The 72,089-nt window shown below is 41.8% G+C and overlaps 1 protein-coding gene across 1 annotated transcript; it reads right to left on the bottom strand.

Annotated features, from left to right (window-relative positions):
* Positions 1 to 12,383: 12,383 nt before the first annotated feature.
* Positions 12,384 to 46,741, bottom strand: TBX20 (T-box transcription factor 20). Its single transcript, XM_036407029.1, has 8 exons — positions 46,615 to 46,741; positions 44,303 to 44,537; positions 42,885 to 43,049; positions 37,486 to 37,594; positions 31,682 to 31,840; positions 28,148 to 28,224; positions 17,040 to 17,149; positions 12,384 to 12,724 (listed from the first exon to the last, which is right to left on the bottom strand). Exons 1-8 carry the CDS (start codon positions 46,739 to 46,741, stop codon positions 12,384 to 12,386), a joined length of 1,323 nt encoding a protein of 440 aa, XP_036262922.1.
* Positions 46,742 to 72,089: the final 25,348 nt, after the last annotated feature.

A 72,089-nucleotide genomic window follows, 5' to 3' on the forward strand; every position in this document is an offset into this window, starting at 1 on the left:
ATTTGATAGGTGGTAAAGTGTTTTAGTATTTCAGTTGAAACTGATCTAAATCAGTAACTTTACAAGGAGTCGTGATTAACTTGAGGACACAGTCAAATATTTTCCGTGAATACAACATTGTACATTTTCCCAAAATGCGTGGGTCTTCTTGTTCTTCATTTAAATCAGCCATTCATACTCTCCCAAATTTGATTTTTGCATTTTCATTTGATTCTGAATTCATTTCCCCCTATTTTTCCAGTTCATCAGCCAACCAAAAACCATCCACAAGACCTTTTTTTTTTTTAGAGTCCTAAAGGGTGACAGTGAAAAGTCACTTTCCCCTTACTGTTTATTTTGGTTATGTAACCGGAATAAATTAGATTAGAAATAAATGTATTTTCTGACATAGCAGCAGCAGCAAAAATTATTCTGTTTCCAGTCCCAAATATTAAAAAAAAAAGAAAAGTGTGTCCAAATAAGAATTATAAGGTGGTTTATTTATTAGTATCCTGAATTTTGAAACATTTATTCCACCTTGGTTTCTTCCCACCTTTTTTCTTTTTAATGAAAGGTGGGGTTCTCATGAAATTCTGTTTCTCATGTCCATACTTTTAATAGCAACACAAGGTGAAACAACACAAAATTCATAGTAAAATTACCAAAGAAAAATCAGAGGATGCCTTGAAGTGGAAAAGGTTGGTTTCCCTAATGCTGAATTGAAATGTTTTAGTCTTAAAATTAGATTATGGTGAATAGCCATCCCATATTAAAATTTAAAAGTACTCTTATACCTGATAGCTCTTACTGTGGATATTCAATACATGTGGGTGGAGCAAGAAGAACAACTAGTTTACAATGTCTTTTATATACAAATAAGGAAATCCAGTTAAAACAGCTGAAACCACACTTGTGTTAAATAAACGAGCTCCCTGCTGTGATGCTTTCCATCACAGAGATCCACAGTACCTACAGAATCAGGTTTATGCCTGAACTTCTTCATGTTTAGGAATCATGGTTCTCTTTATTAGCAAAAGTGCAGACCATCACGTAACATTTTTGCAAAGGCTTGCTTTTTTTTTTTTAACTTGTGATTTCCTCACTAGCTTGAAACATTTAATTCAAAAGCTACTTTTCAAAGTGATTTCACATGGAGAAATCTATTTTAAGGCATTGGTTAATTCAACATCAGTGAAGTGTGGAGAGAAACAAAAATGAAGTCATTGTTCATTGTGAAATTATATATGTCATATTCAATGGTGGGGGAAATTTTGCAGACCTCTCTTTCCTTTCTCAATTTTTTTCCAACCGATTGGTGCACTTATTAATTCTTATGGCTTTTGTTAGTTAAATGAAGATGATACACAGTTGTCTGTTTCCTTTTCTGGGATCTTTTTCGTCTTCTCTAAATAATTTCTCCATCTGGATGCATGTTCAGCACTTGCCATGAATCCCAGATAAAGAAGAAATCCATTATTGCCGTCCCATTTGTTGTCTTTGTGTGTTTGAATAACTGGTTTAAGCTACAATTGAGCAACTTATTTTATGTGGACATACTCCAGAACCAAAGCAGTTAACAGGGAATTACCAGTGTATTCTAACACAAAAATTAGAATAAGCATTCATATTTTCTGTGTTTAGGCATGCTCACACTGGTGCTTTTTAAAATTTTTTTGCAGTTAGAATCTGGTATAGCTGAAATTTGGATGTATGATCTGGTTTTCCTTCAGGTTCTATGTTATGGAATCCTTCTTTCTGAGCTAGAGTTGTGTTTAACCATACTGCAGTTTTGTTTATGGTCACATTGCACGTGTGACTTTTAGTATTCTTTTTTGTGGTTTGCAATTTCTCATGTGATTTTAGGTTTTAAAATGTCTGCCCTATTCTCGTGTTATCATGCTCTGCATAGTCAGTGCAAAGTTTTGTGCTTGGCACATAGGGCAATTCATCTCAAAATTACATGTTATTTCCTTAATTTGGTATTTCTATTTACACTAACTCTAAATACCCACTTGGATCTTATGATCAGCTTCCAATTTATTTCTGCTGTTGCATCCGGACAGTTGCTATTTATGTCTTTCTGGATTTTCCAGTGTGTCCCTTCTGGTGAAAATGTCCATCTCATTGCAGCTGCACTGTGGATTCACATTTCCAGAACAATACAAGTGTTAAAAATATTCTAAGCCATACATTTTTGTGTGTGTGAAAGAGAGACTTGTACACTGCAGATCTTGGGTTCTGGGCTCAGATAACTCAGGGAATCCACAGCCTTGAGCAGCTCCTGGCACAAGCTGAGGAGGCACTTCCTCAGCATCAAATACTCTGTGTGTTTATGTGTTTGTGGGCAAGGTGGGGACAAACCAGTCCCAAACCTGATGCCTGCTTTGCTGCCTATACCATAGCCCTGAGGAGGAAAACATTTTGCTTTTGCTCTTGGGGAAATTTTGCATGCAGAATGGTAGCAGGGTGGGAGTTCCTGGCAGTGGTAAAACCATGCTGATCTGGTGCTTCTCTGTGTCATTTTACATTCTGATTTTTTTTATGTCAAGACAGCTCAAGCCTATCCCTCAAATTTTGGACAGCAAAATTCGGTTTTGGGTATATTTTAATGATGGCAACTCTGCCTTTGAGATAAATATATAGGCTATTCTTCTATAAGCAAAGCACAATAGAACTAAACTCTGAAGAATAAGACCCACAAAAAACCAAAAAAACAACAAAAAAAACCCAAACCAAAACAACCACATCCAAAACTCCACAAAGAAAAAAGTATATTAACCTCTTCAGCTCACATGAGTTCTCTTATTATCGAATTAGCAAATGGAAAGGAAGTATCCATGTGTTCTCTAACAGTTTGGCCAAGGTTGAAAGAACAGAAGAACAAAGGCATGATATTATGGCATGGAGCAAAAGAGGCTTTAAAATAATTCAGGAACAAATGTTAAAATGTTTAGGCTGGTCTCTGAAAAAAAATATAAACCTTTTAAAATAACAAACACTATAGAAAAGACTTTCTGTACAGGACTCAGAAACACAAGTCTTGCTAAAATGAGTGTGAGCTGTGCATCTACCTTGGTAATGGCTTTGAAATCTCAGCCTATAATATTCCTCGTTAGTCCTTGCCCTCATCAGCTATATAGGAAAGAAGACATTTTCTGTGACTGAAAACACAAGTAGTTGTCTATCCAGAACTGCTGGAAACCATGCCAAGTTGTCTTAAGTGCTAGATAGGCTCTACAACACACACTAATTCATTTAAGAACAACTCAGAGGTATTTAAAGCCTTGTAGAGGAAACGATGGGGGCACAAGTGTTAGACTTTTATATGTTCAGTCAAAAATGTACAAAATTCCTAGTGCATTGTAAAATGAAGCAGCAAGGAAGGCCAAGGTCTTTAACCATCTGAAATAATCTAATCATTCTCTGGAAATGCACTGTTTGAGGTGACTATGTTAACTGAAAATTGAGAAATTAAATAAAGTCAGTCTGATAAATCCCCTGAGTACTACTAACTTATTTGTAATATCATTGGAGGTGAGTTGTATGACTGGTGTCTCAAGTCAGAAAGCTATGACATTCAGAGGGAAGGTAATTGAAGCCTGCCACTCCAAAGCCCTTGGTACATGTTTAGACATTATCAATGCAAATCTTACAGCCAACACTTTGCATCAAGATAAAAAGTAATTCCTCCTTTGGCTGCCTTGGGATCAATTCATGAGAGAGCACAGGAAGAAATAATAATTGATTTGTGATAATGTATCAACCATGTCTTTAAGAGAAACAGAAACTGCTCTCCCACACTCGACTTTTACACCAGAGTGAAGACCAGTGAAGATCACAGAGTCCTTGTTTCAGAAAATCAGGTGGGATTTTCAACAGAAAAAACCCTGATCGAAAGCAGTCCAATATCAGTAACCCCTGTGAAGCACACACTGCCACTTTAAGCATCACAATTTACTCCACCTCTGTGAGAACTCAAAGAGACGGTTGTTTCTGATGACACCAAATACCTAAATGCTTTAGTATCTATACTTAAAATTATGTATGCATTGTCCCTAGAAGCTGACTGGAAGACAGTGCAGACTAGAAGTAACAACAGCATGAACTTCACCAATTCCATCTAATTCCTTTCATATCATTTAAGATGCCTTAAGACACAGACACAGGTAAAAAGCACAGAAATCATTCTCGTTTGAGGTGACAAAGTCTAGAATGATTTTTGTGCTTTTTACCTGTGTCTTGACGTGTCTTAAGTGATGTGAAAGGAATTAAATGGAATTGGTGACTTCTGACGCAGGTTTTTTGGTATATACTTTGTTTCATCTCTGGCTCTCTCAGAACAGCTGACCAAAGTTAAGCATCTAAATAGAGAAGAGCCACAGCTGTTCAAGGAACTGTTATCACATCCACCTTTTGGGGGATTATTTGTTCCAAATGTCATCAATTACAGATTCAGCTGCAAGCATTTTCCCCTTTTTTAATTCATCTTACTCTTTGAGCTATTCTGCAGTTGTTGGTGATTTAAACAGGCAAAGAGCTAGCTGAGTGCCCCCTGCATATCTGAAGGGCAGCCATTCACTTCACAACCATTTCTGCAACTACCCTTCCCCAAACACAGGAGAACACAAACCTTTGAAAGAGGTGCTCATGGAGTTTGTGAAAACATCACTCAAACTCAGGAGATTCTCTAGGACACAACACCTTAAAACCACTCAAAATTACTGCATATATTTCTGGTAGGCTTCACAATAAAAAAAAACAAATAAAGTCAATAATAAAAATAAAAAACAATTCAAAGTCAAGCAAGAGGCAAAAATTGTTGCTTGAGAATGGTTGCTTAATTTTAATTTATCAAATTAGTTATTCAATGCAGTTTCTTCAATAGACCTATTTTTCGTCCTAAAAAGCCTTAAAAATACAAGATTTTGATGTGTCTGGCTGTCAAATTATGTTTTATATTAACAGAGCTAAAAATGCTACAGTAGTGATATATCCAATACTCTCTGCATTGAGAGAAATTATTATCCTACTCTTCAAAAAACCTCTCTGTCCAACTTTTCTGATAGGCACCCCCATAGATTTTTCTTGGTTCCTCTGGTTATTACTCTGGAGAACAAGCACCAGCTTCTACACTGCCTGCAAAGGTCCCTAGAGCCTCACTGACCAACCCTGACATCAATGAGTAACTTTTATAAAGATCTTGAGCATTAGACCGCTGTCAGTTTAATTTTTGGAGTTATTATTAGTGATTATTGTTAGTTTTTATATATTGACCTGTTGGTGTGTAATCTAAATATTTTATGTGTATTTGAAATGGTCATGATTCAAAATATTGTTTATTGCTCTGTAGTTCAAGTATACCATTAAATCATGGATTCATTGTGCTCCTGCACAGGAAGTTTAGAAAATAGCATTCTCCAAATAATTTGTTTTCTGCACTGCTTATCTCCAAGGTAGATAATTTGGATATAAATCTGTTTTCTAAATGTGATACACAAGGCAGCCTACAGTCATCATAACTACTCATCAGTCTCTTCAAAGTAATCCTACTGGGAGACAGTTCAGAACCTTCATTTTTGTTTAATCCCCCAGTTTCTCTTTGGAAAATAGCAAATAAAGGCTCCAATTATAGAGGCGTTTGTTGCACAGACAGCTTGTTCCCAAAGGTCTTGATTCTGCAAAGCATGAGGAGTTTTGCTGTTGCAGAGCTTGAGCACTGATTAAATTTTACATAAGCAAGGCTGCTGATTTCAATGGGACCATTGGCATAACCATGTCTTGAACTGGTGCGCAGCCAATAGTTCAGATCCAGGAGAGTGCCAGTGCACGTGGTTGGTGTTACTTGTAATCAAGAAAGCCCCCTTAGCCTGAGGTAAAGCAAAAGACTTTCACAGCATTGAATATCCATGAGAGAATGCCGGTGTTTTGCTACCAAGATGCCATAAAAATACAATGCAGAGACAAAAGACATCATACAGAGTTACCAACTCAGCAATCTATCCTAATTTTCATATATTGCAAACGTTAATGAGCTGCATTAATGCTTGGTTGCAATTTAGCATAGTTCAAGGTAGATTTGAATTACCTGAGGCTGTTATCCCCTTGCTTACATTTGCAAACCAAGACGATGCTGCTGCTACTGTTCCTTGGAACCTCACAGCTCTTCCATCCCACTGAGCCTCTTTGCAAACCAGGGATCTTGTGACCTAGTTGCAAAACACCCAGCAGCTGATCTCAGTTTGGGAACAAGATAAACTATGGGTGCATAACAAAAAACTTTTGGAGCGACATGAGGATTTTGTCAGAAGCTGCTTTAAGAGATACCTCTTGTAGGAAGCTTGGAAGAATCTCAAGAGATCATTTGATTGTCCTAAGGCAAGATTAGTTTTAATCACATCATTCTTGAGTAGTGCATGTTCAACCTGTTCTAAAAGACCTTGAATGATAGGTATTGCTCCTTATACTCTCTAGGTAATCCTGTACCGTGTGCCACTATCTTTCCTCTTTGAATACCTTAGATAGAGTCTCACGTAACTCTCTCTTGCTTTAATATATGCTATTATAATTGAAATAAAATCATTTTCAATAAAAAGCCTGAAACATTTATGGAGAGGAATTTACTCCCTTCTTTACATTCTTCACTTCTCCTGACTTAACAGAGCTAATTCCACTCTCTTCTTATACTGTGTTTCCTAGGTCTGTATTTACTATCTTGGGGAGATACTATCTCTATCTGAGAACCCCATATTTCAGCCATTTATTTGAGTTCTGCTGGCAAACCCAGGAGTTTTTATGAATAAAATTGCAAAGAATTTTGAAAAAGAAATAATTTGTGTAACTCCAAGCAAGCTACAATTGTATTTAACTACAGTACTACTATCACTCCATATGAATCCAAAACTTAGACCACCTTTTGTAGATGAGCAGCCCTAATAAATTTTGTGTACTCTCAGAAACATCTGTGACTGGTTCCACTGCCCTCAGCAACTTGGTTAGAGGAAAAAAAAAAACAGAAGCAGAAAGATTTGGCTAAATAAGAATGATATATCAAAACACCCAATATTTTAATGAAAGAAACTGAATATCCACACATTTGCACTTCTGTACAGTTTTTGTGATATATATATAATTTTAAGCTGTTTACAAATAACATTTAATGCTTCAAATATTACATAATGTTGATATTATATTTCTAGCAGAAATAAATATATTGCACTTAAAAAGAAATTTTTCATTAGATGTTGCTTCATAGTTTATGTTCACAACTTTTTTTTTCCATAAAAAGATTTCCCTCTACCCCCACTCCATACACACAAACACACACTTCGGTACATGGTGAATGTGCTCACGCAATGCAATATAAACAACAAAGTCAACACAGCAAACAGAAGAACTGTGGTACATTCTGTTAAAGAGGCTACATCCAGTTCTTTTACCTTCCTTATTTTTAAACCAAATTTTTCCTCATGTTTCTGAAGGTACAATTAAAAAGATTGTTTACATGTGCTAAAGGTAAAATACAGCAAACTGTATTTTCTGTCCTTAAAGTATCATAAAAAGTTATTTCAGAGCTTATTTAATTCACTGCTTAGTTTTCTCTTAAAAAGATAAAATAAAGAAAAAGAAGTTGTCATCTGATAATCTAGAGATTATATGCAAGGACATTTGATTACAGAGTAATACATAAATCCTCTGGGCAGTAAGTAGGTGGTTAGTAAAGAAACCACATCTCCTGCAGCAGAAATGCTCTGTAAAGAATTGTGAGAATAAAATCTCACTAAAACCAAAATTAATTTTGCAGTGAGTGTTATCCCCCTGCAGATGATGAGTATATGCCCTGTGGCCACAGCTTCCTTGAGACAAGAAGCCATAAGTGTTACACTCATCTCACTGTTGCTTTTACCCTTATCTAGGAGTAAATTACCACAATTTATATTGACTTACATTTTTGGAAATTATCCCAAGTTTTTGCGAAAATTTTCATTGATATATCTGTTTCTGTATAGTACACACATATAAAGAGTGTGTACTATATAATCAAGTTGCCAGCCCAAATGCTTTTCAGTTAAAAAAGGTTCCTTTTCAGTTAGTATTTGCTGGATGTTGGAAATGGCAACATCTTACACGTGTACATGTTGATGCAGTGTCCCGGCCTCCATGGGTAAAACTGGCTATGACAAATTCTGCAATTGCATTCTGAAGGTTGTGGTACCAAGCATGTTAGCATACCACTTACCGTCCCTAGACTCATGAAGAAGCATTTCCATTGGGAACTCTACCTTTATCTACTTGGTCTATGCTTGTTATTCAGTTTAGACCCAGAAGAGTATGACTGAAACCCAGTGGCATTGATTTGCTGTCTTTGACAGTGCCTCAGGCCATACAAAGCAATGCTGCAAACCAAAGAGATAAATTAAAAATGGGAGGGTTTATGTTTAGATTCTCAGGGCTCCAAAAGTAGAAGAAAAAATATTCAGACAAATACATCCAAATCAGTTTTGTTAATATACGGGATACTTTTGCTGGATTAAAGACTGGAGGGTGTTGACAATCTATGGATAAAACGGTAATACAGGAAAAACACAAAAATACTTGGAACACTTCCAAGTAAAATCTTATCATTCTCTTTGAAAAGCATATTCAGGCATGTTCTCTCCACTCTTCTTAGAAAAAGGCAAACAACTCTCCCCTCCAAAAATATAAAAAACCCAAACAAAATCAAACAACATAAACCAGCTCCATTTTTCTGAGCCAAGAAAAAAGCTCATAAAGGTGAAGAGCACTTCTCATGGGATATAAAACGTGAATTGTATTTGGAAAATAAATTTTGGATTATATTTTTGGCATTCCTAGCCCATCTACCAACAACAGATGTTCTGTCCTGAAAGTGATGCAATTTTGACAGCAGTACAGCAATTCCTTAAATAAATTACTGGGCTATTGTCAAAGTGGTGGAGATAATTAATTTTTTTTTTTAGCAAAAGTGATTTCACTCTTTAACCAATTAATTACAAATTCGCATTCATTTTCTTCCAGTTGTGAGGTCAGTGCTAAAGCTGATTTGTTTTGGGTTTTAATCTTTCCTGTGTCTATATTGTTGCTGTCATTTAAGTCACTGTTCCTACTGCGAGACTTTATTTTTAGATGACAATGTGGAATGAAATCCTGCCTCCATTACAGTCAATAAATTTCCATTTGACTTCAGTTGGGTAGAAATTTCATTCCTGGAATCACTCCCATGCTTCCCCAGGCCTACAGGAAGGTGAGAGGGACATGGAGCAGAAACATTGTGAGGTGGCAAGACCTCTTCACTGGACATCCTGTGGCCTCTGTGAACTTCATCCCTTTAACCTCAAATCTCTGCAACAGGTTTGGTAGGCAGGACTGTGAGGACAAAGAAGAGGAAGTAAGGAATGGACATTCCTCACTATGGACATTACCTATTGATCTCATTCCTGGGGAAATCTGTCACAAGCTGCCTTCATTCCCTTGCCTGTGATCTGCCTGTGATTCCGCATTAGTGGGCAACCCAATGGGTTTCTGTTGCAAAGGAATTAAACCATCAGAGACAAGCACAAGGAGGGATGAGCCCACTGAGAGAGACTTGGTTTGACTGGAAAAATCAAGCTGTGGATTTTGACAGATAATTTGCATCATCTGTAATACAAAATTCATCAGAGAGAATTTGGAAGAGGTGTTGGCTTTATCATGCTTTTATATCAAGACAGCCTACTACCATGTTATTTCAGATATGAATCACACTTCATTTGTAGTGGAAAGCCCTTTCATTTAATATTTTTTTGTAAATGAAGTTTTCAAAATCTGGTTTCATTCTCCAGAAAGAGCCTGGAGAATTTTCTGAGACAGTATAAGGGGCATTTCTGCATGCCAAATATTGGTGTTCTCAGAGCAGGGACTGGGACAGGGCTGAAAAGATTGTGCAGTTTGTTTTTGTGAATTTGGTTAATGAAGGAAGGTGATGTATGAACAGACTTTATGTCACATGTTGACCATGCCTAAATCAGCCCACATGTTTCAAAGTTGTTTCTGGAGTCATATAAAAGTTGCCTAGTCACTTGACCCTTTCCTGATGGAAGTATCAGCAGTAAAACTGCTGGCTTGAGTTCTGAACCTAACTGTATCCCCTGAACTCCAGATAAGTTAATGAAGCCGCAGAAGGAACCAGATAAAAGAAACAGAATTTCCCCACAGGCTTTAGTGCATGTCATCCTAGGGTGTTCGTACAACTCTAACAGAAGACAAACAAGTGAAAACTTTCTTCCAAACCTCTTCTTATGTTTCTGTAGAGTCATGGTAACTTGAAGAATTACATTCTTGTAGGGTCAGTATCACCTAATTTCCTGAAAAAGAGGGGGTTTATCTCAAAACCTGTTATAAGTAGGCACAGTCTTGCAACATGCACTTTCCCTGTGAATCTGATAACCTACAGCAAAATCTAATAGTTGGGTACACTAAGACAAATTCAGTGTCTGATTCTGAGTCATTTAAATACTGCAGAGCTTGGCCTGTTATATTAATTTATGGAACTCCTTCTAGCACGTCTGAATTGTAAATAAATTTTGATTTTTATTTACATACAGAGCACAGGAGTTGCAAATTGGCCCAGGTCAGTTTTCATCAGCAGGTCCAAGAGCGATTAATGGGGAATTACGGTGATATTGCAGATAACTTGGTTGGAAAGGTGATTGAAATGGCCTGCTTGAGAAGATTTTGCATTCTAGAAAATGCAATCTAGCTACTAGAAAATACATAATGGTGGCCTTTTTCTGTGGAATGCATATGCCTTGCCTTGCACTTTGCAGAGATGGGAGTAGGTGATTCAGTGTACTGCACTCTGCTTTTTACCATATAACATCAATACAGAATGGTGAAAAGCAGAGGACAATAAATCTCTTTTGTGTTCCAGCTCTACAGAGATCTGTAATATATGAAATTATATATGCTAGTTCTCTTTTGTCAGTGGATGTATTATCATCTATAGCTTGGATGCAACTCACACAGAAACTCTGTGTCAACTTATTATTTACAGTTGGAATCCCAGCTCTTGCCACACAGAAAACCAGCATCACGCTGGTACTCTCCAGTAGTGCAAAGGATTCCTGCCAGCTCTCTGCAGACAAGGTCATTATTTTCTTATGCCTCTATAGCTCCTCCATGGCATCAGACACAACATATTAGAAAAAGGGGACAATATTTTGAACGAGAGCTCCAAATACTAACTGAAAAAAAGTCAGACATGAATTTAAAAAAAACTTTCATGTGAAGTTCTGTACTGATATTTTCCCAAGGTAACTCCACCATTCTAGTGGCACATGAAAAAACTGGTAGTTCAACCCTCATTTTCCTAGCCAAGGTGATGCCTTGTATAATAACAGCCATGACCAAAACCAACAAAATCAGAACAAGTGGAAAGATACTTCAATGCCACTCATACCAGTCCATTAATTATAGTTTGATCCAGAGAGCCTATAGGCTGATCTAGCCTGAAATTGGGGTAACTTGGTACACATGTGCAGCTGGAAACAGGTCTTCAGTGGTACACACAACAGCAACAAGCACTGCTTTAAAATTGGAAATCTTGGGTTTCTAAGTTTAAGTAACAGATTTTTACAAATCACAATTTTTCTTCATTATATCTTAACCGACAGTTAAATTGTTCCTCCTTGGATATAGGACAAACTTCCTTTTAGACTGAAGGACAGAATACATTATTACTACTACAGTCCTGTAACACAGTTCTTTTTTTGGAACCGATAAGTGTTTTGTGAAAGAAACAAACAAAGAAAGAAAGACTTACTAATAACGTTCTCTTTGTGATTATAGTAGCAACTAAGAAATACTGGTTTTGGTGAATATATGCCAGTCTTAAAAAGGACAGTGGTCTTCTCCACTTTGTCCTGTTTTCAGCAAATGTATGCTGAGATAGCCTAAAACATGCTCAAAGTTATAGCAATACATTATTCTGTTTAGATGCTCATCAGTCACAAGAAGAGATGAAGATGAGTAAGAGTATTGCCTTTTCTAGAATTCATCTAGCATATGAAAAAAGACCTTTAGACCAATTAGTTTGTACACTGCTGCTTAAAGATAATCTCTTTCCACTACGTATAATGCACCTTTGGAACAAGCTGCAGGTGACCAAAGATCCTGGGGACTTTGGGATCCATTTTGGCTGTGTTACACATAGATCTGTGAGCAGCTCCAAGCTGCGTGCTCTCTTCTTGTGAACCCTCAAGAGAGGAATCTGTATCCACAATGCATTTTCTTAGCTGGTTTGTCATGAGTTCAGCAGTCCTGCCACAGGCCTTTCAGGAAGGTCCCTTGTATTTTGTCATAGCAAACTTGCACATTTAAAATCTCATGTTCCTCTTGCCACACGTCACTCATACAAACGGTGTCATCACTGCTGAAGAGTGACGCAGTCCTTGGATAGCTGCATAAGGACCCTGCTGAAAATAATGGTGGTACCTTGGCATGTGGAAGGATGGGAAAGTGGGGCCGCTACCTTGCATGGAGCTGGCTATAGCAGAGGGTGTAAGAGGCATTCCCAGGCGGCTGTAGGGAGGCAGAGATCCTTGGATCGGGTGAGGAATGGGTGTAGCTATGGATGCAGTGCTGGTACCCAGGGCACTCAAAGACTGTGGATGCTGAAATCCTGGGAAACTGGTTGAAGAGGAAACCCAGGAACTGAGGGACAGGTTATCAGATGTTGTGAAGGCTGACCCTGCAAGCAAAGAGAAAGAATACCTAACATTGGCACACAAAGCTGGTAAAGTAGCGAAAAGGGAGGAAATGAGTCCTTCACAGCAAGCCAGGTTTCAATGACCAATTGTCATTGGAAATACTTCCCATATACTTCAGTCTTTAAAATGTTATTTGCTGGTTGCTGTCCTTTATCACTACGTCTTAGACAAATTTCCATTTTCAGAAGCTGGTTGCAGTGGTTTCAACAGTAAAATCAGCTTTGCACATTGAACATTTTAGATATTAAACACTGAAGCACCTTGTAATGCTGTGCTAAACACTGAAATATCTCCTCTCACAGGGAAGTTCACTGTATTACATCCCTGTTTTGAAGACATTCTTGTAGATTTTTACATCAGATCCTTCGTAGAACTGTTGTTTTGGTGTTTTTTCCCAAAATTTCAGTGTGGCAAAAATGCAGAAAAATGTAATTTGCTCTACACGTTTTCCCTTTTTTTAAAACCCAGTAAAACCTGTCATTACTACATCTTTCCAGTCAACCTGATTCTTTCCAGAATATAGAGCAAGAAATCCTAAAAACATAAATGTCAAAGTATTTGTTGTTTTTCCCACTGTGTATAGTACTCTAATAAAGAGCACCAGTGCTAATTCATAGTAAGAGGTGCAGAACTTGCTCTGAAGGTAATTATCTACTTTTGATCAAATGTTAGTGTTGTGTTTGTCATTTTGTGTTGGGTTTGGACTTAAATTTGAAAAGTTTCAAAACCTATTTCCACAAATCTACCAACTCTTTAAAATACTTTGGGTTTCCTGAAGATTGAAGAATCATTAAAAAAAAAAGAAAAATGATTTCTTAAAATTAGAACTAATTACATATGTTGACAGTAAAATTTTGGAGAAACAATAATTCGTTTGGATAATTACACATGGTCATTTTCAAATAATCTAATGACTGTGTTGTCCTTCATCTCTGTTGTTCCTATATGCATCTGGTCATCATCATATGTCTGATTTCTAGAAATGGGAACTACAACAAAATGCTATAAATAAACTCATTGTATTCCTCTTTAAATTATAATTTACCTCTTGTCTCTTATGTATTTTCTTACTTGACCAGCTTTCTTACTTTAGAAAATAAATTTGTTGGAAAGAGGATTTGATAAAATAGAATTTCTATTCAGTATTGCAAAACATTCTGAGACAAAAAATTTTGTAACAGGTGCTAGTTTCATAAATCTAATTCAAGAAGGGAGGTTCATCCAAACTGTAGAATGAAAACATATGAAGACGTTTATCCATCAAGGAAAACTTACTGGAATTCAGTAAAGTAACCAATCATAGCCACATACTTAAACCAAACTATAAGCAAAAAACAACAGAAATAAAAAATGTATATTGTTGGGGTTTTTAAAAAAAAATCATAAATCTCTTACGGGATATATCCTCAAGCCATGAATTATTTTTCCTCTGCTTAAGGAAACAAGTAAAACAGCCCAGTAACAGGAAAAATAAATTGTGCCAATTTAGCAGTGGAGATAAACTTGAACCAAATCCTGGTCCTACCGCTGAATCAAATCCTAACTGCTGGGAAATTAGGATCCAGAGCCAAACTCTAAATATGACACATTACTCACAGACCACAGCAAAACCCTTGAAAAATCAGAGGGTATCTGAGCATTGCTGCACTACAGGGAAAGCAGGGTGCAAATGTGGATTTGCCCAGAAGGTTTTAATTTGTCTCTCTTTTCAGGTAGCTACTATGAATCCTGTGGATGTCTGTGGATGTAGGCACAGAGAAATTATGCATTAAAGAGTTTCCATTGAATTTATATATTTCCTATTAGTTAGTTCCTTTGGAATTAGACATCTTGTACAGTAGGTTAGCTGCTTCCATCTTTGGATGGCTGAAATTTGCTGAGCAGAGAATGCTCTGGGAGGGTGCCTAGGTAATTACCAAGCCTATCACTGATATTTAATTCTTTTGTTTTATGCAGAATAAGGTATGTGATTCTTTCTTATGAATGACTGTGAAATGATTGTAGGGCTGGAACATTTCTCCTATAAGGAAAGGCTTAGAGAATTGGGCTTGTGAAGTCTTGAGAAGAGCAGACTTTTGGGACACCTAATTGCAGCCTGTCAGTGCTTAAAGCAGGCCTATGAGAAAGCTGGGAACAAATCTTTTACCATGATCTGTCACAAGAAAGGGCTTTAAAGTAAAAGTGGATAGATTTAGACTAGATATAGGAAAGAAATTTTTTTACTGTGAGGGTGGTGAAACACCGGTTGGTGAAACACAGGCTGCCCAGAGAGGGGCTGGATGTCCCATTCCATGAAATATGCAAGGTCAAGTTGGATGGGGCTCCTGATCTAGTTGAAGATGTCCCTACTCACAGAAGGGGGGCTGCACTACATGACCTTTAACAGTCCCTTCCAACACTAACTGTCCAATGATTTTCACAAGGAACTTCCTCAAGCATCCTTTCCTGCTCCAGCTGATTTCGTCTCTAATTGCAGCTTAGTACTCCACATACCACTTTTGCCACCACCAAGGGAATTAGTACTTCTGAGGCAATCAAGGTCTCAAAGAGCTTATAACACACACCACCCAGCAATGCATATGTACTTGGCTCTCAACTCTTATTTTTGTGGGGGAACATCCACCAGTTTTGCATGCAAGGTAATTTTAAAATTCATTGGCAGAAATGAAAATATCTATGGCATTCCAGTAAGAACATTTTTTCTCTCCTTGTATCTTGGAGGATTTTTCCTAATTTAAGGACACTAGACCTAAAGAGAGAGCAAAGGCAGTACCAGTTACTCATGTGTAAGAGCAGTATGATTTACCTTCTGTGCATGTCTCTGGTTGCCCAGAACATTCACGTCCCATGTAGCATATGGCTCCCAGATTAGAAAAAAGTTCTTCGCCGTGATTCACAATTTTCCTCACTTACTCGTTTGCCATATTGCGAGCAAATGCAGAACTGTACCCTTTTATTACACAGAAAATTAATTGTCATAAAGTAGAATATCCCCCATGACACCTTTCTAAGGACTCTCTTCTGAAGAGATTTAATGGCCAGCTCTCATACTGAGGTTCACCTGATTCATTTTGTCACTCCCAAGGGAGGACATCATACTAGGGAGAAATTTAATTCTTGAAGAGAAGGTGCTTTGCTCTGAGCACTTCCAGCAATGGAAAATTTAATACTGTCTTCAACAACAGCTGGCCTAGGATCTAAGGTGACATGAAGCAAGGTAATTCCCCAGAACTGTGTGAAAGGATGGCATCATAGCAGGTGAACTTGCTTGAGAAACTCCATAATCTAAGGACCTGCTCTTAGAATAGATGTGTAAAAACAAGCCCACCTAATCACATTTGCTGAAGAGCAAGTCATGGTTAAAAATAAGTGTGTTTCCCTGCACAAGTCCACAGAGCTCATGACCAGAAAGAATGCTGTTATCTTAGCAGCACTGTATGAAGTTAGAGGACAAGACAAGGGCACTGCCAGTCGGAAGACAGATAGAACTGCTTTACCTCAAGTGGCTGTGGCATATCAGGCAGGTCACAAAGTCAACGTGCAAACTATAATGCAAGACAAGTTTTTGCCAGTCAGCAATCCTACAGGAAGGGTTTGAGATCTATTCCAGTGGTTAATTGTGACAGATGCAATTTCTCCAGTAAGTATCCTCGCACAGATCAAGTCTGTCTTGTTACTACTTTTGCTACTGCTAATGCAGACAAGGTGTTTAATAAAGCATTTGGGGCTAATTGCTTCAGCAGGAACAGCACCTTTAAGAGACTAACAGATAACAATTAAACATCAATTTTTCAGGGAGCTAACAAATTTTCTTCCTGAGTAAGCAAAGCGGGTTAACCACAAGTGGGTTGAAGATGGTTAGGACTAAGTCCTCTGTTCACAGGAGCCTGGAGGGGCAGCAAGTGGCACATCAACATGGTGCTTTACAAGTGGTGTGGAGCCCAGCTAGTAAGTTCTGCCAAGAGATGGAGAGTGTTAACTTGTTCTCAGCAATGAAGTAGTTCTCAGTAATGAAGTTTTCTGGTTTGCAGATATCTTGAAGAGGAAGCAGAACTAATTCTCTCCTGATGGCAAGGATTATATGGCTGTCTCTAGAATGGCCTCCTGAATTGAACCACCCACACCAGTGCTGTGGGCACATCAGATGTCCCAAAGAGGCAAAAGTTCATTATATGACTGCATGGCAGAGAGACACACCAGAGAAATGCTTTAGAGTACCACGGTAGTGCCCGTGGTCCTGCTTTTCTCAAGCATAACTGAGTCACCCCAGTTTACATCATGAACACAGTTTCCTACCTCTGCTTTGTGTTGCCTGGCTGTCATCTCCAAGATCATCTTCTCCTCCATAGGTCCGAATCGGGGATCGAGCATAGGAATGCTTTTGGATAAGACTCTCCACACTTTCCCTGTAAAAGGAAGCAACCTAATGTATCAATACCATCCCAAACAGCAAACTTTTTTGTTCAGGTAAATACAATGCCTTTTTCTGTCCAGATCAGAGGCTCTCCAAAGTTACTTAACAAAAGACTTACCTCATAGCATGACATTGGAAAAGCCAGATTTGGCCTGCATTTTTTTCATATTGCAGATCACCACTTACCAGTTTCTTCAGCAGAGTGAACTTCCTACTGTGCTTCCTGGATGTGGTCTCAGACAGTGACTATCAGACCAGCACTCTTCATAAATTTGAAAATGCAAACTCTGCAGTTATTTGTGCTGAGTGATGAGTCTGGGTTCAAAGAGACACCTGTGGTCCAGCTCCTTTCAAACAAGCTTTTGCATCACACATGACCACCTCATTTTCTGCTTTCCCCTTTTCCTGAAAGCAGGGGCAAAGATAGGTGTGTCCAGAGACAACTCAGCTCTGACTGTGCTCTCAGCATCACAGTGGAGGGCAGTTTGTAGCAGGAAGTCTGCAGATACTACTGATCTCGTGCCACGTCTATTCTGGGAGGTTAGATGTGTCTGCCAGGCCCCTGCCTTGCTGGTAGCACAAATCACTGAAGTCTCCCAAACCATTTTTAAATAGAAGGAAGGCGTATCTGCACGATAAGCCTTAGTAGTTTGTAAGGAAGATCCAACCTTACACATACCAAGCGCATTTCCATGTAAGTAGGTGGCATTATACCAAAGATGAAAATGACCTGGGCACATTTCCAAAATGACTTTGACCTTCTGTTCCTGTTTAAGAAATCTAAGTAGCAATAGTTGTTTAAATTTGCTACTTGATGAATGTTTTGTCTGAATTTACCATTTGTCCATTCATACTTGCTAATGCCCTTTGCTTAGAGAGTGCTCCTGTTTCAGAAATTCCAAGGAAAAATATTTTTCGAGTAACATGATAAATCACAGTGGCACATGTTTTCCTTTCCTACAGAAAGTCCATTATGGTCATTTTGTCCTTGGTCTATCACTGGCATCATTACTTATGCTAGTCTCCTCAGAAAAAAATAAATAAAAAGAGGATCTTATCAAAGTGATTTACTTGTGTCAGGATTGGAAATGGACTGAAAGCAATGGCAGTTCCTACATAGAGGATGATATAATTGGATTACTGCCTTTTAAGTGATTGAAAACAGTAGGCATATCAGGGCTATCTTGAAGAAGATTTTCCGAAGAAAAAGACAGATGGCATTGTTTACATTATGTGCTGAATGCCTCTTGAAACATTAGACTTTCTTCTGAAGCAGAATGTGAAATGCATAGAGTTTTACTTGACCAAAAGGGCTATTTCATATGAGTACAGCATAACAGAATAACAAATTAGACCGGTGTTTTCTGAGTGATTTAGATACTGGTATATAAACATATTCAGAATCTAGGAATTACTAGTCCATCAAGGTCTGAAAAATAAATTTAATACAGGTGATTGTCTGTATTGTCTCTATTGACTTTATTTCTAGTAAGGGTCTGCTTATAACAGCAGATATTACAGCACATAATAATATCCTGATGCAACAGAAACAATGCAGGCTGTAGTTTTAGCACAGTGGGCCAATTTCACCTCTAAAACATTGGATCCAATGGCAGCTTGGGGATAAACTCACCCCAATAAATTTACATTTGAATTACCTACAGGGATTTAAAGCTAAATCAAATGCCCACAATTATTGCAGACTAAATTCTTTCCAGATGGGTTTGTATGCTAGACAGAGAACTCTATTATTCTATATGGTTGTCTTCTTTTAAAGGAAAAAGAGAGATGACTTCTTAGTGAACCCTGAATCTGCAAAGTTTGAAACCAGGGAACTATGTGGTAGGTTTATTTATTTATTTTATGATGTAGTGTTGCAGATAGTATGCAAAAGGTTTTGGAAGATTAATCTCATTCATCGGCACAAGAGGCAAAGGTTTTTATGGCAGAGGGAATGTGGAAACTTGGATCAGGGAAAGCAACTAATCTCACAGTCCTCTTGTGCAGCTGAGATTTAATATTCAAAACTGTATGAGCTTATCTTGACTAACCACGTTGGTTGTTTATGCTATAATCACAAAACACCTACTGAATTTTCGTTTTAGAGGTTGAGGCTGTGACTCTCACCCTGAGTGCAAAGCATTGAGATTCACACCAGAATTTAGGCACCTGCCCCCACAGTCTCCAGGTGGCTCCTCTTCTTTCCACATACAACACATATAAACCTCCAAACAGACTTACAAAATGCAAAAGGCTGAGTGCACCTAAGTGTGCAAAAGGAAACAGGAGAAAAAAAAAGAAGCGGTGTATTTTCTCCACTCAAAAGGCATATCTCTGAGTTATCCTCCAAGCACTGTTTCTTCTACTTAGGAAAACAAGAGCAGAAGTCTTTCCTTCCCCTTGTGTTTCAAAGGAAAAGGGTGTGGTGCCCTCTGCACTATGCTGCAATATTCCATCCTCAGAGAACACCACTTGGAGTCTGGATAAAGAAGAGAGCAGTTGCAATTCATTTAACCTATAAAAATATTTGGATTTTCCCACATAGGTTGGAAAGAGGAGACTAACCTACTCCACCCTTTAAAGACAGAGGTGCCTCAGGACTTGACTCCAGCACAGAGACGTAGGAGGAAGCAAAACTTTAACAACAAGACTTAAGTGCCTGTGAAATCTAGTTCAAAATGCAGGAGCAAAGCTGGCAATCTGGAATACAGATTCCTTCTTATATCCTTGTTTCCACTGGGTACAAAAGGACTTAAATCTCAAAATATTTCTGAAAATTCTCCTTATGGAAGTATGAACCCTTTAGGTTATCCCAAATATGGTGCTCTGGAGAGTGGATTAATAAAATACATTTTTTTCAAATCCCAAAATATTACACAAACACTACTAAAAGGGAAATACATTATTACCTCTGGCTTTTTAGTTTTGTATGCAACATCAGATATTTCAATGTGGTTTCAAGGATTTATGGAAATAATTTTATAAATTACTGAATTATAAATTAATATTTGCTTCTTTATGATTCTATGCTTAATTTCAAAAAATAGCAAGTGAAGAATATGGTGGAGGGTTTTTTAAAGCTGTCTTTGCTAATTTTTCAGCATTGTTCCACAGTAAACATGTTATCTGAGGAACAAAGTGACTTCCAGTAACTCAATACTCAACTTCTGTCCTGTTTCTTTGTTTGAGATCAGAGACTTGTTATCTTATACTGGGACCTAACAATTTTTAATGCATCTAAGAACTCCACAGTTTCTTCTATTAGCAATAAATTAGCATTAAACCTTGTTCTGAGAGAGATCACAAGCTGCCAATTGAATAAAGGAAAGATGTCTTCTTTCTGTCAAATGTTTTTGTGTGGTCTACCAACAAGTTCAGTCTTCCATGCTGTTCTTCAACTCACAGATATCTTGGAAATACACAGAGGAGGGAAAAGCATGCCCATACACACAATATATTACTATGATTAAGTTCTGCACGGTGTACAACTGGATAATAGTAGGAGATGACAGGCTGGAGAAGAGCAAGTTAGGGACTGAGCTTCTTGAGGAAAAGGATCCATGTGCCAAATGGAAAGGAGAAAACTAAGCTCATATTGGCAAGCACACCCACAGAGAAGATGCTAAGAAAGGACAAATGTGAAGAGAGGTAATAGGAAAAGGAGCTCTGGTTGATCCCAATAATCTGCATTCCAACAGAACCACACTTTGAGCCCAGCCCTGTCAATAAACCTTATTATGAATGAAGCACTTGTCTCCTTTGTCCAAGAAATAAAACAGCAAAATTTGAACCTGAAATCAAGGCATGTGAAAGGCTGAAAGAACTCATCAATTAGAAAGGGTTTAGGGTGCACAGGGAATATCTTGCTATTCTGCAGGTTCTAACCTCTTGATTAAACTTTTCACTCTTGCCTCTGCAGGCAGCTGATTCTAAAACGAAACTTCTGGTTAGGGATGCTTTGTGTCACAGAGTTCCAAGCTGAGTCTTTGGCCTTGTTTAGCTAACAGTGCCCTGTATGGTGCATGTACAGTGCCCTGGATGTACAGAGTAGCCTCGAAGGACCAAAAGATGGGAAAAATCCTGATGTTACTGACAAATGATTCACTAACACTTTACAGCCCAAACCCAAGATTTGCCATGGATTTGAGCTAGGAGAGGGCAGAGAAGAGAGTTGGCTTGGTAAGTAGCTGAGGCTCTGTGTGAGGGTGCTCACTTTCTTTTGCTGTCAACCCAGATTACAGAAATTCTCTCAGGAGATGATAAAGTCCCAGATTACCCTGAACAGGATCTTTAATCAAGATGAAAGAACAGGGCTTCTTTGGAGGTGGGAGCAGGCATCTCTGATGTAATTTTTTCTGCTCCTTTTGCTATGACTCTACTTCAGCTGTGCATGCACAGCACCCTGGTGATCACCACAACCCTGATTCTGAATTTGGCAGAAAGGAGATGGAGATGGGAAGCCTACCTTCTCCCTTTGGGACAAAAATGCTTAAGACAATATATTTAGTGTTGGTGAAGGTGTCAAGAACGCTGATTCAGAAGTAGCTTGCTGGATACCAGGGCATCCAGTATCTGTCTCAGATCTATACCATGGCTACAAAGAGGGTGAAGTTTGATGTAAGGGGCAGCCATCCCTTCCAGTGAGAGCCAGGATCAATCTTCTTTGAAGACAACATACTAAAGTCAAGCTGTGGTGAGAAAGAGCAAGTGGCTGAGCCAGGCACTCTGAATTTATGTCTTCTGCACAACTACTGTTTCAAGAATGACTACAAGAGGTAAAAAATCCAGAGCAGAGCTGAGAAGCCTCTTATTATTAACTTCTTTTTTTTTACCCCTTGCTATCCAAGGGCTAGGTATGCAGAAAGGTAAGGATATTCCCAGAATCTGCTCCCTGTTCCTGGTGTCATGGGGTTTTCTTTTTTCTACTTTTTTTTCCTTGTTCTTTGAAAGGAAAGGCAATGTAAATTAAAAAAAATAAATAAAAAAAGGAGGAAAATAGTAAAATAGTAAAACTGACAATCGTGTTTTGCTTGACCATTCCAACAAAAAGAAAAATACAGAACAGAACAGGATATAAAGTGTATGAATTATCAGTTTGCAGCCTGAATGACTTCTTTAGTTCTGCATTTCAAAGGTTTCCTTTTTTTTGTAGCTGCCAGTTAGTATGTTTGGAAGAAAGCCCAGATAACAGAAGATGTCAGAAGTGAGGTGAGGTGAAGACAGATGGAATAAATGGGCTGAGAAGGCACAAAAATAAACTTGTCGGAAGTCACACTGCAATAGGACTTTTTTTTAAGGGAAAAGATGACTTATTTGTCCAAGACACAAGTGCTAAAAACAAGTCTCTAAAAAAAAAACAACCCACAAAAAAACCCCAACAAAATAACCCAACCAAAGAATAAAACTCCCCCCAAAAAACCGACAAAAACCACTCACCTCCCGAAAAACCAAAACAACATAGCAGGAAGAGCAAGTAGATTTCTGTAACAGCAGCTACAGATGAACAATTTATGTTGTCAGAACCACTGTTCAGATATCACTCAGCCTTTATGTCCCTCTGGCTTTTATTCACTACTTTACATATGCACAAACATACAGACGTATTAATTTTCTACATATACTTGCTCTTACTGGTAGACAGAGGCTGACCACAGGAACATAGTTCAGGTTGTGGATGGTTCATGGTATGGACCAAATCCTTGAGCACAACAAAGTACTTCTGTTCCACTGCTTAGGTTAGAACAGAGCCAACCAGGGACAAAAAAAGGCCTACAGGCTACAGTAGCTCATGTGAAGTGGCCCAAAAACTCATCCAGAGCTGCAAAACCCTTTCACACAGAGTCAAAACTGCTGGGCAAGTGTTGGATGGATGCATTACTGCAAGAATTTATACAGGAAAGAAGGGAAATGAGTCTTAAATTAGGAAAAATGTAGGGTTTGATGATTGTAGAAGAACAAGTGTAGCTCCGCAATGTTTACTGTCACCCTCTCAGTAAAAATCCAGCAGTTGTAGGTGAGCTGAAATATGCATGGATATGACAAAGCCTAGCTGAAGCCATGGCATGGGAAAAGTAATGACATTTATGAAGAAGGGGCATGAAGTTATCAATACACTCACACAACTTCTCTCAATTGCAAATAAAAATGAGAAAACTATCTTACATAGCCAGCCCCATGGAGCTCCACTTCACCCAGTGGAGCAACCATTTCTTTCTGACTGTAACCAAATGATGAGAGGTGAGTACAGAGAAGTCCTATGAAATTGTAGGGGGAAGTCTCTGGAAAAATTTCTCTGGGGTGGAAACCATAAATCTGACTTGACATCATCCCCACCTGTTATGCCCACACTACATCTGCATGAAGTGAGGGGAAACAACCAGAACAATATTTTTATACCATTTTGCATAAGTAAGGAGATAGATAACAGAACACCCAAGTGGAAAATGAGCCAGAGTATGAGTGTTCAAAAACTTGGGAACTAAAGAGGATTTTAAGTGGCACAGGGGGGCTTTCTGCTGGGTGAAAAGGAACAGTTGCCTGGCTAACAACAAACAGAGTCAGATGAACCAGATTTGAAGGGAATAATTCAGGTGTTTAAATAGGCAGGTAGTGTTTTCAAGATTTGCTAAGGCATCCAAGCCAGATGCAGTGTTCTGGAAGGGATGATGCAGAAAATAGAGACAATCCACCCACCTATCTGGAGCAGCAGCTGAAGGCTGCTGGAATACTGGTATCTGGAATACTGGCACTAGGTACCAAGGTGTTTATGCCAGAGTCCTTGGCATTTCTCCCTAAATTCAGGACTTCTTTTCTTGTCTGAACCCAAACATCAGGGATGATATCTCATGGCTGGTTGCTGACATTCACAGACTGACAGCTGGCTGAGAATAAAGGATCAGCTGGCAGTTTGACTTATTGGAGAATTATGACAAAGCCCTACTTAACCATGGGTGTGGGGGTAGGTCATAGAGCCTGTATGTGTTTCTGGCTGTTGGCAGGAGGCTTTCAAGAGTCTGGGAAGTTCTTCTTCCAGACCAGCAACAGGCAACAGGAATGGGGAAGAAGGCAGCTCAGTGGGGCGAGCAGGGAAGGGCTGGGAGAGAGGATGGCTGTGCTCAGCCCATCGCTGATCCTGCAGCAGGGAAGTGCCCCTATCCAGGCATTAGCATGAACTTTGCTTACAGCCTTGGAAGCCAGTGTGATGTATTTCCACATCTCAGAGATGAAGCTCCTCAGGGGAAAGTCTGGAATTTTATTACCATGCAAATCCAGTTGGGATGTTGCTCTCTAACTTCCCCACCCCCCATCCTTCCCTTCTCTACCTAAAATTACTTGGGCATGCAACCATACTTTTCCATATTTCCTCCTGAAATATCCCAGAAGAATTATTGGACTTGTGCAGATGGGTATACTCATTTAACTCTCTCCTTAAATAGTAAAAATCTACACCCTAAACTTGCCTATCACATACTTGGCTCCTGCTCTTGAAATTATCACCTTTTTCACTGGACTTTTTGAATGGTATGATGGTTTTATTTATCTATTTATTTTTAACAGGCTAATTCTTCACAACAACTCAAAAGATAATTCAGACTCAAATGAAAAAAAATTAATCTGTTGGGTTCTGCCTCTGCATCCTTTATGCCTGTGACAGTTTTTTCTTTAGCAGAAATGCCTCATTACTCGATTTGGCATCCCATAGTCAGCACCACAGTATGCTAAGCTCCACATTCTGGTAATTGCTGCTAAATGTTCAATTTTTTCATTCACAACCCAGTGGGAGCCGTTTTATAGTAGAGGAGATGTAAATACCACGTAAAAAGATCAAAAGGTGAGTCAGAAACTTATCTAAATCCCAGTAGCCCCAGATAAAGTCTGCCACATTGCTATAAATAGATCACAAGTAATATAGGGAAAGGGTTGATTGTGATGGGAACCTTGCATCCTACAAAAAGTTCAGTATATACCAAACTCACCAAAAGATTTCTTTTGATAGTTAAAAGACTTACATATAGCTATGAGTACAAGGAAACCATTCTATGATAGGAACAAAAGAAGACACAGGGCATTTCAAAAACATTGCTGTTGCCTATCTCCTCTACTGCTGTGTAAATTTCACTACTTTTATATATATTATTTCAGCTCCAACACATACAATGCCAACAGATTTAATCCTAGAGGCATTTGCAGCTTGAATTTCTTACATAAGGATCGTAAATCTAGAATGGGAAGCCTGAAATCGTTAAAGTCACATATTTATAAAATCATATTCAATTAGGTTAAAAAAGTGCAATTTCTGTCATCATGTCATAAAAAGATGTGTTTTTCTCTCAGATCTACTATAAAGAAAAGCTCCCTATATTGTTACAGATAGAGGCTGTTTTCAATCAGTTACAAGAAGCAATCCAATTACTGGATGGTTTAGTGCAGTAACTGACTCCAGACTAATTTAATTTCTTTGGGTCTCTAAAGATCAATTGATCTGATTTGTTTCCCTCCCCAAAGGCTGTTTAGGAAAAAGCAGGCTTAAATACTTGGAAATGAAATACAAAGCTCTGTGTGCTTTCACACTACTTAGGTCATTTGGAAAAGCTAGAACTCAGGATAAATGAGTGCTCTCTTGGCCCCAACATCATGGGATGCTTTACGGGAGGCCATTAGGATCACCATGCCACACTGTAGATTACACACACACATGTGCTGAGTGCGTGCCTGCTGAGGGAGCAGTGCAGGGAAAGTATTTTCACAGCTTCTAGAGAACTAGTCAATTTTCAAGAGCTGTGCAAGTGTGTTTTGGCCTTCACAGTCTTTTCCCTGGAAAATAAGTATTTTCTCCAGCAGTGATCTTATAGTTTCCAATTAGACTGAGCAAGAGTCATGCTGTGCTATTCAAGATTCACCTATTTGCAATTAATGCTGCAATGGACATCAAATAAGAAATTCTTTCTGTTGCCTTTCTTCCTATTATCATTTATTTTGCTATTTCCTTTGCTTTGTTTTGGATTTCTTTAAGTGATTTTTCTGGTGCTAAGAAAATCTAGAGAACCAGTGGGAACTTAGAGAATGATATCTTCATGCGCCTGAGTATTTTAGTGGCAGAACTGAATAAACCCCTTAATATTTCTGCACCATTTGTTTGACTTAGGCAATTCTCAAACACTCTCTTACCAGCCCACTTGCCTGTTACACTTTTGTTATCTCATGACTTGATGTGTTGTGCAGCAAGTTTTGAATTTTTAAATAATATTGTAGTAGTAATCAGGGCTAAGCTTTCTAATTTAAGTCAAAAATCAGACCTCACCCAAACCTGGGCTCTCAAATCCAGAGTTTTAATGTAAGTTTAATAGTTTTCACAGTCTGTTTCTTGTATTTATTGTAGGCTTCACATTTGTCTGCCTTATCTTTTGTGGCAACATTTGTGCCTGGACTCGGCTGCCTGTCTCAGGCTCTATTCTTACACTTATCAATAAACAAAAGGGCACTGCAGCTTATGCTCAGCATTTCTGACTCCATGCCATGTGCTGTTATAATAAGATGTCCTCTGGAAAAATTCCCCTCATATCCAGCACCACGATAGTCAGTTCATCTGCACAGAGGTAACTAAGTTTTCCTCCCAGCTTATCTGTTCAGACTCTTTCCACCCTTGCAAAGCTGTGTTGTTAGATGTCTCTTGTCTGTAAAACAAGGAAACCTCTTCTGACGGGTCCTTCCTTTACTATTTATTGCATACTAACCTGAGCTTTGGATCTTGTTTACCTGAGTATTCTCTCAATACAGCAGGCCATGCTATTTTATTAAATTTGCCTTGTTTGTTTGTTTTCATTTTCAATGAAGGCTTTCACTTAAAAAACAATTTTCAACAACTTTGCAAGTGTGCACTGCAGCCTACAAGCTATCTTTCCACAAATCATTGTTCTTTTACCCATTTACTTGACAGATCACTTATGATCCAGTCTCTACTAAGGTGTAAACGATACCCCTATTTTCCATCCATGGGCCTGCTTAGATGGATGTACTTTTGAACTGCTGTAAAGACTTTCTCTAGCTCTGTTGCTATGACTTCACTGAGCAGTTTGTCCCCTGCATGCACCTGTGAAAAATGATTCACAGATACATCTGGATATCTCCACATAGGAGCCTGGAGGGTTTTGGCCTCTCCAAACTTTCTTTCATGATTGTGTGCTCATAGGAAAAATTGGATGTGCTGTATCCATCTCCATCGAGTTCTCTTCCAGCTTAAAGGACACAAGCAGCTTAATTTGCTTCATTTGCCAAGTTATTTGACACGACACCATAAAAATGTGACGTGCTGGAAAACTACCAAGAGATTGAAGTTTATTTCCTAACTCAGCTGTGCATTAATGCTTCTGTCCCTATGGCAGCAGTTGCTTGTAATGAGCTGTACACACACAGAACAGTTTCCAGATAAAGCTTTCCCCTGATGCAGCTTGTAATACAACTTTGGTGAAACAAAAATGGCATCTTTGTTGTCAGAGTGGGAGTTATGGGAGTCTTCCTGATGGCAGTAATTGCCAATTTGGTGTCTGGGACTGCTGAAGTGAATTTTGGGATCTCCCCTCTCTCTTTTCCACTATGTTGAGCAGTGGGGAGCTGTAAAGATGTTTTTCACAGGACCACTGCCCTTGTTTCCCATTGACCCAATTCACAGCTCTCAATAGGATTAAATGGCATGATAAGAAAGAAAAGCTTTTCATTCTGAAGTTGTAAAACTGACCCTCTTCCCCCTTCGAGAAGCCCCCTGAGGAAGACAAATATATTGGCCCCAACTGGAACAGATGTCAAAACTCAAAACAGCTCTTTCTTCATAAAGTTTATAAGTATTTTTAAAGGATGTGGAGGAGTCTTACTATATGCAGCAAGATAACATTAAAATGCACAGGTTCTCAGGAGTTGAAAGGATGCTTTTCCTACAAACTCTCTCTTCTCTTTATCTTATCTGCATGGAACGTAAACAGAAAGTCCCCATTACCTCTCGATATCAGTGAGTCTGGAAGAGTCACGGAATCCTTTAGCAAAAGGGTTGCTGTCAATTTTCAACTTGGTTATCTGGGAACACAAAAAAGAGCAACGTTACACGAATACAGTGTCAGGGTACTGCAGTGTACAAAGTGTTGGCCAATCCATCCCCTGTGGCTTCACTGCCCATTTCATCCGCGTGCCCCGTGTGTGCTGCTCCTGAGACATTGCAGAGCTGAGGAGGAGGCAAACCAGGCTGCACTGCACATGTGGCAGGGGGAAGACCAAAGGGCATGGCAGGCTCAGCCTTCCTGCTGCCTGGAGCAGGAGGAACCCACCCATGGACAGCATTACAGCTTCCAAATACTTCACCAGCATCAATCAGGTTGTCTTTTCCACAGGCAGCACAAATCACCCTGCTAACAGCTGAGCATGCTTGGTGGAGCTGCTCATCAACCAACACAAGCCCCAGCAACCTGATGCCACAGTTTCACTTCACCACCACCTTTTTTATACCGGTGGTGTTAAAAAATACTTAATTTCCAGGGAAATCTTCTCAGGCAGGCCTACCAGCCACCACATAGGGCCAGTTTAACTGGTTTTGTATGAAAAGAAGCTGAGGAAGGGAAGGAAAAATGTGGGGAGAGCTCAGATTAAAAGTGACAGAGCTTGGATTGAAGGAGTGACCCCACTGAAACTATCACTATTTTATCTCGAAAAACCACAGATCATGAATAAAAACTTTCCTCCCTTCTTCAAAGGTAGCTATAAACCTGCCCACTCATTCAGTCAGCCTTTCCATTTTGAGTGAGCAACCCATTGACCAGGAATCCCTCCTGCCCCAAAACATCTGAGCTCCTCTTTGTGGTGAAACTTTTCAGGTATATGGTGGTGGCTTTCAATATGTTTTTTCGAGGACCAGGAAAAAAATGCACCATTGTTCTTGTGAAATTTTCAATCTATCCAACCAATTTAGATTTAGTGAATAAAACCTGAGACATCATTGTAATATTTGGATTTTCCAGCCATACTTCTTCCAAGAGCTAAAAATAAAATTTTAAGTGGGAGTTAGAGCTTTATGAGAGAAAACACAGGACCCGTCCTGCAGGGCAGTGAATGCCACCAGCTCTAGCTTAAGCCCATGAAAATCAAGAGCTCTCAATATTTCATATTATGGAGATTTGTCAGCCTGACTTCCTTAAAAAAAAAAACTGTGTCAAAGAGGCTACAACCTCATTTTTAATAACTGGGCCTCAAGACTCAGAAAAAAAGAAATGGGATCTTTTCCAAATCGTCTAACAATGAAACACTCTCATCAAACAAATATATTTCAAAATGGGGTGGCTTCTCCCCCAAAATAAAAACAAAATAATAAGGAGGACAAATATATATTTATATAAAATGCTAAAAAATAAAGAGGACAACTAGAAACAACTTTTAATTCTGAGAAAGAGGTCTTCTGAGGAAAACACAGAGAGGAAGGGACATGTTGACAAAGGGAAATTCTGAATTTCTAATTAAGGGTCTGTCAGTGGTCGAACACCATAGACCTGAGTGTTGGTGGAGAGTTTGAGGTTGTCTCATCACTTATATACAGCTGGTGGAAACAATCTTGAAGCCTTGTCACAAGGACCTTGAAACAGCTCAGAAAATTAGTTATAGGCTCATTCTACTTCCAAGACATCCATAAGCCCTCAGCTAATGGTGATGTTGCAGAGTGGCAAGTTAGTGCCTCACATCCAGTGAAGGTTTTTATGGCAGCATTTTGAAAACCACCTTGAAAAAAGACAAGCTCTAACTAGTTCCATTGACTGAGATCACTGACACACCAAGCCAACTGCACTACAGAACAATAAGGATGTCTATTCATCTCTTGAGCATATTTTCACCAATCAAACTTCCATCTTCCTGATATTAAAGTTTTGGTATGACATCACAGAAGAAACTTTTTGTATCCACCAAAGCCAGATGAGACTCACAATCATTTATGGCCATATTTTTCCTGAGAGACTGTCTCACAAACAATCAGAGAACATCTGCTAGAAAGCATTTTAAAATGAAATCTGACCTACAATTCAACTCTGTGGCAGTGGTTTGACTGTTTAAATAAATGCATGCCCTTTAAATCTTAAATTATGAGATAGTTTGTTGAAAGTGTAATGTATTTAGCTTTTATCTAATAACCTCCAGAAATGTAATCAATCCCTCCTTAAAACAGTTCTGAAAGAAATGGCAAAAATGAAAAAAGGCTCCATTTTCATTAGTCATAAATAAAATGACAACATCAACCTCTAGGGGTTCCGGAGATGTTCCATTGAGAAATTTTCCAGGACTCAATGTATGTGCTTTTAGTTTAGAAACATCTCTAGTGTAAATATTGTCGATAGACAAAAATCCATCCTACAGAAATAAATTCTGTGTTTAGCTGGTTTTGTGCCTGTTACTATTTTGCTGGTTTCTAAAGAAAGTTACATGGAAAAATCTAACTGCCTGTCCAAACATTATTTTCTTGAGATTGCCAGGTGCTGAGTATGTTTTCTACAGCATTCAGATACAAATCAAGTCTAAATCAATATATTATTAAAGCCTTAAAGCAGGATGTGGGGTCTGTCATGAGGACTGACTTAATATTACTAATATTATCTTCAGAGCTTCCTTGGCACCCTATGCATTAGTTTCATTTTATTAGTAATATTTCAAAATTGCTTTTACTTCATGTTAGGAAATGCCTTCTTCTTTAAATAATCCAGCAGGTACATTAACTCTCTGATGCTGCCTGCCCACATATTGGGCAGTGCCTATATTTTTCTTAACTTGAGGGAATTAAGGAGCAAAATAGGTGGGTTTTTTTGAAGTACCATAGTCAGTAAGTCCTTAAAGCATGCTCTGAATCACACTGAAGGCAACAACGTATTTCCACTGACTTAAATATAAAAGTCCTATCCACCATCAAACAGAGCCTCTGTTCTCTGATTGTTTATAGACTTCCTAAAATTACTCATTAGCAATCCATTGTTATGATCTCCTCCATTTTGTATATATTATTCACTGGCATGCAAATTGAAATTCAAACATCTGGATGTAATTTGGGCAGCCTCTGAAAAGCATATCTCTGAGTGATTTTCCCTACGCCTGAGCTTTACAGCTTAATTAGTCAACTTTTTAAGCCCATGAAATCATCATGTGCAAACCAGAATCTCTCTCAGCTCATAGCTTGTGACATGAAAGATCACTGTAAATAAGAACAGTTCTTTAATGAGCTATAATTAGAAAATGACTAAATGTTTATATGCAAGCAGCTTTGTATAGACAGAGGGGAAGTCAAAAGAAAGCTTCCTACTTGTCATTTTTACTCTCATGAATAATTCTTACTGCTCTTTGAAGTCTGTACTACTACTGTATCTTCAGGAATTATTCATGAATATTAATAAGATTGGCATGGAAAGGTAGGTTATAGCAGAAATTTTCCTAGTTTAGATTGGGCAGAAGGGAGTTTTTAGCAGGGTGGGATCTAGTTACATCTGTGGAAATTAGCAACTCTACTCACCAATTGATTCTGGTAGGCAGTAACAGCAGTAAAAACTGTCTCTGGAAAGATGAATGTTCTGAACTCTTCTGATTTCAGATTTAGCAAAGAAGCTGTGTGATCCTTCTTCTTAATGATGTGCACCCTTGGCTGGTACTTGTGCATGGAGTTCAGAATGATCTGCAAGGCAGAATGACAGAGCACTGTCCTGAGAGGAAGGTTGACAGGGCCCTTAAAGGCTATAAAACCATGGGGGGAGGGGGGGAGGGAAAGATCTAATTAACACTCGAGGGGAAGAACCTGAAATCTACCCAGCCTGGGGCTGATTTTCAGAGCAAATTCTCCAGCTCCTTTGAGCAGTTCCAGGAAATGAAGGTGGAAGAGCAGGCATCCCAGAAGCTAGTATCCTCTCACTCCTACGCCACTGGTGAGCATGCATTTCTTGAGGCATAAATACCTGTTCCTACAGGTGAGGTGTTTTGCATGCAGAATTAGTCACTGCCAGAGTGTGCCCTGGTTGGCAGGTGTGACTATGTAACTCCTGAAAGCTAATGGCCAAGAGCCCCCACTTGCAAAAATGCACATGTGCAGAATGAAAACAGCCACAAATCCCTCAGAAAAAAAATTATGGAAAAAATTAGACCCATCCAAAAGCCTACCAGCAGCAGCACAAACCATCTGACCAAAAGTAAAACTCCACGTAGCCTTTCACTGTGGCAAACCTTTAAAACAAACTCCTTCGGGGGTGCTCGTCACCGCAGACTACCAAAAATGAGAGCAAGGAGGGAAACCAGTATGGAACCCCCAAATGACTGGGTTTTGCTATTCTATCCTCATTAATAATTGTTTACGAGCTCTCAAAACAATTCTAAACCCAAGGTACCAACCAACCAATTTCAACGTTCACTGGCGTCAAACCAAGAGTCCCCCTTGCTTTAGTTACCACTGGCTGGAGGCCTGTTTGGCGGTCTCTAACCACAGTATTACAATATAAGAATTAAATACAGAGCTCAGCTCACACCAGCCCTTCTTTTGGATATAATCACAGTCACAAGACAAAATTGGCAATGGTGTGGGTGGTTCTATTTTGCAGGGGCCATAACGACATTACAGTCAGCTCCCTACATCTGGAATAGCTAATGTGCATTCCTCAGGAAGCGTTAACTTCAGCTGAAACATAGCAGGAGCAGTGCAGTATTTCATGCTAAGTCAATGAGAAAGGTTGCACATTGCATTGGAGTGGAGAGCTTAGAGACGGTTCTATCATGGCTACAATTTCCATCAGTGTTTTTCTTTGCTGCTCCTTTGGAGCCAAATACTGGAAGACTCGCACTGGGACTTGGGGGGAGGCACAGAGCAACAAGAAAGACATTGCAATGACAGTGAACCATCATCCTAAAAGTGTTGCATGTTTGCTTTAACCAGCTCAGGTCCTTTTTCAAAGCACTTCACCATTTTGTATAGGAACACACGCAGTGGCCATGGACCTTGCCTCCTTAGCACTTTTCCCTCTCTTTGTAAAATTTTTGTCTTGTCATCCTAGTTAGTTGGAGTGCTCTAAGCAGATGGAAAAGACATTTTAAAGCAGGGTGTGTGGATGGTGATGAGCTTACTGAGGGGTCGGCCCACAGACCTTGGTGCTTTCCATTGCCTTTCATGGCCATGATATCCACACCAAGGCATTACATCTGAGCAGCAGTCAGGCGGAAGGAGGAAAAAGTTGAGAGCAGCTCCTACACATGCCCTTTCCTTTCACTCCTCTCTGAATGCAAATTGTGATAAATGAACTACATTTCTCAAACAAGACCATGTAATCCTTTATGAAAGTTTTCCATAAAATAGAATGCACATGGATAACTTCCCTTGCAATGGTACTCTACATTTCTCGTTCCCACCAGAGGCAAGTCTGGTCATTCATGTACAAAACAAGTACTGAATGCAGCCAGGAGGTCACAAAACACCCATGACCAAGGAAAATGTCACCATTTCCTTCATGTGAGGGTCTGTATGTATAGTTCCCCACCTCCACCCCCACACAAGCTGCTGGTGACACATAAAGACACTCCTTAATATCTGTGTTAGGACCATATAAAAACAGCCCAAAGGAGTGAGATCCAAAGGATGTTCCTCACAGAGCAGACTCCAAGAGCAGCCTCAAAGTCCAAGCAGTTCCCTCCTGCATGGTGTAGCTATCAGAAAATCCCTTATGCCAGCTCAGTGACAATCCTGCTGGCATGTCCCAAGAGGTACCTCAGGTGCCTATATATTCCTGGCTGCCCCCCTGCACACACTTGCTGGCAGCCACAGGCCCTCAGCCACCCCATCCACCTTTGTGCTGACAGCCTGAATCAGGGCAGATGACCAGGATACCTCCTTACAGGATCCTGATTGCTGTAAGGCAAGGCAGGTTTGTAGGCATCTGGCTCCCACTGGCTACAGACCAGCCACCAGAGGCAATCTGGATGCCAGCTGCAAAATTTCAAGGTGGTTTTGAATTCAGGAACTGTGCTGTGAGTGCCACTTCCATATTCACCAAATAATAGCATTACCATGTAAAGTTTTCTTTCTGAAAGCACTAAGGTTCCTAACTTGTGCCTGGTTGACTAAAAAAACTTGGGCATAAATCCTTGTGGCTATTCCATGACCCCTTTTCAGTTTTCACAGTTATTTATTAAACATGTTCACAGCTTTGAGTTTGCTTTTGCATAGATTCATGTGTTTGAGTAAATGCCAAAAATAATGCCAAGTACATTATTACAATAATGTATACACTCATGGCTCACCTCACCATAAACCAGAAATGATAGCACTCCAATGAAGGGCAATGAAAAGTACTAAAGAAAGCAGTCTGTGTGAAAAGTATCACTAAAATAATGGCGGGGGGGGGGGGGGGGGGGGGAATGTCACACTCATAATATTTCACAGTCAGAAAAATGAGAAAAATGGCAATTTCTTGCTTGGCTGTAAAAATCTAGAGATAGAAGGCATTTCCTTCCTCTGGTAAGGATAATCTGAAAGTGTTCCCATGCAGTGAGCTGTATGCCATGCACACAGAGATAAGACTTCTGCCTGAGGCTTGAGGAGAATATGTGCATAACTCTGGGGTTACACATGCTGCTGAAGGTAGACAATCAGAAATGCTTGCCAACCCCAAAGTCTCGGAATAAGAGAAAACAAACATATGCTAGAACAAACAAATGCCTCTCTTCTCTACTTCTTCCTTTTCAGGAAGGGAACCACCCTACAAATAAACCACAATTACCTTAACACCCAAAACTGTATTCTGGACGGTGAGGAAAGCAAACAACTAGAACAAACTGGAATCAGGCTGGATCCATTTTCCCTACCTGTAACTAGTATTTAAAAGCGTCTTTTGGGTCATCCAAACTTCCTCAGGAGCCAACATGCCTTATCAAACATAATTAAAAAGTGAAGACTGGCTCTTTCAAACAGAAGTGTGAGATTTCAGGAGGTTTCAATTCTCCTCTCCTCTTCATACACAAGAGTTTGGAAATGCCTTGAGCCATAGTAGAGGGAGCCCTCCTTAAAGGCTCAAGAGAACTGATTTCTTCCTTAATTCCACTGATCATCCAATGATGGTATTTGCATAGCTTCAGTAAGGCAGCACAAAAAACCTGACATCCCAATTTGGAACATAAAGCCCCACAAAATATTAAAAAGACAGTGCTCTGTGAAGGGGTAACACCTGACACTCAAATCAACACAGGATCAAGCCTTCAGGGCTTATCCTTAGCTAAGCACACAAAACTTTCCATTGTTGTTGGCTGTCCAGAGCCTTTGTGTAAAGAATGGGATCAAGCTCTGCTTCTCCGGAAATGAATGGGAAGGCTGCGTCTCAAACACTAGGGATCATTTTCTCCTGCTGCCTGTATTTGAGACGATTACATCTTCTTGCTCTGCCACATGTCTCTGTTCCCGACAGCTCCTCAGACCCACTTCTTCTTCCTACTCCTCTGGGCTTCTGGGAAGTGCAGCTCTCCTAACTAGCTTGCAATATACTGCTGCAAGCCCTTTATTAGAGGCACACATGGCCCCTGTTATGATGAAAAATGCTTCTTTTTAAGTGCTCACGTATACTGCTCTATCATCACTCGGTGATAGACCCCACAAATCTTCAGCTTTGCCCTTCTACAGATTATGAAATAAAAGAGAGGAAAAAAGCAAAACCATTCTCCACTAGTCCTGAAGGGAACAACGGTGGGGACTGGTTCAAGAACAATATACCCACAGATGGATCTCTGCAAAAGAACAACACAGAGGCATCTATCTGGGCTTTCTTTTGTTTATTTGTTTGGGGGGTTCAGCTGTTTTTGATGCTGTTATTTCCAGGATGTATTTTAAACGGTCATGGCTGTGATTCAATTCTCAGTTCTTGAAATGAGTGAAAATCCTCTTTTGGATGAGAAACATTTGCACAGAATGCAGCTAAGACAAATGGCCACTGTCTCTGAGAGTCCAGGCAATAAATACCACACTAGGGAAGGGATTTCTGATACATTGCATTCAGCAATTATTCAGCTGAATGAATTAGTTATCCCTGAACATGTTTTAGAATTCAACATAATTTCTCTCTTCCCAACACCTCATTTACTAACACTGCATTTATGCTTGTTCTTCTAAACTGAACTGCCCTGTTCTCAGTTGACAATTCTTCCAAATCCATCCCCTTCCTCCTTCTGCCTTCCTTGAGAGAACCACCAAGCCCAGAGGCAACAATTTTAGCTCTTTCTTTGCAATTTGGGAGCACTATCTAGTTGTTCCTGCACTTTACAGGCACTTTCACGGAGAGAACAGGACAGACAATACCTATTCCTACCACCTACCACTAGGCACTCAGATAACTACAGAAGTTGTCCCCACTGATGGAGCATAGCAAGGACCTGTGGCAAGGAGCTCTGAATCCTGTTCACCATCTTCCAGCCTCAGGGAAAACAAACTGGCATCAATCAGAGCTGGGACCTGTCTCTTTCAGAGGCCCAAGCCCACCCTGTGGCACCTTGATTTGCAGTTAGCCCACAATTATTTCAAGGGCAATTGAGGCACACTTATGTTTTATAATTCTATAGACCCTGCTTTGGTGTCAGGTCAGTATTTTCTTCTGTGGCACCTTGATTTGCAGTTAGCCCACAGTTATTTCAAGGGCAATTGAGGCACGCTTATGTTTTATAATTCTATAGATCCTGCTTTGGTCTCAGGTCAGTATTTTCTTCTGACTCTGAGCCCATACTGTGATGGGTCTGGAAGCAAAAGAGATCTTATTGACAGACCCAATCCTGAGAGGTGGCCTGAAGTGACCTGTAGGGAGCTTCCAAGCACACATATAAAAGCTCGCGGGTTGGCTGGCCATGGCATGTGGCAGAGCATACTGCCAAGTCGCAGCAAAATGAAAGCAGAAGCACAACAAAAGGCTCTTCTGCCTTCCTTCTATCCCTTGCTCTGATGTTCAGCTCCACCCTGAACTTGTCCCTGATGGATGTTTTTTTTCTGATGGAAGTAGGAGCATGATTTGAACCATTGAATCAGGCTCCACCTTATGAAATTACAGAAAATCCTGACTTTGAAAGTTGCCTGTTCCTCAACAACAAAGTAACTCAAAAGGGCCCTTAAACATGTCAAACCAAACACATTCAAGCTTCACACAACATCTTCTACCCCTGTGGTATGAAGGGCTGGCTAAAAGAGGTGCAACATGGGGGCCGTGGCAGCCTTTTCCCATGGCAGCCTCTCTCCCATTTAGCCCTGTGGCACAAGCAAGCAGTTCCTTGGTGATTTCTTTTCCCTTTCCCACCCACAGGGCTACTCACATGGCCATGCTGATCTAGCTCGTTGTTGGTGAGTTTGACTTTTTCAAAGGACACCATCTGCTTCAGCAGTTGCTCTCCGGTGAACGGGGAGTCAGGGTGCACGTACAACCTAAAAAACACAGAGAAAATGCCTGCTCAAAATAAAATCTCACCTCTGGGCTTGTCTGTGGGCACTACCTCTGTATGAAGTTAAAATGCACACATCATTTTGCTTTTGGGATATGCAGTGGTTCCCTGAGCATAGACTTCCTGAGAACTTAGGGTAATACAGATCTACTGCTAGAACATGACACCATCTCCCCCAAATTAATGAATCCCTGAAATAATGCTATTCATGAAGGACAGTAAAGCAGATGACTTATTTAATTCACTGGAACATAATTGAGAATCCTGTGTCTGAGTACTAGACTGCTCCTTAACCATAACTATTATTTTATCCCACTATCTAAAATGGAGACATTAACATTCCCTGTTGTGTCTTTTCCCAAATGAAAAATTGATCATGTCTTTCCCCACAGCTGTACTAACAAGCACTTAAAATAACAATGACTACAACTCCAAGAGAAAAAACATGGTGTCATTACAGAGATAATGGGGGAATGCAGATAAAAATGCATTTTTCTTTATATGTAACATTAAGCCGTGATAATGATTTTAACCTGCACTCGATCACACATTTGCTGTGGTGACGTCTGTTTATAAGAGGTTGAAGGCTGCAGTCCAGCACAGTGGTCTGACATGAAAAATTAGTTGCAGCTCTGCTATTAACAATCCTACACTTGGGAAATTAGGCAGAAGAAAAGGAAGCAAGAAGACATGCAGATACAATGATATATACATTATGACTACACTAATTACAAGTGCTGTGCTGTTTAAGAGCAGTGATTTTATAGGAATAATGTATTGCTGAAAATTATTAACTCAGCTGTTCTTTTGTGATGGCAAATTAAGAGCTGGACTAAACCTTCAGCTAGTGCAAACCAGCCCTGTTTTGCTACTGCCCGTAATTGGTTATCACTCTCTCAGAGCCTGGCTCTCATTTTGGGTGATGTCTTTGGCCTCACAAATTACTTTCTTCCATTAGGTGGGTGGAGCAGGACCGAGCTGCCAGGTTAGGAAGATAAACATTTGTTCTTGTTGTTGAGCTACGATTTTAGAATGGAAAAACCACTAAGCGGTGGGGCGGAACTCTCCAATAGAGCACGCTGATCCCTAATCAAGGAATGCCCATACCAAAGACGCTGGGGAGAGCAGCCCTGTTGCTCAAAGAGGAGGGAGATTTGATCCTGTATTCTGTTTTTGCCAGCAGAATCCCCAAGACACAGTGAAACTAAAGTTTTACCAGCACAGCTTGCCTCAGATGAGCAGGATGTTTTCCTTACATTGATCCAAAGCACAGCTTGGCTGCTCTAGCTATGTCCATGGGAGGGATGCTGAGCCAGGATTCCTGTCACAATAAAATATTCCTAGCATGCAGGCATCCTCACTGCTATTGACTCTGCTGATTGCACTGCAAAGCTCATGAAAAATGATGATGTATCTGAAATCCCAAGACCTGGAATCATGTTATGTCAAAAGAATCTTAGCTCTGATGAAAACTAACTTTGCCTTCCTCTAAAGAACTGTGCGAAAATTTCAATATTTAGAGCCATGAATTAGGGAAGGCAAAACAAAAAGAATGTTGAACATGCCCTGCAAATTTTCAGCCAGAGTTGTGATGGTTTTGTGGGGGTTTTTTTTGTTTGTTTGGTTTTTTTTGGTGTTTTTTTGGGGGGGGAATTTTTGTTTGGTTTGGTTTTTTTGTTTTGTTTTTTTGGTTTTTTTATTGAGCTCGCCTCCTAATTTTGAGTGTCTGGATACTAGCTAATAGTGTTTACTGCGATCACAGAGTGTCAGACTCAGCAAGGTTTGGCTAATTGGGACCAAGAAGCCAAAGTATTTCAAATATGTGCAGGGAACGAGTAAAGACCTCCCTGTGCTGAAAAGCTGAGCACAATTGTTTTACACCATCATGGTTAATGCTTGGCACTGCTTTAGATCGACCAAGGGCCTGTAAACAGAGTGCTAACAGGAAAGTCACTGAAGGATGGGCACCAGAATATCAATTATACAATCATAGACCTTCCTTTTCTTTGACCATTTGCTACACCCCAACAATCCCACTGCAACACAGGGTTCCACCTGGTGAGCTACACCTATTTCCCACACTTCTCCCACAGTCAGAGCTTGCACACCTCAGGGAAGAGGGTTGAACCCTTGACACAGCAATGTAGCGATTTCTGAAGCAGAAGTTGTTGGCAAGACCACGAGTGTACCCAAGCAAACAGGCCAGTGAGATAAATGTGCACATTCCAGGGCAGCACACGAGGCTCTCCCAGAAGTTTGCCTGGGATCTGCTGCCTAAGGCCAGCCAGATGTGAGGGGCTCCTCGCTTCGATTCACAAAGGGTTTAGGAGCCATATTTGGGTGTGAATTTGCTCTGCAGTATATAATGATTCATGATATACACAAGGTTTGGGTACTGCTTCTTTCTTGTGTATTTTGGAATGCAACACTGCACTCCGTCTATTTACTTTAACAGATGGTCTGGTCCCCGTGCATGCTACTTTCATTTACTGTAACATCTCAAATAATTCTCAAAATATAATACCTTTTAAAGGTTTGCTGCCTAGAGTCTTCTGTAAGTCTGTAAACACTAGATTCATTAAACAAATTATTGTAGACAAAAACAGTTTTAAAAAAATATATAGTGATAAACTTTTGAGTGAAAGAAATGAGGCAAAAAAGGAAGAAGATCAAATAAAGGTACATGCGGAAACTTATTGAACTGATGTTTCACACAGTCTTAACAATGTGGAAGACAAATACAAAATATCACATAGGAACTCTATCCCCAGATACCACTTTAGAAGATTTATAAAAGACTTTCTGAAAAGTATTTTTGTTTAAGTGCTCGTTGCAACATAAACTTGTTCATTGCAACATAAACTTGTCTTCAACATTGACAGCAGGAAGACAAGGATAAAACTGGTTTTAATAGAAAGTTCCCTGAAGGGCTAATCTTTCAAACAGAATCACAGAATACTTATTAATTTGAAAAAAACCCAAAAACCCAAAAAAACCCTACAAAACTGTCATAGTGTTGAAAGTTATTTGTATAATGGAAAGAGTAAAACCATCAAACTGGTTCAATCCTGCAAAGTCTTACACCCAGGCACAATGCAACTCCTGAATTATTCCCCTGATGTCACTGTGCCTGGGCAGATGCAGGCAGTGATGTGTGTAGGGGAGTAAGTACCTTGTTACCAGTTCCCAGACACTAAAACACACACACACACACCTCTCACTGACACTCCTCAAGCAGGCAGAGATAAAACCCTGCTTTTGGAGGACAAGAAATCATAACTTCGTTAAGGGTTTTGTTACTGAAGCAAGACCAAACTCGTTTCAAGATGGGAGAACTACTTTTAATCTTTTCAAGCAAGACAGAGGCCTCCCACCTGAAAAGATGCATTAACACTCTAGAAGAAGCACTGGTAATGCAAACACTGGCGCATTGAACCTCTTCACATCCTTTTTCTCACCAAAGAGAAGTATAAGGAGGACAAAGTGCATAAATGTATAAGTAAGTGCTGTCTACACAAAGAAAAAGCTGTCTCTGCCTGCTCTGATCAATAGTCTATTTAACTAAGCATCCTGAAAATGAAGCAGGAAAGGTGTACATTCACACACGGGGGCAAAGCATCCTGAAAATGGAACAGCACAGATTTCCACATAGGGGCACTGATCTGCTGAGGACTCCCAAAAGTTACCGCAGTACAATAAAAAAAAACTGTTAAGCTTCAAGAAGGCTTTATCCAATACTCAGTAGGGCAATTGCTAATTATTCCAGTCTCTTGTCTTACATTCCAATATTTCCTTGTTGAACAAGTCTATGCCAGAGAGTGTGTGAATTAGAAATCTATTTAAAGGTATCCCAAAAGGGGCATGAACAGAAAAATAAGAAGGGGGGAAAACACTGCCTTAAAATTATTTCTGTTCTTCTGTTATTTCTTCTTTTGATGCTGACTCCTTTGGAGCAGGATCTGTGTATTTTCTTTGGGTTTTGATCAGTGCCCATTACAATACGTCAAATGAAGCCCTCAGACGTTAACCACACTGCAAGAAGGAGTTTTTGGCCATGAAAACAAAGCAGACATAACTCCTAGGTTGCTGTCTTTAATCACAGCTTCTCTGCTTGCGCTTTTTGTTTGTTTACTCCCCTGAACAGCCTTCCAGAGATCACCAGTCACCAAGATTTCAGTTCAACTATTTATATAAGGAAATCGCGCAGAATTTGGTGCCTATACTCGCACACCAAAAAAAAAATTGTTTCCATTTCTTGTGTTTCACTTATAATTTCTGCCTCTGTAATAAGCAAGTTCTTAACCCCAGGCTAAGCCACCTGGAGCAGATCTGTGCTCCTGCGGGGAGCCCTCCACAAAAAGTTTCTTTGAAGCCAGAGAGGCTTCATCCGCGTTATTCCATATCTCCGGCTCTGACTCAGCAGAGCCCTTCGACATGTGCTGCAGGCTCACTGGCCTTGGGGACTGAAGTAGGTACAGAAGTGCTGGGCTGAATTCGATGAAGTGTGGGTCTCCCCTGAAGTGCCCTCCCACTGTACAGCCCAGCGCTGCAGCCTCAGTTGCCCAGTGCTTAAAGGAATCAGTCATTAATTACATTAATGGATTTATTTTAGAAATTAAATTTCTAAAGCATTTGTTTCTGTAGAGAAAAGGGAATTTATTTTAGAGGGGTTTTTCCTGATGTCTCAGAATATGTAATTATCTTTTAACAAAAAGAAAAGTAACTGAGGAACTGATCTGTACTTTGCCCGCTGCCTAAGAGTTGATTAAAATCAAGAATAAAATCATTGGTTAGCAAATGCTGGGAATGTTACAGAAATAATATAATTTCAAGCATAAACAGCAATGAGCTGCAATTTATTCCTCTTTTGGCTTGGCTGGTGGTGCCTGGATTGCTTTAAATTATGACGTCAAATATTGGGGGGGGTAAATCCAAGGGACACTTTTTTTTTAAGTTTTCTTATCTGAATCATGACAAACTTAAATTAAAAAAAAATTAAAACCCCGGTATGTGTAAAAGAACTCTTAACCAAATTCTGCATATCTTGGAATACTCAGTATAAATCAAATCTCGAGCAGAGATTTGAAGCCAGATTTTGCAACACAAAAATTGTAATCAGAGTTTTGTAACCAGCTTTGTTGAACACGGACTTAAAATCTCAGAGCACTGTTTGCAAACAGAATGGAAAGATTAATACAAGATATTTTGTGAAGGGGAAAAAAAGAAAAAAAATATTAAAGAGAAATAAAACAGCAGCAATAAAATCTACAAACCTTGCAGGGAGAGGAGGGTCAGCTTTCCCAGCCACTAACCAGGAAGACCTGTGGTAGGCATATCTATATCTTTTATTGTCCACAGGAACTATATCCATTAACACAATATACTTGGCCTCAGGATCCACTCCCGAGAAGGAAACCCTGATTGTAGGAAACATTCTCCTAAAAAACAAGGCAAATCAGAAAATAAATATTTAGGCAGAGAACGGAAATTAGAGAGCATCTGAAAAGCTGCTAAAAGTAATAATTATATTTAAATTCCCCACAAAAAAACTTAAAGCATGTATTGATTTCGCTTCCACATGACGGGAGTTAAATCTTGTGTCTCTCTAATAAGGAGACAAAAAGCAGCTTGAAATCGAAATTATATTTGGGGAGCAAAAAGAAAAACATGGTAAACAGTGAACTAGGAAAGGAGAAATATACTATTTGCCTGTTAGTTAAAAGCACACAACGATTTCAGAAAACAGTTGTAGCTAAGGTCTTAAGAACTTGGATTTTCTTTAATTATTTATATTTTGCGGGATCCATATTACTGCAAGGAAATATTCCAAAACTATTTCCGTTGTTATTCTCACATATTTTATGTGAGTCTTTTCTTAAGGCTGCTCACAGTATTTTTGAACGGAATTTTCAAAACTAAAATATTTCTTTTCTATACTGTTTATCTGTACTTAACTGTAAGGTTATCCTGTAGACCAGAAATAAAGTTAAATAATTCTGACAGTTTAAAATGTTGAACTTTATATTGCATGTTTTACACCTAATTTTAAAAAATAAAAACATATAGCGATAGAGCTTATCAGTTAGGAAAAAAAAATCTTTAGGCAACTACGTTGATAAAAAGTAACTTTGGGGATTAAAAACTCCGAAAAACATTTGGCTCCTCCGGACTGCGTTTGACTGACCCAAACCCCACAAGCGCTACTGAAGAAGGCATAGTTTGAGGTAAGAAGAAAGCCTGAAATTCTTTTGCGCATTTTTGCAACCGAGAGAAAAGAACAAACCAAAGCAAGCTCTGACAGGATCACTTCCCCACGACCCCGCGTTTCCCTCGGTCTGTACCAACCCAGCGCCTCAAAATCACCGCAGAACTTTAGTCACAAACCTGATTATTACGGAAACAACTCTTCCCCGCCGCCAGGACGCCCCGGATGGATTTCAGCCGGCCCCGCCGCAGCGCATCGCATCTCGCTCCGGCCCCGGCCGCTTCTCCCTCTGCCACAGCGGGGCCCTCCGAGGGGCTGCGGCAAATATGGGGCTTCACCCTCCTCCTCCTCCCCTTAACCCAGCCGTGCTGCTCTCCCGATACAAAAAAACCTTCAGGGTTTCTGTAACTTTGCCCTTTATTCCCCCTGTCCAAAGCCGCTTTTCGAAAGATGCGCGGAGGGAAACCCTGGGCTGCACAGTCTTACCTCCCGGATTTGGTGATGATCATCTCGGTACCCAGCTCATGAAACTTGTCCCAGAGCTCTTTGGTCTCCAGGCTGCAGGAGATTTTGGCCATCTCCTCGCTGGGGATGATGGGGGTGGTGGGGATGAGGGGCTCGGTGCACAGGGAAGAAGGGCTACTGCTAAAATCCCCGTGAGGGTCCAGGCTGGATAAATCACTCAAAGGCTGGGCGCAGGAGGATTTCTCAACGAATTGTTCTGCAGGGTTTGAAGAAAAAGAGAGAGACAGACAGAAAAAGAGACAGAGAGAGAGAGGGGATTCAGCCAGGACAATAGGACCAGCGAGACAAGATATTTAAATATATATATATTATATCTATGAAAGGTATTTATCGTTCAACTGCCCCCGCGCACCCGGCCGATTCCTTAGGCGTCCGCTCATCATTTGAGGGCGGCGGTGTTGATTCTGGGAGATGAGCTCCGGGAAGAGCCCGCAGCGGCGCCGCTCGCAGAGGCGCACCGGGAGGGACGCCCGGGGGGCGGCGGGAGCAGCACGGCCCCGGCCCCGCCGCCGCCCGGCCGCGATCCGCTCCGCGGGGCACGGCAGGGCAGAGCCGGCCCTGCGCGCTGCCCCCCCGCTAACCGAGGGGTTCCACGGAAAGGTCACTAATTCTCATTAAAACGGGAGCGTTGAGCGCCGAGGGGCTGCTGAGGGCCAGGGTCACGCTGGGGGGCACGGGACGCTGCTCCCGGATTGCGCCGCTGGCAGAGAGCGCAAAGCAGAAGGAGCCCGACCGCGGCCGCGCAGGCTCCGCGCTTCCTTCGCGGGGAAGCGAGCCCCAAATACCAATTAAACAGCGGGCACGGGCTCACCCTCCCGGAAAGCTGGCTCTGCCTTTCTCCCAGCCGGTTAGCTGACACTGAGCCACTCGTTTGGAGAAACAGGCTCCGGAGGAGCTGCGTGCGGCCGCGCAACCTACGCGGGTGCAGAAGCTGCTGCCGACACGGGCCGCCCGCCGCGCCTGGCTCTGCCTCCCACCCGCGCAAGCCCGGGAGGCTTCGGGCGCTTCAGCAGCTCCCTTGGGAGTTTCCGCCGGAGGCGAGGCCGGGAGGGAGCAGGGCTGCGAGGGCTCTGCCCGGCCCCGCGGTGCGGCACCGGGATGCGGCGGCGGATCCGCCGCCCGGCGCCAAAGAACGAGAGGAACATGAACGCTCCCTGCCCCTCCAGGGAAAGGTTTTGCCTAAAGCTCCAGTTAATAAAAACCGAGTCACAGGCAGTCGTTTCCCTTCTGTTTTTAGATGAGCGACATGAGGGAAGGGGTTAAAAATTTTTGAAAAGTTAAATTAAATAAGCATTTTCAGGAAAAATTCAAAACAAAACCAAAAAACCAAACCAACCCCACTAACACAAAGTTTAACACAAACCCATGTAAATACGCCGACCGGGAATACTACAACGTTCCCGGCCTACATTAGCGCCTCGACTTAAAACTGAAGTTCTCAATGAATCCCTAGACTATGTGAAATCTTTTGAGACAGTTGATTAGGTGCAGCAGACGCTGAGGAGCTGCCTTTTCTAAATTCTTTTAAGACTGAGTGTAATCCTGTTCATTGGCGCCCTGAAAGCTTAACACATATTTTGTAGTTTTCTGCGAACTCCTGGATACACGCAAGGATGACAAACCGCAGAAACTTGGAGGGGGGGCGGGGGGAAGGAGGGGAAGATGTTCATGTTTTTTAAAAGCATTCAGGATTCTGAATCGAGGCAACCGAATAGAGCGAAATCGCTTACCCGAAAATCTCAAAAGCTTACAAAAACTCCTCCCGGTCTATGTAGAGCAAAACAGCCTATATGAGCCTACATCGAGGAGCTGTGGAGTGAAGGGATTTTCAGTTCTACGCGCAAGTTTTACTACCCCTTGTAAGCCTAGGCATCACAACGGAGAGTCTCTAATTTGACTTCAGAACCAGGGTGGATTTGCAATATCTATTTAAGAGATTCATTTCATGTCAGCGAAGAGAAATTGAACTACCTTAGAGTGTGGCATTATTCTGCAAATGGCGAAGCTGGATAAATAAGAGGCATAGCTGAAACTAGAGGAATTTAGGAAACTCTTCATGCTATAAACAGCCTAAAAAAGACCGTGGGTGATGAGGCCACTCAACTTTCGAGCTTAGGTGGTGCTGCTTTCCCCTCTGCAGAGGAAACCTTCGGGCAGGGGGGACACGCCACTGCCCGGCCCGGCTGCCGGAGCGCTGAGAAAGGTAAGCCAGGGCGGACAGGACAGACGGACGGACCCCACGGACACCGGCGGTCACCCCGGTCCCCACTCACCCAGAGGCTTGATGGTGCTCTCGGGGGACTCCTTGTCCTTGGAGCTGCCGCTCGACATGAGCGCGGCGATGGAGAAGGCGTTGGCCCGGGAGGAGAGCTGCGGCTTGGGGGGCGGCGTGTACTCCATGGCCACTGCGCGGGGACGCGGCTCGCTGCGGCGCTGCCCGGACGGGGCGGGGGGCAGGGCACGACCGGCCGGGGGTGGCGGAGCCGGGATACCGGGAGCGCTCTGCTCCCGGCGCCGAGCGCTCCCCCGCCTTAACGCGGGGCCGCGGAGATCCTATCGGCCGGCGGCCAATCGGCGCCGGGACACGTCAAGGGCCCCGGCCCGGCCCGGCCCGGCCGCGGGGGAGGGGGCGGAGGCGGGCAGCAGCAGCAGCAGCAGGAGCAGCAGCAGCAGCAGCAGGAGGAGGAGGGACGGACGGACAGACGGAGGGAGGGGAGGGAGAGGAGGGGAGGGCTCTGCCCGCCCGCAGGGTGGGGAGGGGGCGGCCGGCCCTGGGGACAGCTCCCCGCAGCCGCTCACCCTTTTGGGCACCCCAGGGCCGCTCCCCGCCGGGGCCCCGGCTGCGGTTCGAGGAGCGCCATCCGCTCCTCCGAGCCCCGGGGGCGGGAAGGAGGGGCCAGGCCGCTCGGCCAGGGATGCTCCCGGGAGCGTCCCTAGGCTATTCGCTTCGCCGAGGCAAGACACGGCGCAGGGGCGCTTGAAAGGATGAAATGTAATTGTGAATTTTTCTGGTGCGCGTGTGTGTGTCAGCTTTCTCTTTTGCATTCAAATATTAAAAGATCGCAGCTTTCAAAGCAGACGTTTCGTCGTTGTGTGCTTTCTGTTGGGACAGAATGTTCCTTAAGGCTGATCGTACCCTTGCTTTTGCTGCACCGGATCCCAAATATTGTCACCCCGGTGAGATGTACTCGCCCCCACCGACTCCAGGTGAGACCCTTGCAGCATTCCCTTCCCACCCCAACCAGTGCGTGGGCCGCTGATCGCACAGTTTTCTTCAAATCCGTTTCATCGGCTGCGCCGAAATAGGTGGTGTTGATCAGGCACATAAGACAGAGAAAGTCGGGACGGGGTGATGGTACCAACGAGTAGCTTATTCCAAGGCGGTGATTTAAGTAAGTTTCTCAGTGCTCTTTCACACGTATAATGTAAGCATAGTCTCATGAATAAATTAAATAAAGAAAAGCGGTGCGTTTAAATAAAATTCCTTTAAATAAAAATATCACTGAAGATATTTACTCGCTAGAACGACTCACAAGAGGACGTGCAACTTTATCAATGAAGTTCCACCTTCTAAATCTAGAACAGAATCCAAGCACTCTTAATTACGCAGGCTGGTGCCAAGAGCCACACACATACCCGGTGTCAATCCCGTTCCTACTACACTTAATTAATTATTATGGAGAAAGAATTATTTGGGTCACCCTGCCCGGTCAGTGGAGTGGGGAGGACGAAACAGTGCTTTATCGCTTTGAGATCAGCGAGAACCAACTGCAGTTTGCCCTTTTGATACCTGGATTTGCTAACAGATAGAATATCTATCGCAAACGGGACGTGCCTATTTAGAAGAGCCTAAAGCCTAAATCTGGCAGAGGATTTCGGCGTGGCCCACAGCGGTCTGGGGTCTCGCCTCAGACATTAGTGGGAGGAGAGGGGCGAAAGGGGAGAGCCCAGCCAGCCCCGCGGCCGGCGAGCCGGGAGGGTCAGCTCACCAAGCATCGCCTCTTGCTTGACACAGGGAAACAGAGACGAGAGGTTCTGCCGACACCAATCTTAAAAAAAAAAACCAAAAACAAACAAACAAACAAAAACAAACAAAAAGTCCCCTCAACACTTTACCACTGTATCCCGAGGGACATCCCGCCAAATACGGGTCCGTTTACCCTGCGCGACAGCTCCGCTCCTGGGACCTCTCCTGGGCGTGCGAGGGGCGGCGGGACGGGGGTGCCGAGCTCCCGGCCCTGCGCTCCCTTGGCCCTACCTGGAAAGCAGGGTCCGGCCTGCCCGAAAAGACAGACAAAGGAGGGAAAGGAGGGTACAAGCAGCAGGGAAGTTATCCTCTTCACCTTTCCTCTGGTGGTAACAGGGATGCCTAAGTCTCCTTTGGTTTCCTACCTACTGTACGCGCCGCGCAAGCAAGGATAATAAAACCTGTCAAAGTAACAGCGCAGATCCTACCAAAAAAGCCCCAAAAATAAAAAAAAAAATACCCAAAAACAAAAAAAACCAAAACCGAAAAAAAAACCCCTAAACAACCTAAACCTCCAAAACCACCTCTCCTTTTCGCTTGCTTATTTCCGTCCTTCAGCAGTGAGGTCGTAACATACCTGTCCCTAGCAGGGGCTGCCCCGGTCCATCGGGGCTGAGGGGAGAGGGACGGTGGGTGCCTGTGGATATTTCTGTGCGTCCGTCTGAGAAACACCGCCTCGGCAGCTGAGGCAGCTCCGGACCGATTTCTGCTCTCCCTGGCCGCGGCATTTCCAGTCCCGCGGGGCGGCCGGTCATTGCCCTGGCCCGGGGGAAGAGGACGCGGCCGCGGCGGGGGAAGCGCTGCGCGGTGAGCGGGGCACGGCGCACCCGGGCGTGGAGCCGAGGGCGAGGGGCAGCCGAGGCCGCGGTGCGGCCGTGGAGCTGGGACGGGGCTGCCGGACACCTCCGGGCAGGAGGTTTCCCCCGGGGAGAGGAACTGGCTTTGGGGCTTGCAGATCTCTGCTCGTACCTTGGAGTTAAAATACCGGGGTGGAAAGAAAGCAGGAACTTCGTTTTATTTTATTTTAAACGGATCCATCCACGGGATGGCTTTTCTTTTGCTTGGTTACGCCATGCAATTTTTCGCTCTATTCGACGAGAATCTGTATTTTTTAAGGTATTTTTCCCTCGCTCCGCCTCCGATAAGGAAATGAGCCTTGTCTAGACGCCCAGAGCACCCCCTCCTTCCCCGTGGGCAGGGAATGGGTCTCAACTCCGGCCGTCTAATCCTCGCTACGGCTCCCTCCCCCGCCGGGGCCGAACTGGGGAGACACAGGGATCAGGCAACCCGAGCTCGGCTTCCCTGGGCTGCTTTGCCGTCCCTGCCCACGGCCCTATCCGGCCAGGGCCGGCTTCCAGAGACCAGGGGGTGGCAGGGGAATACACTACTACCCCAAAGCTCTTGATGCCTCTCTGCTTTCCCAACCAAGTGGTTGTATTTAGAAATGTCCGCGCGCTCTTCCCAGGGGATGCGAACCGGAGCTGCCAGTCCCCGCCGCGCCCAGGCACAGAGCGGCTGTCACCACTGTACCGACCCCCTCCCGAGAGCAGAGTTACCAACCCTGCTGCTCCCCAGCAGGGAGGTTGCCTCGCTTGAACCCGTTTCAATTAAATCCTTCGTTATTGTTTACCCGTATATGAAGGACACGCAATCTACACTGCAGATTTGTTTTTAATCTAGCAAATCCATGTGTTTGTCGCTGGTGTCAGCCTGCTGTGGCAGAGACATTCATTAGGCTTCATTATTCTTTCAAAATACTTTTTTCTTTTTTCCCATTTTCCTTTGCCCAAAAAGCTCCTTAGTCTCTTGTGCACCAGCAAAAAGCAGAGTGCGGTAATCGGTGCACACCTCATCTCGCTCGTTCGGTTCCCAGCTTTAATCAGGATTTGGTCTCAGTTTCGCCGTCAGGTTTCAAACAGGGAGCTTGCAGCCCGCCTCCGAAACCCCTCTTTGATCCCTGACGATCCAAGGAGAAAGCACGATCCCGTGAAAACCCATGAGCACCGCTTCTTCCCGGCCCTTTCCTCACCTACACAAAATCACGACGGGAACGACACACGAGGGACAGAAAACCCGCAGAAGCCCGCCGAGCAGCCTAGGGTCCAGAGGGATGGTTTCAGGTGCTCCTTCGCCTGTGTGACAAGAGCTCCGGCGCTGCGCGGCCGCGCAGGCCCGCGGGCGGGCGGGGTGTGCGGAGAGGGGCGCACACCGGGCGGGGAACCACGCTCAGGTTTTAAACAACTCTTTCGCGTAGTGATGAGGGGCCGTTGCCCTTTTACTCTTTTTTTGTTCCCGCAAAAGCCCCCACGCCGCACACTTCACGCGGCAGAGACAAATCTGTGCGGGGCTGCGCCCCGAAAACGGACCCGGCACCGAGCCGAGCTGATACCCCCTCTTCTCACGGCTGTCCCTTGGGATAACCTGGCATTTGCCTCCATCCCTCCTCCTCCGTTACTTCCCCGTCTCCCCTCCGGATCCGTAGCCTGTGCGGCGGGCAAGGAGCGCGTTTCCCTTTAATTAGGAGCCTACGGGTGCAGGGTGCCGCTGCCGAGACCCTCCCTGCCGCCGTCCCACCCCGAGCGCTGCTGCCCGGGCGTGTGTCTGACCCTCCAGCCCGCAGCCCCTCTCCAAGGTAACCTACGGCGCTGCTTTGGCATTGAGTTTACTCCTGCCTCGGTCGGGAAGAGTTAAAATCTTTTGCTCTTTCTTATTTTTCACCCCTGTAGATAAAAACAGTTTATCCAGCATAAAGAATGGTGTTTATTCGCTCGAGCAGGGTCTCCGGCTCGCCCGTTCGTGCCTTGCGAGAGCACCGCTACTTTACAAAGCGCTAGCCGGCTCTGGCTCTGCTCCCCTGCAACCTCACGAGATTATCAGCCTGCTTTCAAGAGATTTTTTGTCCTCCGCTGCACGTAATTCTACTGCTCTTTCCGCCGGATTCCCCCTCTCTTTGCGCTCCCCGCTTTGGGAGCAGCCCCCGCTCCCAGCGCTCCTGCTGCCGCGGGAACATCGCTCCCCTGCCGCCGCTCCATGCTCTCCCCTCCGCGGAAAGAGCCGCGCCAGCAAGGCAGAAGCCCGGGTACCTGAGATCCAATTTCACAACAAAAACATCTCAATGTCACCTACAGCGAGAAGGTGGCTTATCGGAGCAAAATGCGAGGCATTTTAAACCTATTAGGCATCTCCCAGATGCAAATCCAATGGTGGAAAGAGAAAGGCTCTATTAAGACCCGAGGGCTGACAATTAGATTATAGTCCAATTGCCAGCGGATAATGTGCTAAAAGCTTTCCCATTTAGTGTAACTCCTCGCTGAAAATTATTCACACTTTGCGGGCTGCCGCGCTCCTGAACGGGAGATGTCTTTGTCCGCGGAGAGCGCGAACAGCCGGGCGCAACTCAACACAGACACACGGACGCACGGACAGATGCACACGCAGAAGGTCTCGCAGCCAGGAGGATCATTAAAGACATCCTTCCCGACCCAGAGCCGTGTGGCAAATCTGTGTGTGGTACAAGCTGACGAGCGCACGCACAGCCGCTGCAGAAGGCGCCAGGATAAGCGCATCCAGAGGCACCTATTCCAACGTGCCATGCCGTGTGTGTAGAGCGTGGTTTGTGTAGAGCATAGCTTGGAAGATCATCTAGTTCTCACATATCGTCGCATCAGCTGGACACATTTAGATTTTAATGTCCCTTCACGTGCAGAAAATACACTATTTTCCGTATAAACCTAAAGTTTATATTTAATGACAGCGATGACATTTTTACTAAAAAAAAAATATCCGAGTTTGGGTACTCCACAGATCATTTTCTTCAGTTTAAAACTGTCACTGAAAACTGACGAAATTTTCACTAGGGGCTTGAACTCCTAACGCTCTGCAGGAGCGTTAATTTTAAGTACCACCAAGCAATACACGACTTCGCATGTGATCATTTAATTCCAATATTGCAAAATCTTTGTCATGGGGTGAGTGGGTTCGCATCCGCCGGTGCCGTGCCCGTCCCGGGGGCGTGGGGACTGTGAGCCTCCCTCCCCGCTGTGGGGACAGGCTCTTGCAGCCCCGGGAAGACGATGCTCCACGGCGGCCGGCCAGCAGCACACCCTGCCCCAGAAGAGTCTGTCCTGGACCGGAGGGCGGTGGAGGGCAAGGCTGGGCTGGGCAGAGGCAGCAGGGCCTTCCTGACTCTATTTATCCATTCATCAACCTTTCATGTCACACCTACAAAAAATCATGAGCCTTTGTGGTTTTTTAAAGGTATACACATATAAATAATTAACACACAAGTTTGTCTTGCTCGTCTTTCCCAACATCACTTAATTTAAAACTAAAGCAAAACGAGTCATCCCCCCAAACAGCCAGAACTGCCAGGACCTATGCAATGCACACCAGGCTTGAAGGGACCAAGCACCAGCTTTGGACTTTGGGGCTTAAATCAATAGTCAGAAGTGTGATGAAAAGCCACATCTTTAATGCTCTATTTTTATACAACCATTTTATGCTCAGTTTCAGATCAAAGTCCTTAGGAGCCCTTCCACCTGTTTTGCAGAGTTAGCGGAAATATTAATTAACTGGCAGAATTAAGCAGAAAGGCTGGCATGTTAGAGAGGAAAGATAAGTTTAGAAAAGCTCCTTCACAGGTCTTAAGAAAGACAACAGAGAACATAGAATTGTCTGTCCAGCTTTTTCATTGGAGAGAACTACATTTCAATGGCTTGGAACAGAATCTGTTTGTCTGGTTTCTTTACACAAAAACTATTATTAATTTCTTCACTCACAAAGCATTTCAGAACACTTCAAAATTTTATAAATCATAAAATGTGACTTGTTTACTTAGCAGATGGGAATGTTACTCAAAATGAACAAAATGTGCTTGTGTGTACACTTTTCTATACACATACATACATCTGCACTACCATACACTTAAACTTGCCCAGTGGTGCTTTTCTTAGTTGCCTTCCATGAAACAATACAAGAAACCCATGGTCTGCCACAGCACAAGATTTACTGTAAGCTGAAACCACTGCTTTGGACCAAAACTTTAGTGGAAAACAAAACTTCTTTATTTCAGTGCTCATTTTAAAGACATAAAAAATTCATGACAGTGATATGGAAGCAGTTTGCTGGAGCATTGGAAAAATCTTTTCTAGTTCCTGACTTTTGAAGTCTCACTGGAGTTGAGATATCCTGACAGGCATATGTATGTCTGCCTATTTGTCTGTCCTTGAGATAGGATGGAGCTTCTTCTTGACTTTCACCTTGATGATGGAAGTCAAGATGCAGTTCCTGGCAGGCTGCAAGGACGTGATGGCTCACTCTCCTTTGATCAGGTACAGTGATGCACCTGAAATTTTGGGCTTGCAGTCTTCAGGAAAGCTGTCACTCACACTGTTTGTTGGTTAAAGTAAATCTCTGGCTAGTGTGTGACTTGATTGTGCAGTTGAACAGCTTGGAAAACGTTCCTCAAGCTCCTGAGACAATATTTATTTCTTCTCTTTTTCTTGTATCAGTGAAAGATATTTTAAGTGATTTTTTTTTTCATTTTCTTTCAGGCTTTTTGTCTTTTTCCTCATTTCATATTTAATTTCCATTAAAAATTAATGAATCAGAACTTTTGAGCTTTATTAAGCAAGTGAGATTTAAATAGCTAATTTATTTGCTGTATGTTGAAAATTGCCTGTTTAAGGAATACTAATAACCAATAAGTTGGCAATTTAGAAGTTTTTAGAACAATTTTAGCTAAGTAAAAGAAGTCTCAAGGAGCATTTTTTGGTTAAAAAAATCACCAGACTTTACACAGCCCTAAAGATGATCATGTGCACATTTATGAGAAAAGGCAAATTTTTCTCTTGACTTTTGCAGCCCTTGGATTGGTAGGAGAGTTTCAGAGTTGCCTGTAATGGCAATATGAAAATAGGAATAGTGGGAAGTGCTGGGAAGAATAGAAACCTCAACAACTAAGAAAAAAAATTTCTGGTAAATGTTAAAACTTTTTCTCCTTTTTTTTTTTTTTAATAGAAGACTCTGGTTTGAGGTCTCCAGTTCGAGATGTCTTGGGTGTTACTTACTTCATCTAGATTTATAGTTCCTTGCAATTTTTTTGTTGTGTCCGAAGTTCTGTCCCAAAATATCCAAAGCTAAGGACCTAAAATTAGAGACTGCCTTTGAAACTGCTGATCTCTGCATATTTTCCCTCTGTGAGCATAGAGCAGTAGAATACGCCCTAAGACAACGGGTAAAGAAAATGGATTTTGCTTTGAAGGCCAGAGGTAGAAAGCATTAAAAGAAGGCTATCAGCCACTTCCCAAAAACTTCAGTAGTGGTGCTTTTTCCATTTTTGCTCAGTGATGTATCTGTAATTTTTGTCCACCTCTCCTGGTAGGTGTAAAGAAAAAAGGTAGTTATAAAAGAATAAAGGAAAAGAAAAAGAAAAAGAAAATTAAAAGATAGAAAACAAGGAGGAGTAAGGTGAACATAGAAAAAGGAGGTTTCGTTTCTGGCCTAGTGAGCTTGCAAAGTGGGAAGAAGAGCTGTGGTTTACAGCTCTCCCAGCTCATGCAGAGCTTGTAACAGAGCGTGTGATAAGGTCTGGGAGCAGCACTGCTGTCACTGAAGGGCTGCTCCAGCAGCCTTCTGCTGCCTGAAGTCTCACAGCCATGATCACAGAAACCCAGCGGGTGAAGAGAGGATGCTGCTGCTGGACCCACCAGGCACTGCAAACACCAGATATTTCTGGCTTATATCCACACGGTAAGGATGGAGGGAGAAGCATTCCCACACTGTGGCATGGTGAAAGGCATTGCTTTTGCTTATTTTAACAGTATGGGGAACAGAACTGGGGGTGTTCTGGCATAAAAAGGATTTTTTTTTTTTTTAAGCCTGCAGTTTTGAAAGCATTCGGGATTAGGGCTTGAATAACATATTTCAGTACCCATAACATACCACTGATTTATCTGGCAACAGCTAAGCTCACAGAGTAAAACTAAGCTTATTTGAAATAATGTGGTCGTAAATAACACTGGGGGAAAGCAGTTCACAAGTTTGTGTAACTCCCAGCATACACTTTGCTGGAAGGCTGACTCCGAGGGGGTTTTCATTTCAGCAGTGTGAAGACAACCCTACGAGGTAAGCACTTCCTGGCCTGCCTGCACGGGTTTGCAGGAGAAGCCAGCTTGCTTCCATTAGTCATATCAAAGTGAGGAAACCAATCAACCTGGAATTTGCACTATGAAAAGTGGCTACAAGCCAAGTAGGTTGCCATCATCTTTCAGGTGATCAGAGGTGAAATTATGGCCCCTTTAAAGTTAACAGTTCATTTAGAATGGATCAGAGGATCAGAGAAGAGCTTGAACCAATATTTCAATTCAACCTTACCAGGAATTTTTGGCTGGTTTTAGAACTTAACTTATTGTTGACCATAGTACAGTATTCATGGTTGATCTTAATACCTTCACCAATAATAAGTGCAGTAATGAAAATACAAATTAATTAGGCTTCTGGAGGACATAGAAATTAATATTGCCTCATGACAGACATGAGATTGTAACAGTTTATATTAAATATAAGTGAGTGTGTAGTTTTTGATAATGGAGAACCTTTATGGTCTTGTAGTGCTCAAATCTGGCAGTCTAAAATATAGCTAGACAAGAGTAAGTCATGTGTTAACCTCAAGCATTCTTGCAGGGTACCAGGTTGGGCTGGGTTTTCCGAGATACAGAAAAGGTTAACAAAATTTGACAGAATTTTTTCTGCTGTTACTATGAAACACAAATGAAACCACTAATCAGATAATACTTTGCTGCTTGTGCTGAAGAAATACAATCATAGATACAGTTCATATTTATGGGTATAAGTCATGTACATTGGATATCTCAGGGATAAAAACAAAGGGAATTTTAAAAGTGTGAGAACAGCTCCTTTCCAACAAAAAAGAGACAACATTTATTATCTATCATGCATCTTCTTTTTTTCCATAGCAGAAAAATCAGGTTTCCTGGGCTTTTAGTTAGATGATCTTTGGTTAGATCAGGACTGAACTACATTGCATTCCAGTCCTCTTTTGTCCCAGCATTACGGACATAAATGGGAAGCTTAAAAAAAAAAAAAAGAAAATAGAATCATTTAGGTTGGAAAAAACCTCCAAAATCAAGTCCAGCCTTGACTGATCACCACCTTGTCACCTAAACCATAGCACTATGTCCCATTTCCAGTCATTTCTTAAACACTTTCAGGGATGGTGACTCCACTACCTTGCAGTCCATTCCAATGCTTGACAACCCCTTCCATGAAAAAAATTCCTCCCAATGCCCAAATTGAACTTCTGGTGCAGCTTGACTCTTTGTCCTCTTGTCCTGTGACTGGCTGCCTGGGAGAAGAGGCACCTTGATACAGGCACCTTGTCAGGCAGTTGGAGAGAGTGATAAAGTCACCCCTGAGCCTCCACTTGTCTCACATGATTTACTCTCTGTAGAATCTGCACCACCTTTGTTGCCCTTCTCTGGAAATGCTCCAGCACCACAATGTTTTTCTTGTAGTGAGGGCCCCAGAACTGGACACAATACTCAAGTTGTGGCCTCACCAGTGGTGAGTACAGAGAAAAAAATCACTTCTCTGGTCCTGATGGTCACACTTTTTTTATGCAAGCCAGGATAACTGGGTCCTTTGCTGGCTGTTGACCAGCACCCCCAGTTCCTTTTCTGCTGGGCAGCTTTCTTCTGCTCCTCCCCAGGTTTGTAGTGCTGCATGGGTTTTTGTTGTGAACCAAGCACAGGAGCCAGCACTTTGCATTATTGAGCCTCAGCCCACTGATCCAGTCTGTTTAGGTCCCCTCTGCAGAACCTTCCTACCCTGCAGCAGATCAGCTCTCCTGCCCCACTTCAAACTTACTGAGGGTGGACTCAACCCCTTGTCCAGATCATCAATAGGGATATTAAACACAACTGGCCCCAATATTGGGCCTTAGGGAACCCCACCAGTGACTGCTGGGCAGGAGAGATTCCTCTTGTGCAAGGTGACCATCAGTGGAAAAAGACAGCTCACTCTTCCACCATTCACCACTGCCCTGATTCTGCCTGCTAGGATACTGCAAGGACTTTGGACCAGGAATTGGCCTTTCTCTCTGTCCATAGTTACCCAGTGTATCCAAATCCTGCCGCAACAGAGTTGATGATTAGTAGCCAAGGCAGCCCTGTGTTACACTGGAGGTTGATTAGCCTCCTTGTGTTCCCCCATAACCACTGCTGAGGACTGGGGGAAACTTATTTTGCCTCCATGGTCTTCTCTTAAATTTAAGGTTAAACATTTTGTCTTTTTCTCTTTAAGAGATATTTTTGTGATGAAAACCAGCCTGAAGTCATAGACTGTAATTTCATCTGTACATGGATTTCAAAGGAAAAAAATTCAAATAAAAAAAAAAAAAAACATTTCATTAACTGAAACATTTTTCCAATAGTGGAAATTATTGTTTTAAACAGGTTAAAATAGTATATTTCAAGTTAAGGAATATATTTTACATTGTCACTTTTTGGCAAATTAAGGATTTGATCAAGAGCTTAGGTTTTGCAGAAGCTGAAATGAATGGGTTGTCTCTAAAAGTCTATGGCAGCACCCCTTTTCATACACCTGAGTTCACATCCCTCTTTCTGTTACTGAAACTCTTGAGCAAGTATGGAATACAGAACCTGCATGTTTCAACTTCAAAGACAGCAACCAAAGTACAGGTACAAGAATTTTGATATTTTTTTCTTTCTAAAACCAGGAATGCTTTGGGTGCCAGTGCCAAGACAAACCTTGTCTCTCAGGTTTGAAAGACTTGGATATAAGTGATGATGTGGAAAGTGATATTCACCATTACAGAGTGCGCAAAATACTAAAACTATTAACTGTGATTAGCATGGATCCCCTAACAAGGCCTAGAATAAATGAAAATTGAAGAGAAAATTCCCTTTATACTACTAAAATAAATTATGTGGATTTACTAAGCAGATCGTAAAACCGAGGCTGGCATCATAAAAGAAAGATAATGGTGTACAGTAAGGCTATAGGAGGGATAAGAGGGGGAAAGTTGGGAAATAATTTAGTGAGTGCTTTATAACAGGTGTTTTATGTCAAAAAGGGAAACCCAAGGTTAACTCTGGCAAAATAAACAGACGTATAGACATATCGGATATTTGGTGCTGGAAAAAAACCTAAGACCAAAGTTTTAAGAGTGAGAGAGAAAAAATGTAGTGCTAAGTTCCAGGGATGGAAATGCTAAGAAGAAAGAGTGGCTTAAGCACAGCTAAACTTTTACAGCTGTAATGACAGCTTTGTACCTCAGGTGATGCCTCCACCCTTCCTTGGCAATGCCACAACTGACCTTGATCAGTACTATGTGGTAACAAGAACACAAGGTCAGAATTAACTAGTCTTAGACTCTAGCCCAGAACTGCAACTCTCTGCATTCCTCCTTTGCTTTGCCCAAACCCAGGTGGAGTTATACCAACCTGCTACAGAAAAGGCATCAGAGTCTGCTGATTAAAACCACCACCTAGAGAGATGGTGTCAGTATTACCTATAGAACAGGGCACTTGGGAAGGCACCTTGATTTGTATCCTCTCTCTGAGCTTCCACAAAGAAAATACAGCCTATTTTTAAACTTGACCTTCCTACCCACAACAGTTAATGACACAATCATATTCAATTAGGTCAGTTTTCAGAGAGGTTTTAAAATATTTTTGCTAGCAAAACAACCAATACTTAAACCCTTTACTTCCTCAGTTCAGTTTCAAAGGGTTGTGTGCCTTTTGCACTGATGCGTTCCTAGGGATTGGGAAGAGCACTTCTATGTTTAACATGCACTCACGTTTCCAGTGAAAGAAAGACTACATGAAATCTGTCACTTAATATCTGAAACCTGCACGGTTTCCTTTTCTTCAGTTTGACAGGGGAGATTATGCCCACAAATAAACATTCCCAATAGTATATTTGGGCTCTTACCACTTGGCATCTGTCAAACAACTTGCCATCAGCTTTCTAAAATTGACAGTTTCAGTAGATTTCTGCTAAATGTTGAAAAATAGTTTTGCTGACCTCTTCTTTGTTGAGGATTCAGACACCAGCTGAGGCAGCTGTCCAGTCTGCAGCATGATATAAGAGAAGAGGAATTAACCCATCAGCAATTGAATTTGGAAATGTCTTTAGAGATACTACTGACTGCTGCAGAAAAAGGAGTATTACTTAGTTCTGCTGTCACTAAAATGGATGACATCTGCTAATCTACAGTGACTGATCCTTTTCTAATGTGTGACCTGAGCACTGGAGAACTGAATGGGTGCAGACCAGTCACAAGCACAACACAATGGTCACCATTACTTTGCTGGTCTTCTCCACTAAAAATTGAGTATATACAGTTTTGAATAACATTTTAACCTTGTTATTTATTATCTATTTCTGGACCTTGCTCTTTTGCCTTAAAATTTGTGTCTGTTGTACTTTCCATGGTGGAAGGAGGAGCATGCACTTTTCCCACCAGTGGTGGTGTAGATGGTCGCAATGGTGGGACTGGAGATGCAGCCACTTAGCACAGAGTGGGATCTCAAATGTATCCGTGTCACTTATCCTGGTTTTGTTCTATTAACACAAATGTGCATTCTTCAAGATGCACCATGTTGAAATCCAGAGAGCCAACTGTGATGGAAATGAGAGGGCTTTCATAGAAAAGCAAGAACCCAAAAGAACCAACTTTTGAGTGCATCTGAAACATGTAAGGGAGAGATCCATGAGCTCAGAGGTAGAGAAGGAAGGTTGTGCATTAGAGAAAGAGAGGAAGTGAAAACCATCTTTTCTTTTTCCTGTCTTTTTTTCAACAAAAGAATTTTCAGTTTATTCATGCACTGCCTAAGTCATCTGAATGCTATCTCATGTCATCACTGGCAGCCTACAGTCCTTGACATCTGTAACTCACTTTGGTTCTCATTTTACTTTAGATTTTTTTTATTATTATTTTAAAGAAAAGCAGTTTCTGCTGTGAAGTGCCAGCTCTTTTTCAGAGCACATAAATGTTGATATAAAGCTGAAACGTTGTCACATTCAGTCCCAGACCCAGAGGAGTTAATAAACAGAGATCATTCTGCAGTGTTCCTCCTGTGGTGTGTCACTGTTACACTTTCTTAAGCTACTATTTAGATGGATCTTTGCTAACACACAGTTGCTGGTGAACTTGGCCCAGGTATCCACAGGAAACATGCCATGCACCATCTAGCAAAGACAGGGTAATTTCATCAGTTAACCATATTCCTGAACTTAGTTCTTGATATCTTAAAATAACCTCCCCTCAAAGCCATAAATCAGGGGGGAAGGATTGTAACAAACTTTTGTAGCCAAACTACAAGTGAATTATATTAATAGGCTGTTTATAACCTGTTCACATCATCTTTGTTGACTCATACAACTGACACCAGAAGCTGCAGTTCCTTGCTAGGCTATTCACCTTGGTCCTTCAATGTGATTCTTTATTAACAGGTAGTGGGGATGTGAAACCTACTTAGCACCATCTGTCTCTAGTAAAGAAAAAGCATGCCTGACCAAAGCACTGGTACTTTGAATCTCCTGGGGGGGAAGGAAGGGACATGAGAGGCATAACAGAGCTGATGAGACTTTGAGGACACTGGTGCAGGCTTTTCCTGTGAAAGGAAAGACTTCATAGCCTGGCTCTGCATATGGAACCCAGATTTTACAAAAGCTGGGTTCCCTTCTTAAGAAGAAAGACAGAAAACAGATTTACTATCTGTTCAGCAGATTTGATATTCATGTGCCCCACTGATACCAAATAGCTTAAGACATGTCTAGGTGAGGTCCTTTTTGACAGCTTACAGTGAAGCTCCTAACAAGCTCATTTAGTCATCCACATGCTAGGGACTGGAAAAGGTATAAACTATTAGATATGAGATAGTAGCACACACAAAACAACTAAAGTTAATTTTGCCTTCTCTGGTGTAATTTGAATTTACCTTTTTTTTTTTTTTTTGCTTGGTTGGCTTGGGTTTTTGTTGGTTGGTTTGCTTTTATTAACAGGAGCTTATAACAAATGAAACCTGTGCAATCAAAGCAAGGTAGAACATATCAGAGCTTGCAAAACTCCATGTGTTGGGAAAGCAGACCAGTTGCTGAGGCTCAAGGAGCAAGATTGCTGGTACATCTACCCCATGCTCTGTTTGCTGGGAACCAGGCTATTCCTCTGGGATGCGGTGGAGCTGCAGTATGTGCAAATTTAGGTACAGTTTCTCCATTGCATGTATTGGAGGGGACATAAAGAAGAGTTTTGATTAGTAGTAGAAAGCAGTAGAACCTATGAAGGCTGGTCACCCATGAATTTATGTATGTCTTGTGATAAAGTTTGCTATGTCAATGATTTTCTAATAAGAGAATCAAGCTGTGCTGTAATTCTTCCATGAATGGAAGTATGAAGAGAATTCTGGCCTCATATATCAGTCTGTCTATAGTCACAAAACAAGTAGGTATTGAAATTTGTTGAAATCCTGTCCTTGTTTCCAAATTGAATTGAAATTACCCAAGTAGTTCAGAAGGTTTGTTGGAGAAGGGGTGGGATGGGCAGAATTGTTTCAGTCTTGTTTCCTTAAGGAGAACGGTTTTGAGAAATAGGAAACAAACATAGCTCCCTCATGGTAATATCACAACAATGACCCATTTCTGTTTTGTGTTCCATAAACAAAGACAGTGCTTTGGGGTCAAAAACTTTGTGAGAGACATTAAGACATCTTGCAAACTGTCCATGTGCTCAGTCTTGAAGGTAAAGGTCCTGCAGGTGAATCATTAGATTAGACCTCCCTCAATCAAAAGTGAAGCAACAGTAAATTGTACAGCATCCACATCAGGTGAGTATAGCAAGAAGCAAAGAAGTGAAAGACCCATCAGACATGCCAAGGGGGAAAATCCTGACAGTTCCTTCCCCATTGTTTCATCTCCCACACTTCTGGGGAGCAGACCACGCAGTGTTAAACACACAATACTTCAGGAACTTTCCCTGCTTTTGCAGTTTGACCCACATCTGGTTTAAAAAAAAAAAAAAAGATAACAAAACCCGGTATATGTGGGAATATTTTGCCCTTGGCAGCAGTGAAGAAACCCATATAAATTATCTAATATGTCGGCAGATTGTTAGCAGCAGACGTGACCCCAGTTGGGTGGGTACTGCATCTATGCAGAAGTACAGTGGGATGGAGAGGAACATAACAAGAACCAGGCTGGGCTGCTGCATGGCTCACATGGAGAAGGGCTTTCTTTGCAGTCACTGTGATGTGTCAAGGAAGTGGAGCCTTTTGTGAGTCAGCAGCAGCAGAATTGCTAATGCTCCCTCAGAGGGACACTGCTGAAATGGCTAACAGACCTGAACCAGAGCTTTAAAGGATGAAAAAGACACTATTATATGATCTGAAACCTTCCCATGTGAGTGATGGGAATCTCTGGTTTTAAATTGAGCTTTAGAGCATTTGGGAACCAAATCTGCTGTTTCTTTTCCTCCTCACAGAAGTCCTCAGAGCTTTGCAGAGCAGTAAATGCTGTAATACGCCGAGTAAGGAGAGTGAGCAGATAAGCAAAGACTGCTTTGGACAACTACCCTGTTAATTAAAGTACTATTTGCAGGGCTGGGGGAACTGCAGATAAAACACCAGGGAACTAGTTACCCATTCATCATGTGACAGACATCTTTGATATGCAACATACTACTGTCCCTCTGTTCTTTCCGTTCTCCTTCAGTTCTTGTCCATGGGTAAACATATGAAACACTTTACAATATGGCCATTTCTCCACATTTGTGCTCTAATGGCAGTGGATTTTGCCAGAGTCCTTTACTGCTGGTTCATCACCCCCAACTCTGTGCAGTCCATTGCATCCCTGAAGTAGAAGCAGCCCAAAGGAAAGATGATCGGAGCTGTAAGTTTAACAGACATTGGGTACTGCCTATACTTTTTCCACATTTCAACCAATGTTTCACCAAGCACAGGAAGGCAACAGTGCATCATGTAAAACTAAAATTTCAGGGCAATGTACACACAATTCTTATTTTCGTGATCCAGTAATGCTTATTCACAGAGAGATGACACCTGTATTAGCCAGCTCACACCACTGAACTCTGCTGGAAGCAAAAGTCAGCTTTATGGCTGAGCAACAGTATTAGGCAAGTACTCATATGAGATGGGCAACAGGGTAAATACTATTTATGAGCCACAAATATTTTTATGAGGAAAGATCAAAAAACACTTATCTTTTTACTACTTGTACAAATACTTTTTCTTTTTGATACAGTGAGATTCCTCCTTACATGTGAGTATGACAGAAATATGTCTCTAAGACTAGCTAAAGCAAACACTGCTGTTTTGTTGAGTATATGCAAATACTGAAGAGTACTGTACCCTCTAGAAAGCAGCAATGCAGGAGCAGGAAGGAATGCCCAGGAAATCCATGAGAGCAGGACTTTGTGTTTCCACCACTCACAGACTACAGTGAAATTCAGCTGAGCTGGAACCACATAGGTGGTTATTAAAACTTGCAGAAAACTCTGTCTGTCAATATTCTTCTCTTTCTGGGGAACTGGAAAGGGATCTGTGGGGAAATGGTTTGTTTATTTGTTTTGTAAAAGCACCTGCTCATCCTTGCGAGTTAAGCTGCAAAAGTCAGAGGACAAGGCTGGCAGCCTGTATGAACACACCATGCCAAGGACAAGGAAAGATAACAAAAAGGGTCTCTAGCAAAAGAGCTACGTATTCCCACAGCACTGTCCAGAGAAAGTGTGCCACCAAGTGTCTATTCAAATACAAGCTTCTAAAAGCAACAATATCTGATTTCAGTTAATGAATATGTGGAACATCTGCATGAACAAAGCAGAGAGCACTTTTTGAATACTGGGGAGATGCAGCTTCCCTGGCAGGCATGTGGCACTACTTTTGAATCAGTGTATCAGAGGAATCGACACACACACATACACACCCTGGTGCATGGGGAAACAAAGAACTGAATCACAGAGCCAGGTCCTGGGCATTTCTGCTTGGGCACAGCGGTGCTTCCTCATGAGCCCACACCTAGCTCAAGCTAGGGTTGCCCATGCTTCTGCATTAAGAAGAGTAACTAATGATGAAAACACCTTCTTTCACACTTTTCAGTGGGACAGCTGAAGTTCTTTGCAAATAAGTGTATGATCATGATAGATAAGACAGGAAGAACTACATAAACTGTTCCAGCTTTGTCCCCTGAAGCACCAGAATGTAAATGGCATGGTAGGACGTGTATGCACGTCTCCCAAGACACAGGGCAGCATTATATGAAATAAAAAACATCTGTGTTCCTTTTTTGGTATATAAACAAAGGAGCAACGTGAATACAGATGCCTGGACTGGTACTGGTGTTCTCCTGCCATGCCAGGAACCCAAACCTGGACATGCAGCTGTCAGCCCCCTGTCAGAAACAGGTAGCCTTATGTACCTTGTGGGAGCAAAGCTTCTCTGATGGCTGTTTGGCAGCCCCTACAGAAGGAGCAGAGAGTTTGTCTGAAAGGACAGATGTATCAGTGAAACTGAGCCATAAAGCACTTTGGAGAAAGGAAAGAGAGAGAGAGAAGCAAGATCAGTCTAGGCTATGGTCTGTATGGAAACCACTGCTGAGGAACTTGTTGTAACACATCACCATCATAAAAACACAGCAGATGCACTGACTAAACTGGGGCAGTGATGGAGATGTGTGTCTTCTTTCCTTATTCTGTGCATGTAGCACCTATGCAGATGTTTCTTGATGCAAAAGTTCTATATGTCCAAGTAGCTTATTCCTTTCTCCTTTCAGAAATAAACCAAAGCACTATAAAACATACCTTATGTTCAAGAACAAAATGAAAATTCAGAATTGCTAGCATGCCACATACATTCTGCAGCCCACATCAGAAAAGATTCAGGACATGGTAAAAGCGGTTTTATTTAATCTAATTTTCTTCATTTACAAAGTAAATTCAACAGAATCACAGAGTAAGATGAAGGAGTTTTTGACTCTGAGTTAGGAGTTTGACTTGGGAATTTAAACTAATCATAGAAAATACACTTCTGGTTAATTTACCTTGTTCCTTTTCTTTGTGTCTCTGTCTAGACAAGCTGTTAGTCTGCATGAGCTTTGGTTACCACCTTCATCAGAGACTGAATGCAACAGGATCTTAATTTCAAGCTTTTATCCACTATCCAAATCCTACAGCAAAATTAGCAGTAATCAAAATTTAAAGTTATACTTATTTTGTTTTTCATATTGTAGGGGATCAGGGCATGCTTGGTTCATAAAGAAAAAAAAGTCAGACACATGGAGTCTCTCAACCAGCACAATTCTCTGAGATTAGGAGACTGTCATTCAGCTTTCATTTCTAATTTTTCCCCTTGCTCATTTTTCATCTAAACAAGAAGTGTTATTAAATCGAGAAGACTAGCAACATGATCAACTCTTTCTTTCTTTTTTCCCCTGTGCTTTGCAAGGAAGGAAACATCCTGCAATCACTCGCAAAGCATATGGTCGTAAGCACGCTGAAACTGGGGATACGGGTGTGCAAATCGATCCCCTAGCTAAGCCTCCTGTTGCTTAAACAAGCAGGGCTACCTGTTCTCAACCTAATTTCAGTATTATGTTAGGGAGAGAAGTCTCTTTGTATCAGATCTGACAGGCATGTGTTCCTGAGGAAGTGGAGGGGAAGCCCTCCGTTCATATGACTAATTAGACAGGCTTCACGCTGGGTTGCTCTTTTTTGATGCTGATCCCTGTACTAATTGTCAGTTTGTTCCTTGGGAAGGCAAGGTTGAGTTCAAATGCTGCAGTGCCTTGTTCCCCGTTAGCTTTCCTGACCTTAAACTGATGCTGAATTGACAAGGAACAGACTGGGGGAGAGAGAGCACGGTCCTTTCCACTTGTGGAGAGCGCGTTTTGGAGCCACACGGAAAAAAAACAGAAACAGGATGACAATTAACAGGGGGCACTTAGATAAAACAGACAGTTGTACCTGTGAAGCAAGAGCACCAAGAGTTTAAGGAGAAAAAGGCAGCACAGATCATGATCACTGTCACTTCTAGCTGAGATTCTCCAGCTCCCTTAGGAAAGTGTAGATAGTTTAATTTTTAACCAGACCTCCAATCGAATTTTTTGCTCTGCTTTTATTCTGGTTAGATCTGCAACAGTTTAAAACCAAGCTACCACAGCTGAGGCAGGCTCACTTCCCAACAGCTGCCTTCCTTTTCTTTTATATTTTCTTTTCTTTTCTTTTTTTATTTTTGTTGAGGCTGTTTTAGCTCTGGTCAGGCTTTCATGGTAGGAGAGGAGGAGGGGGGAAGAAAAGGGGAGCATTTAATCAAATCTGACATTCAGGAGCTCAATCCTGCAAGGTACTGAGCTCATTGACCTCAGTCCAGCAAAACAATATACATAGGACTTCAAAGGGGATACTCACATGCTTAAAGTTAAGCAGATGTCTAAGTGGTGTATTGGATTTGGGCCAGGGAAAGCAGGGCCTTCCAAAAAGCTCAGGCGCTCCACTATGCTCAGGTCTGCAAACCACCACCTTTATCGGCTCAGCTCTCTGTAACTCCAGAGCAGGTGTTACAATTATAGCAAGGGCTGAGATGAAAGGGGCCCAAGGGCTTGGCTGCAAAGACAGGAGAAACCTGGCAGTTTTCTGGGCAGTAGTTCTTGTTCTTTTCTTTGCAAAATAACCGCTCTATTATGCTATTTCTGATTTAGGATGAAATGAGGCAGCCAAATGCTCCGTTCCCCATTAAAGTCCTAAAATTCTAATTTACAATCAAGGCATGACAACTCTGCAAAAGAGGGAAGATTTCCATTTTGTTGGTTGGGTTTTTCCCCTGTTCTTTTGGATGCTTTTAACTTTACTCAAATGGTTCAGGAGTGGAAAGGCACAGCTTTCTAATTTTGAGGGAAGACTGCTTGGAAATCACTGTATGTCTACGAGCCTCCTCAGAGTCTGACTTGAAAAAGTGGGCATTGTGCAGCTTTAAAGGACTTTCTTCCCCTCTGAGCATAGAAATCCAAGGGAAACAGAAGTTTTCAGCCAAGTGAGGACTCTCTTGATCTGATTTCAGACATGATGGTCTCAGGAAGACTTCAGCATATCTTGGAGGTAAACAGTGATCAAGACCCAATTAACAGCAAGAAGAAAAGAAGCCTCAAGCAATAACCTCTACCAGAGATCTCTGTTTGAACTCTGTTGCATAAAGTAGCAATCATCAACTGCTCTGCTCCTTTCATCCAGCATCCTTCAACTAAATATATTCTACACAGGTACATATGCACATGCCTATATATCTTCCAGTTTTTAATCTTCTGCTCAGTAGAATTTGGACAACCAGAAAGCCTATTTTTAGGCACAGTGCAGATATGTTCCTGTCCACCTTAGTGCATGGAAGCAGAAGCTAGTGGGAGACATACAGATAGAACATTTCAACCTCCAAATAAATTAATTCTTCAGAAGTTCAACAGACTGGACAAGAACTATGCAGTTATTGAAGATCTATGAATTTCCAGCCTTTGAAATGTCTTTGAGATATGCTAAGAACATGTATTAATCAGTACAGAATGCAAAACAACAGATTTCTCTTAAAAGTCACTACTAAATTCCAAGGGATTTACATAGCACTTGTAATGTGATTTTCAAATTTTTTTTAAAGATCTGACAATTTAAAAAAATTCTGCTTAGGATATGCTTCCTTTTTCAGTGAGACTGTCCAAGCAAGTGAGAGACAGCACTCCACAAGCAGGTGGGAGAAGCCAGCAAAAGGAGAGTCCAGAGAAGCAAAGCACTGCCATAGATCCAACCCAATCTTAAATCTCTGACATAGGTAGGAGCTAATGTATATTTAAAAAAAAAAACAACAAAAATCAATGAATACCTCCCCCACTACACCTTTCTTAATACTCCTTTAGATCTGTTGAAAAGAACTTTGCACTGCTGTTTCAATAGACTACCAGTCTGAATAAGACCACTCCACTGCTGCTTTCTTGTAATCCCTCAAGAGAAAATTGTCACCTCAGTCTTGCAATTTCTAGGAGTTCAAGTTGAAAGCAGACTTTTTCAAACTTTCTATAAGCATATATATTAAGAGCTGCCATATAACAGAGTATACAATCTTTCTCCTGCTACTTTCTCTAGCTCCACTGTGGATGTTTGTCTGCTCTGGAATAAAAGGGGTAGAGCAGGGGAAAATTCACCTCCAGCATCTTTCATTTGTGCCTCGTGGAATAACAAAACATCCTTGGTTTCATACTTTGAAAGCACAGGTTCTCTATTTTAGCACTTCAGCAGCAAAACAGCTTCCCTGTCACCGAGTGCCTCTGCAGTAGGCCCTATTTTCATTTAAAAGATGGCTTTTCAACCTTCTGTGGTCTAGACTTTGTCTATGTAGAGGAAGACTATCTCTCAAAACCTTTCACCACATTCACATCAGCACAGACTTGCAGGAAATTTTCCTGCAGAACTTTATCAATAGGTGTATTAGCAATACGTGTTGGAATCTGTTTCTAAAAAGAAAACTGTGGAAGAGAAGTCACAAAGTGTCACACCTGGAGTACCTATTCCTTCTGAGCACAAAGTCTTTGAAAACCTAAGCATTGGGCTCCCCTGTTTAGCCATGACATCTGTCCCTACATGTCCTCATTAATTGCTTTCTAAGAAAAGAGGGGACCTGAAGAATGCTAGAAGGCACTGTCCTACATTAAGTTTGCATTCAGATCTAAGTCTTTATTCCAAATCCTGTCATAGGTAGCCATTACAAAACCTTGGATCAGGTGTTACATTTTGACTCTTCAACTTTTCCTTTAAAATAAAAAAATAACCATTTCTCTTAGGCTTCTGATGCAGTCAGAGGAGTCAGCAGTAATCTCCTTCCCATCTCTGAAAGAACTGGTTACTTGCATCCTATTCCTGCATGTTTGGATAATGTTTCAACACGGATTGAGTAATACAGATAACTTGGGCAGAGCCACAGTTCTAAAATCCCCTGTTGCATCAAGCCATCAGAGACACAAATGCAAAAAGACAGAGGTGCTGTCCTCCTGTCCTAGAGTTCCTACATCTGTAATGAAAACTCTCCACATACCAGAGTTCCAGATAACACTTATAACAACAACACCAGAGTACAGATGGCACAATATTTCCTCCCCCCACCCCCATCCCCTTCTCTTTCACATATAGAAAATTAAATAAGGCAAAGGGGCAAAAAGCAAAATGATAACACAGCTCCGATAACAGTTTAGGTCCCATCATTAGGGCTACATCAGAACACAACCAACAGTCAAGGATTTCTAGAGATTGCTGTGGAAGGAATCTATTTCAGCATCATGCCTGTGCCATGTAGGCCATCCAAATCACAAAAGAACAGCAGGGTATCTTTGCTGCAGTTCAAGGTCACTAGTAAATGTCTTTTGAAATGAGTCTCATGAAAACAGCACCCTTGATATGGCAGGGGTCACCGGCCCAGTGCTTGGTTTGTCGACATAACAATAATTATTCCACAATAACAAGCTTAGCTGCAACAATGGGGACTGAGTATTGGGGTGGTAGGGTTTCCAACCTGCAATTTTCAACCTCAGCCTTCCCATTCAGAGTGGAAATCACAGTGTGTGTGGCATGCCCTCTGACTGATGTACAAGGTCACTGACAGCAAAAGTGTAGCACTTCCTGAAATAAAAGTTTAGACTAAACAGCATGTGATATTGTCAGGACTTGAGCATGTGAAGGAAGCTTTCATCACCAAATAACATTTTACCAGATGTTCATGGGTATGCACACCCAAACTCACAATCTCTTGTTTCTTAGGAGGAAATTCACACCATTTTCCTTTGTTCATTACAATAGGGTCCTATTTGGGCTAGGTTTATATGACTATTTCAACATCTAACAGCTCCCATTGTAGACAGCTGGGAGTGAGTATTTGAAAACCTAGTTCATCTGCTACAATTGCTGTAGTAGACAGAGGGAGAGCCTGGGAGAGCTCACCAAACGTTGTGCTACCAACAGTTTTATTCAAAGGTTGCCCCAATATGAAATGGATAAGGTGAGGAAAGGGAGGACTTTGGGGTAGATGGTGGTGAAATTTCATAGTCTGTAGGAGAAAGAGCAGAAAACTCTGTGTGGGAACAGTTTGGGGATGAATGGGGAAGGAGCTTGAAGAATGGGAGTGATATGCTGGAAAAGTGTCAAAGAACTTGGAAGCACAGGGGTACTTGAACTCTAGGACAGGAGGACTGAGAAGTAGAAGATTATGTTCCCATCACCCAGCCTCTCATGCTAAATCAGAAGAAGATAGAATTATCTTTAGCTAGAGATAAACAGACTCATTAGGAGTCCAGGACACAGAACTCCACCTAATTTTTTCTTGCACTGGATTATCAGGATGCTCCCTTTCTAACAAGCTGGAAGTATCTTAGCCTTTCTAACCTCTCCTGGCCATAGGATAGGTCTGTCAGAATTTTCTAAGCAGTTTTGGATATCTTTCACGTTGTGCTCTGTCTTATATGAAAGTTTCTTTCCAATAGGCAAGAAATTCTAACATGTCATTAGTTACCAGTCTAACTGAGATGATGCATTTCTTCCAGCTGTAGCCAAACAACAGTTTTCCAAGGGACCCAAAACAAACAACATTCCCTTAACTAATACTCCAAGAAAACCAAAGTCACGATGTTCACGAAAAACACTCCTCGCTCCCAATAACTGCAAACTGAAATCTGCATTGTGAGTCATTTCTTATGTTTAAATCCTTTCAAAATGGTGTAAAAATAGGGAGCAGACTCTTTGCATATGAATTTTTACAAAGATTTTTGACAAGTTAACATTTTTTTAGTGAAAGGATCTAATAAAATTTGACCATTTCATATCAAGGAGCAATGAATTCATCCTGAACATGGTGCTGAGTACCATTAAAATAATTTATTTTTGGAGTACTTTAGGGGTCTTATTTATTTTATTTGTTTCTCTTTGTTTCTTTTGGTGCCCACCTTTCACTAACACAAACTACTGTGACATTGGAAAAGCCAGTCCCCCATTTCCTGTTATGATATGCTTAAGGCCCTTAAGACCTACTGAACATCTCCATGTAGGAAAAGATTAAGTAGCCCATGGAAGTACAAAACCACTTATTCCATAGGATCCAAGAAGAATTTAGGCTAGAAAAGACCTGAGGTGCTCGAGTCCAACCATTAGCCTAGCACTGCCCAGTCCAGCACTAAGCCATGCCTCACATCCCCAGGTCCACCCTGGGGCTCCCTGGAGCACACATGCTGGCAAGAGCTGACAGGGGGGGTTTAGCATGATCAGTGCTAACTAACAGCTGTGGGTTAACTTGGGCCATGCCCAGCTTTGGAGGTGGCACTGGAGCAGCTGGAGGGAGCCCTAGGGCAGGACTAGCAAAGGGAGCTCAGACAGGCAGAGTTTGGGTCACTGCTCACCTTAAAACCCAGGACCACTGCATTATTTGCGTCTCTGTACCACATGAAAATTGGTCCAAATGAGCTATTGAAAAAACCTCATTTCAGCTACAGCTCATACATACCCCCTGAATGTGTCACTGCCTCACAGAAAAATAGGTGTTCTTTCAATGTTATTCATTTTGGGGCCCAAGTAAGGGAAAGTAGAATAATTTACTTTGAGGCAGCTAAGGTGTTTCACCTTTATAAGTGCAAAAACCTAAACTT

Source organism: Molothrus ater, chromosome 1, assembly GCF_012460135.2.
Source record: "Molothrus ater isolate BHLD 08-10-18 breed brown headed cowbird chromosome 1, BPBGC_Mater_1.1, whole genome shotgun sequence".
NCBI classification, from domain to species: domain Eukaryota; kingdom Metazoa; phylum Chordata; class Aves; order Passeriformes; family Icteridae; genus Molothrus; species Molothrus ater.

Excerpts from the sequence above, each read along its gene's own strand:
- TBX20 (XM_036407029.1), bottom strand. The coding sequence starts at position 46,741 with ATGGAGTACACGCCGCCCCCCAAGCCGCAGCTCTCCTCCCGGGCCAAC. Across the intron at positions 43,050-44,302 it reads ATCATCACCAAATCCGGGAG|GAGAATGTTTCCTACAATCA; the intron begins GTAAGACTGTGC and ends CTTGTTTTTTAG. Across the intron at positions 37,595-42,884 it reads GACCCTCCTCTCCCTGCAAG|GTTGTACGTGCACCCTGACT; the intron begins GTTTGTAGATTT and ends TGTGTTTTTTAG.